The sequence below is a fragment of the Sinocyclocheilus rhinocerous genome, unplaced genomic scaffold (assembly GCF_001515625.1).
Source record: "Sinocyclocheilus rhinocerous isolate Xijiao unplaced genomic scaffold, SAMN03320098_v1.1 scaffold626, whole genome shotgun sequence".
Classification (NCBI taxonomy): Eukaryota; Metazoa; Chordata; class Actinopteri; order Cypriniformes; family Cyprinidae; genus Sinocyclocheilus; species Sinocyclocheilus rhinocerous.
Window position 1 is genome coordinate 152,220 of NW_015647437.1, and position 57,939 is coordinate 210,158.

General features: G+C 38.7%; 1 long non-coding RNA gene across 2 annotated transcripts; it reads left to right on the forward strand.

The window, feature by feature from the left end:
• The first annotated feature begins 37,546 nt into the window (after positions 1-37,546).
• Positions 37,547-50,322, forward strand: LOC107709123 (uncharacterized). 2 transcript variants are annotated; one of them, XR_001636450.1, is made up of 3 exons: positions 37,547-37,872; positions 38,351-38,396; positions 49,940-50,322. It is a non-coding gene; the product is annotated as an uncharacterized LOC107709123 (long non-coding RNA). The 2 variants fall into 2 exon arrangements; XR_001636451.1 differs by lacking the exon at positions 37,547-37,872 and adding an exon at positions 38,103-38,224.
• Positions 50,323-57,939: the final 7,617 nt, after the last annotated feature.

Genomic DNA, 57,939 nt, shown 5'->3' on the forward strand with positions numbered 1-57,939 from the left:
ACTACATATACACATACACACGTTTAATATATAAAATATCAATACTGAAAATAAATTAAAATATTAATTCAATTCCAACAAATAAATAAATAAAATAATAAATTAAAGTTCATTTATAAATAATATATAATAATATAGAGAGATATAAACTGAAATAAAAATGTATTTCTAAAATGCATAATATGAAATATATAAATATAAAAGTAAAAAAAGCATTTAAAAATGTAGAAAAAAATATAAAAGAAACACTTAGAAGAGCTTGAAAAAATAAATTAAACACAAAAATTACTATGAATCTAGGTAGGTTTTCATTTATGTATAAGTGTGTGTGTGTGCCTTCATTATTAGGTAATAAAAAATTAAAACCGAAATTAGAAAACTAAACTGAAATCAACAGTTAGAGAGTGAAAATGAAAGTTAAACTAAAATAGAAGACAAGTTGAAAATAAAAACTAAATAAAAAAATTTAAACTATGTAACAACGCTGGGTGGTCGGTTTAGAAGAAATAAATAAGCATTGAAAACTGTTGGAGGCCAGAGCCTTAGAGAGGAATGATGAATTATTCTTAGAGAGAAAAGGTGGATTGAGGGAGACAGAAAGAGAGAGAGAGTGACAGGGACAGAGCAAAGGCCAAAGATTCAGAAAGCAAGGGAGTGTGGAGGATGATTTGAGAGAGAAAAAGGAAACAGCCTAGAGAACAAGAGAGAGGGAGGCAAATGGGACGGCGGGTCATTTAAGGACACTCACAAAAAAATTGCCATCTCTCATGGGCCGCTGATGACTGCAGAGTGAGACAGAGAGCGAGAGCGAGGACTGCAGCAGTAGATGACGCCCAGTTACTGCCATAAAGCACCACACAATACAGCAGAGCTCCATCAGCACCACAAACATTCAGACAGTCACCCAGATTTCTTTTAAAATCAAGCAGTGCAGTTTATAATCATGCATATATTTAATTCTCAACACACACAAAAGATGCAAGTAAACCCATTTTCAATATACCTATTTTTAAATGTCCATGTGTGAGGGCATAATTTGGCTAGCATCTACCAAGAAATGAATTTGCTCTGTATATTTAATTTAAATGTACCTTCAGTGTTACCAATAACATCAATACCAAGATCTGGTAAGTTTTAAAAGCTGATGTTTAGTTTTATATTTTGTTATATTCATTTCTAATCTAACTATCCACAATTGTATGGTCAGCTGCATTTTGTTCATTACATTAGCATCTGTGACCCACCTGTGGGCTACTGAAGACTTTTTTAGACCTCTGTAAAGCCCTGTTCAGATCTGACTGGTTTTCACAGTTTATAGTTTCATAGTTGTACTTTAATTTTAATCCCATCTGAATTGAACACATCTGTGTTTCTCTCACTCAACCTTGGTTAAAATTATGTAGCAAATTACCTACTGTTTTTCCGGTCCTCATCCCATCCAAAATGTCCATGATTGTGGTATATTATTTCCCCCCTCATGTATTTTGTCCTTCTGCGAATACTGCAACTATAACTGAATGTATGAGCTGCCTGGTGCACTTTAATTATGGATTTGGACCTTATGCCAACTTTCTAGGTAAAATAACAGTTGGTGGTTCTGCTTTCATCTAATCTGGCATAAAAAGAAAATTAAATCAATAAGCAAAGTCCAAACCCGGAAACTGCTCGGAGTGGCTACCGTATTATGGTCCTTACCGTAATTAATTCCTTCCCTTAGTTATGTAACATAATGTTATATAATTAATCACAAATCAAGTCTGGTTTATTTCAGTGGGTTTTGTGATGGGATCCAGAGCACATAATCATCCTTAACACCCACATCCAGACAACAAACACTCCCATCTTAAAATCTACACAAATCCCAATATAAATCACAGAAATCATACAAAATAACTGACTTTTAACTTTCTTCTGCGGAACAAAAAAGAAGTTATTTTAAAGAATGTTGTTAACCAAACCGTTTTAGTAACCGTATGGACAAAAACTAATATTTCTAAAAATATCTTCTTTTATGTTTCACAAAAGAAAGTAAGTCACACAGGTTTGGAACAAAACTGAGGTTGAAAAATTATGACGATGTTCATTTTTGAGTTAACTATTTCTTTAGTACTAAACATTGCTATTTTCCCTCAGTTGGCTCTTTGATAAGTGAAGCGTTCTAAGCAATGTGCCAGTTGCTTTTATTTAAACAAACAAACAAAAAAAAAGCGTTCATATTTCTTAGTGAATGAACATTGAAACATTATTCTTATGCAGAAGTGTTAAATTAAAATACAAGAAACCAAAGCAAACTCTTACATAAAAAAGAAGTTAAAAATATAAAATAGATAAAAAAATATATATATTTTTACCTTTGAGGCTAAATCATTGTGAGACAAACCTTGTCCTCATAGACCGCATTCTGCCCTTTGCTTTTTTGGACGGTTTTGGGAAATCCCTGCATTCATGCTGCAGACAATTTAACCTTGAGAGCTTTTTGCCATTTTCAAGGTATTTTTGTAGATAACTGAAACCTGGATCATGTCCACTTTTCTAATCCGTCATAATCAGCGAGGCTTTTGCTGTGATATGAGCACCCCGGAGGAAATATTTGAGTGATGAGAGAAAGATAAAATTACAACTACACAAGCAAATAATTTTTTCATTTTTAAAGCAACAGACAACATGTTTTGCATTGTTCTTTCAGTAAGAGTCAGCGGAGTGTGGTTTATATTTTCACAGCATGCATGACGATCACAGTATGCACCCGCTGTACTGTGACATCGGGTGTTATTAATAGTTGACAACGTATGTCTTTGATTGGAAAGTATATTGTGTATGCATGTCCAGATTGTTGAAACATCTTATTTGCATATGGCACGCACATAGTTCAATATTTTGAACGAAATAGTCATTTATGGAAAACTTGTTTAATTACCAGTGTGTCATATTCCATTTATGCGATAATTCCCTCTCGCTGCAGTCATTAATTGCTTTTTTATGCACATTAAAATATACGCCGCCCATTTATAAGCTTGTGACAGTCAATTTTTGCATTGCTTGTTCCTTATTTCTCAGTCATACGGGGTTGAATCAAGAGCAGCTCACCATGACATGCCAAACTAAAGAAATGAAAGCTCTTAACACAGAGGACAAATAGACTGCCTAAAAGGCTGCTTTCAAACCTGCTGTGCCCAGGTAGGCACGGAGAGACAGTAGCCTGTCTGGATGCATGTTGTTTAATAGGCATACAGGAGCCATACGCTCATAGCTCTCTGCTTACTTTGCCATCGCTTGGAACGCAGGGTCATAATTAAGGCCATTTACTGTAAAAGCCAGCTGAATTAAAAAACATTTGAGTGCAATAAAAGAAAACGGTTAGCTAATGCAGCAGGAGCGTGTGTGTCAGAGTAAAAAAACATATTTTTTTTCATCTCCCATAGTTTGACTGCATGTCCGGAATTGGCTGCCTGTCTGAAAAATGCAAGGAAAAAGTTGATCGTAAATGAGAAATCTGTCTTTGAAGGAGTCCAGCTTTCAACCAATGGTTTGCAGGCCAGGAATGGGTGGAATGTGTTTGCACTGGCAAAGGGGAATAACAGTAAAGATAATGGTAACAATAACGGCGTGTGTGTTTCTAGTGGGCACTGCTGTATGCTGTAGGCCTGCTTAGGAGAAGTTAGTATACTAAAGAGTATGCACCACATCGTTCATTTATTAGGGTGTTTGCAGCAGGCGTATTTCATTTTCATACAATCACATATGCGTAAAGGAAAGTAAACGTGTGTTAAGTGGAGGGAAGTGTGGCTGAGAGGAGTGTTCACTGAAAATCTCAACAGCTCACTGGAATCTACAGTGTGAATGGATAACTGTGTTTTGTCTCATTTTAAAGTAATATCTTGTTTTTGTTTTGTTTTCAGGGGTTAATTGAAATATGCACCCACAAGATTTGTGGCACGAAGTACAAAGTCATCATTCAAATGTAAGTATGTGTTTTTTGTTGTTGTTGTTTTTCTGTGCACATCCATTACTGATATTTGCAGGCATCAATTGGATGCCTTTAATATAGCTGCTTGTGTAAACAAATATTTGGCACATGGAGAGAATACAAAACTTGCGTTTGCGTGCAGCTGTTTTTATTCTCTACTCATCAGCCTTGAAACACAGCAGCTGACCCACCACCAGCTGCTCAACACACACACACACACACACACGTACGCACGCTGACATACAAACTTTAAGACTATTAATGAGACAGACAATGTCTAACCAAATTTAAGTCTCTACAGAAATCAGTTTGAGTTCTATTGATGTGAAAAATAACAATCCACCACCAGAAGTGCTGAGGTACAGGTAACAAAAAACCTTAGTCACTTTATATTTCAGAATTGTGACATTATATTTCACACTGAGACATATTTCACAATATGAGATCACCTGAATTGCAATCACCGGTTTAACTTTTTACTCTGAGACAGTGCTTTTATATTTTCAAATTAAATATGGTCTACCAGTGTCAGCGAAGCTAAAAAAAATACTAAAAGCTAAAGATATAAAATGGGTTTGAAATTGAACATTTACTACATTTTTTTTTTTAATTACTGGTTTTATTTGGCAAGGATGCAGTAAATTGTTCAAAAGTGACAGTAAAGAAATTTGTAATGTTAAAAAGTTTTATATTTCAAATACCATTCTTTTGAAGTTTCTATTGCTCAAAGAATTCTAGAATAATGTATCACTGTTTCCACAAAAATATTACGCAGAAACTGTCAACACTGATAATACTATGTTTCTTGGGCATTAGAATGATTTCTGAAAGATCATGTGACACTGAAGACTAGAGTAATGACTGCTAAAATTCAGTTTTCAAATCAGAACTTCAGTGTGAATCAGTGAATCATTTCTTTTTCTGGTGAACTGTTTCTAGTTTATTTATGTAATCCCTCTAAACATGCCATCTCAGTAAATTTAAAGGGGTCATATGATGTTGCTAAAAAGAACATTACTTTGTGTATTTGGTGTAAACTGTGTGTTTGATTATTCTGATAATTAAGTCTTGCTCAGCTTTTAAAGCCGTGGCTGCACTGCTACGTGTTAGAAGAAAAAAAATTGTTAATGGAAAAGCTTCAAAACATCTGAGCTACAGTCATTCTGCTAAAAACGTGTAGTTAAGTTAATAGCATCATAGTCACTTCCCAATACTTGTCCTAGATGCTGTTTAATTGCTCAAAGAGAACAAACCCCAAGCGTTACTCCACACGGCTACTCTCGTTAGCGCCACAAGCCCAGAGCACTCATTCAGAAAACAGCAGCTTGTGGGCTGACCTTAAGTCAGGAGCTTCTTTTGATGAGCGAAGAGAGAGCCTTATTTTAATTGCAGCAGGGTCACGGGGTCAGAGCAGAAAGCCGAGCCGCTCGCCTACACAGACAGGGTCTCCTCTCAGGCTGGAGGCCGCCAAGATGTGCAGAATGTGTGATGAGAGACAGAGAGCTACAAAAACTGCTTCTGCAAATATTACAGACAATTTGTGTTAATGACAGGCAGACTTTTGCACTAAGCGCTTCCATCTGCAAATCATCTGACGGTCTCGCCAATTTAAGGACGGTTAAAAATATACAGCTGGATCGTCATAAAAGGTTGTCTGCTTTCATCTATGAACAGTGGAATCTTAAAATAAATAACAAAACACAATGGATTTGCTGTGAAATCATCTTCAAGCTCTAGGGTCAGACCGCAGCATTTTTGAACTTGCTGAATCCTGAAGCTGTTTGATGTCAATTATGCTGTTTTCACACTTGGTTTGATAGCTTCCACCTCCCTCCCCCCGGCCCCCGCAGGTCTCTTTTTACATTGTATTATTCGCCACTGAACCGCTGTACATATGCTTCATCTATGTGAATAACACTAGTTAGTACTAAGTACTAGCGGCAGCTGATTACTGCTGATGGTTTTGGAACAGCATTCCTTCTAGGTTAAGCTTAGGACTGGTTTTAGAGCTAATTAATAGTTAGAGTCAGGACTATCAAAAACTGTTCATCCAGGATCAAGTTCAGAAAACAAGTTCAGAAAACATAATGAACCCAACTAACTGAAATGTGACATCAAACAGACTCAAGGCTGCACCAAAAGCTGTAGAAAACACTGAGTTTTGCAGAGAAGCATATACTATGGAGCCTCATCCACCTCAGGTGTCTGGATGTTTCACTTCTAACCGAAGATTGATTCAATCGCATCGCTATTAGTCAAGGCAAATCAGCCAAAGTCTCTGCAGAGGACCGAGCGTGCTAAAGTATCATGAGATACAGATGGTAAGAAAGTCCTGCACTATGGATGAGCAGAGGGAGGGAAAGAGAAAAAGAGACAGAACGCTAGACCAAGTTAAGTTAAATGCTTTTTGTCAGCGTGGCATCATCTGCATTCAGACTTTGTTGCGGCTTGGAGTTGGACGAGATGATTTCAGAAACACTTTAATGGCTTTAATGAATCCCTCAAGCTGGGGCTGATAAAGTGATATGCCAAAATGAGCTCCTAAATAGTGTCTGAAAGCTAATTAGGAGAGCCGCTCAAACATGGTACAGGGACGGTGATGAATTTCACAGTCGAGCCTTTAGACTGCACAAATAACCCCAGATCAACCATTCGCCCGCTCACCTAGATGAATGATCTGCTCTGATAGACTCCTGCTCCCTTGCAAAGGGACCCTGATGAGAGCGGAAGAGGTGCTGTGGTGATGTGCATTAGTACGCCGGGCGAGCTGTCAGCCGCTCTTCCTCTAGTCTGGCTTCTCTGGGTGTGAAGCTCTGCAGTATCTGTACATTAATGACTGCTGCTGAGAGGCCACCGGCTCTCCATCCTAAGCAGCCTGACCTTCGCTGTCCTTGGCATTCAGACGGTGAATGAGGGAGAGCGGGAAAGAGGGCGGGCAGGCTGATTCAAGTCACAACTGATCGTCATGGGTCAGGCCTAGTCACAGTTGATCGTCATGAGTCAAGTCAAGTTACAGTTCATTGCATGTCTCACGTCTTGTCAGCACCGTAACAAGGTAGGTGTGCTCTGAGGCTCCACCTTCTTTGAAATGGAAATCTTCTCCAGTTCCTTGTTTCTGTTCAGTCTGTCGAGATCAGAATGAGAGTCAAAAGAAACACTGAAAAGCTGTTTTATAGTAGAAATTGAAGTTGTAATTCTAATTGAAAGTGGCACTGAGACTGTTGTTGTTTAATACTGTAAAGCTGCTTGCTTCAGAGAAATCTATTTTGTGTTTATTTTACACGTAGCACATATTTACACTTCATCTAAATGCAGCTCACAGCAGCGTGGGCCGCGATGTGATGTTCGCTAAGAGTAAACCGCTGCAGAAATATTTCAAACAATTTTTTTACCCCTAAACAAAGAACAAAAAAGAACTGTGCTGTGAGGTACATTGGGGCATTTAGAGTGTCCAAAACTATTAGGCTGTGCAATTACGGTTTTAATTATATTTTAAGGAAATCCTCTGTTAAAAGTTTATTTTTTTTAAGTAATTGACTAGTCAGTAGGCATGCACTGATATTCTGGTTGAAAGTTGTTTTCATGGAGTGACTGATGGCAGATAAATGGCCATTGTAAATCTACACTAAAATAAAATTAAAACACTAAAAACTCATTTCTGTCAGGACCACTATTGTCAAAGATGATTGACAATTAGCATACAGTTTGGATTGGCGGTATGGTTCTGTTCTTGGCAAGAACTCCCTGCGCATCCATGCAGCCTAGCATGGATGAGAGCAGGGAGAGCAGCGATAACCCCCCAGGGTAAACAGAACAGAACCAACATAAATGTATTGCAGATATCGTTAAAGTTCAATAATGTTATGTACACATTTTAGAAAATGCGAAAACTGCTGATAATACTGAGGGACCTTATATATGAATGTTTAGATAGGTGTCATATTCCTATAGGTAGATAAGGATCAGCTGAGAGTCAGCTGATGCAAGCTTGACCTGCCAGAACTAACGCTACGCTTGATATCTTGTTTTAGTTGTTTTAAATGCTATAAGTGTATTTAGATGTTACAACTTTATAATGTAACACAAAAAGTGGACATTTTCCTTTGACATCTGCTATTAAAAAAAATCTCAATTAGAAAAATAAGTGCTCATAATAACGTTGATTTGATAGTCAAACAAACACATAGAAAATATAGAAAATACATATAGCACAAATTGACATATTTGTTTCTTTTAACATATATTATATATTAATTAGGTAGCTTTTCTTAATCTCATAGCCCTGGGGAATAAATAATGTGTAGCCAAAAATATTTTCTTGAAGATGGTGAATGTCACCAAAAGTGCTTTGATGGCTATAAAGAGGAGAAATTTAGAGACACATCTTCTAGGAAAATGTTGTCCTGACAGACAATCTGTTAGTAAGGTCAGCTGGATAGGGTCTAGTTTATCTTCTTTTTTATGACATAAGTCCGAAAGCTTCTCCAAGAAGTAGCTTCTCTAAATTGATCCTCTTTAATGCACCTAGGCTAAAAATATTAAAGCTAAACATAAACTAAAATGGTTGTTGGACGTCTAGCCGCCCATCCTGAGCTGTCTGCAGTGTATATTTGTTTCTCTGTATGTGTGTTTAAGTGTAGAAAGGTATAGAGTATTTGGAAAGGGGCACTGCTAGGGTCAGCTCATGTAAAAATAGGAAGATCTGTTCAGTCCCTCCTTAAACCGAAGTCAGTCTGTCTTCTGCTGTGTTTGTTGAGACATGTGTGGTATACATGTTCAACAAGAGCACTCTGGGATTGGGAAACTATTTTTTATGCTTGCGGTTTGGGAGGCAAAACAGTCCCATGAATGCTAATGGAATGTGGCCTGCTTCCATTTCCATTCACTTGGATCTGCTTTAGCGCCAGAGCTCGTAATCATACTTGCTCATTAAGTAAAGCCATCTACAAGAAAGCAATGGACGTCATTCTCTCTCAGGTGTCTGTTCATTTCATACTCTTGTCATTCAGAAAGTGTGGGATAAATTCTCCTTTTCCATTACCGTTGGTTTCCTCTCAGCCTTTTAGCTCGGAAGAATTCTCTCATCCAGCTTTTGATCTTATCTATTCAATTAGTCCTTGGCCTCTGTTCTGCTCCTCATCCTGAGCTCGCCAAAGCAACATAAGCCATATATCTGCTAGACCCTCTCAGGATGTGACCTGCGCTTCTTTTCACAAGGATTTCAATGTGTGTGTTTGTCTTAAACATCCTCATCGGTCAGCGATCTGCGGCTGAAACGTGAGCCGGACTCCGCTTACGAGTCTGTGTGAAACATAATTCAGTGTCAGAACGCGCACAGAAGTAAAAACTCTAAAAATTATAAGCTCAAACGACATGAAACTTTAGAAGAGGAGCGGCGGAGGCGTGTGGGGTCCGGGGCAGGTTGCAGCGGCCCCAGGCAGGCTGCGTTCGGCTCGGTCTCGGAGCAGAGAGGCACAGAGGTGGCTGTGTGGAAACAATGGATCTCTTTGTAAGTTGGCCTGGCTTTGCAGAGCCACAAGATGTCTTCCCCATATGAAGCTGATCATTGTTCTCTCTCCTGCTTTCCTTTTTCTTCCTTTCACTGGTTGTCCTGCTCGCTGTCAGCCTGACATGTCTCTCTCCCCAGGCACCCCAACAACCATTCAACACAAATATAAAGAGAAGTCACTAACACTTCCATCCTGCGATCGCACTTGTGTGTTGCTCCCTATGTTTGTTTATTTGTTCGCTCTGATTGCCATATGTTCAACCGTGAGAAGAAGAGACACACTTTGCCTGCTGTTCCCTAGCCTTGGCGTGTTTAGTACAAACAACAACAAACACAACTTATGCGCTCGTCTCATCCGTACGTTTTTTTGACGGGGAGAGTTTGGTGCCGTGTTCCTGCAAAGCGTCTTTTAACACTTGACAGACAATGAATGTGAGGTCATTCGCAGGGTGGTGTGGTATTGGGTCTCAGATTCCTCTCGACATGCATCATCAGGTATGCAGCGTTTTTTGGACCATCGTTGTATCTGTTTCATGGAAGTCGTTGGGCGTGAGACAGAAAAGCGTACGGTTCGGTTTCAGCCTGCTTTCTAAACCTGGCCATATGCCCCCTTGTGCCTATTACCTTACTCCTCCCTGATCTGAGCGCTGAACAGATAATACTTATCCATATGGCGGAATATTACTTACAGTGTTGCTTACAGGGGAATCTGAAGCACAGGCGGCCTGCTGGTTCAGACCGTGGGGTCACAATGGTCGACTCATCCACAGGTCCGGGTAATTCCCCAGTACCAGAAGGCGGTGCTAGGGGGTCTACGAGGAAAAAAAAATTTACGTGAAAAAAAGTATTTTTAGGGCTGTTGTAGTTAACATTGGAACTTATGATGATAAATCTTAAATTAAATTTGTTAAAGGTCATTTCATTTTTGACATCACCAAATTTCATTTCATTCTGAATCCTAAGATTGGTCAGGAATCATTAAATTAATTGTGATTATTTTTGAAAGCACAAGTTTTTTTTTTGTCTTTGGACTAAAGCAATGTGTTAAAAAATGATAAGTTAATATTTACTTTTTATGTGCTTTTTTGTTATCATTATTTTAAATATTCACAGTAATCAAATTCAGTAACATTTCTAAGGACTTGAGAATAATCATGAGAATAATTGTGATATATATATTGTGATATATGTGACATATACAGTGGGTACGGAAAGTATTCAGACCCCCTTAAATTTTTCACTCTTTGTTATATTGCAGCCATTTGCTAAAATCATTTAAGTTAATTTTTTTTCCTCATTAATGTACACACAGCACCCCATATTGACAGAAAATAATTTTTATTTTTTATATATTTAGTGGCAGTACAGTGCTTATAGCATCTTGTTAGGTTTGCACACTAAAACCCTCTCTGAAAAATTGTGTTTTGAAATGCATCCCGGTGCTAGCCACACTCATTCAGATGGATGTCTTTGGCTGTTGGATCACATCTTGCGGAGTTGTTGAACATCCCACAGTGAGTGTCATATTTTTAAGACGTATGTACAGTTAAAAATAGTTCAAATTTTAACAGCATGTCTCACGACCCCTGCGTTCTGTTCCATTTCCCCCAGTTTTTCAACACAAGAACACATCTTATGTAAATGCCCCCTATAAGCAACACATCTGAACAAGATCGAAAGGTCGACTAGTCATTCAGGCAACCTACTGACTAGTAGATTTTGAAAATACGTAGATCTGCGCATCCCTTCTTTTAGCTTGGTCAGCTCCTGCTTTAATCAGCTTTTTCTCTTACCGCAAAGTTCTTCTCTGCTCTTTATTAAGACATCACGCTGTCAGGATTTCATAGAAGCTTATTTTTACAACAGCTGTCTCTTAGCACGTTTTTAGACGGCTCCGTCTCCTTTGTGCCTCTGGTAAGTGGCATATTTCTGGAAGAAGCGCTCATCCTGACTGCGTCGCTCTTTTAAGCCGGGCTTAAGGAAGTTATCACACACCTTCCTCCCACTGCAAAGAGACAACAGATAAAAATAGATGGCACCAATGCTAGTTAATGCCTGTCGCCCCAGACACATGCATTTGCATTTCTTTTATGTGCGTGTATTAGTGTTTGTGCATGCATGTGTTTTTTCTTTTTTTCCCCATCTATTGCATCGCCCGTTTCCCTTTTTCCTCCCCTCATTTTTCCCCTCGCATTGTGTCTTGTGTTTTGGATCCTCTTGGGGTTCAGTGTGCTTTTAGGAGTGGTGGGCAGTCCAGAGATCACCACTGAAAGGCAACAGCAGACAGTTGGGCAATTAAAGTTTTGGAAAGGCAAGTCTTTTCTGCCTGTATTTTCTTTCAGGCCTTTTTGAAGACTGTACCGGCCTGTCTGCTCTATCAAGGGCTAGGTATTGAGTCCAGAGATGTAGGGCAGCCATCTGGCCCTAGACCGCTCCTTTCGTCCTGTGAGAATGCTTCGACTTTTACTCTCTCTCCCTCCCAAATCGAATCAAACCGGGCTGGGCGACGCGCTGTCAACAGCAAAAGAGCAGAAAAAGACCGCTGCTGATTTTCAACACTTATGTCAGTGTCAGCTGCTGTGAAATAGCACAGTCTCGAGACTCCCATCCAATCGGCTCGCTGATAAGACGTGAAATCTTACAAACATTAATCTCACAAAAATATTTTCTGCTGCCAGGCCAGGGACTAAAGTGTTATTTACTGTTGGAAAGACCCCTTGACCTGGTGCTGAGAGCTTTTCATTGGAAAAGATCAGATGCTTGTGCTGTTGCTAAGATACTACAAAATGGTCAGCTAAGTTTTGCATGAAGCTTTCGGACTTTTGAAAATATATTTAAAGCACATCTGAATGATGAAATGAAGTGATATTTTGTGTAATTAAAGCTTTTTGAAATGCTAGACTGATTACAGTACTGAGTGTGGCACATAAATAATCACTCAAAAACACACATTCATGCAAAGTGGAACCCCAACATTATTCTTTCCCTGTTATTTGGGCTTTTTACGGTATAAAATATGAGGTTTTGCTGTATTAAGATAAAGACACAAGGCCAGCACTCAAGAACATTTTGGAAAAGTGCATCAACAGTTGATAATTAGCATCTGGGACATTTTAGTTTATGCAAAAACTCTTTCAACATTCAAAAAGTGAATCCTTAGCGATAAGAGGAAGCAGTTTATTGTAAAGCTAACTGCATCTATCAGCATGAGTGCTACTACAAAATTATAAAAGGCCTCCAAGGATAAATAGCAGTACTAAGTAAACAAACCTCAAACATGGCAGAAATCAAAAAGAAGGATTTACAGTGTTTCTTGAGATTTATTTTAGTCTAAATGATGAGTCAAAGTTCATGAGTTTGTTGTAAACTGGACTACTACGTACTTTGCTCATATCATAGCATCCACTAAAGCTCTTTATTATTAGATACTGTATGAATATTTTTTCTCGTAGGTGGTATATATGCTAATTGCCTTTTGAAAACCATCTCTATATTTTCTTTCTCTTGGCTTGCTTTTAATGAGGTCATAGTGGGAACATTACAAGATTGCATTAGGTCACTAAATGCATTACTCTAGGCATAAATGAGATGCACTGTATACTTTACATTTACTTTTAAGTTATTAGCTGATGCTTTCTTGGCAAAAGCAAAATAATTGATTTTGATGACTTCTACTAGTAGGTCACATTTTTAAGGGAATTTTTCTCATTGACTTGTGTGCGTTGTGTACATTTCCTTTACCTTTTTCTTATATTTTAGTATTCCATCAAGATCACCAGGTACAACTGTTTCTTTCCATTTAATGTTGTTTTTAAAATGTCTAGCCTGAGGCATGTCGAACAGCCTCTGCATATCTAAACATCTGTAAATGCTAGCTGTTGAGTTGTCAGAATTGGCATCTCAAGCCACTTCCTTTTTGCGGTCAGGTTTATGGTTATGGATACCGCATACTATCTTACTCAGTCATTAAACTAATGCCTTAGATTGCATTTATATTAACTCATCACATAAAATAATTTTCTTGACTTGCTTGAAAGGTCCCATTAGCTGGTTTAAAATAATTATTTAGTCCAATCTGATTGGCTCACTACTTCTTGGCCTAAAATCAGATGATACGTTTTGCCTAGTTCAGAACCATCATCAAAGTGTCTGGGCTGAGGGGCCATTGTATAGATGCTTGTTGTAAAAAAGGCTTTAATGTCCTCAGTAAATAGTGATTATGCTTGTTTTGACAGAAGGTCAGTCAGAAGATTGAGTTCAAGGCTAGCGCAGTTTGAAGCAGCTCTGCATCTTTGTCACACAGCTGTACGGCTTTAATTCAAGGCTTAAGCAGGAGTTAGTAAACCATTGACACATTATTTAAATGCATATGAGGGATTTGAGCGTTTTTTTTTTTGCTCAGGTTTATCAGTTTGCACATGTTGCTGAATGTTAAGTATTACTTATAACACATTAGCGGCAAATACTGTGCAAACAGAACAAGTTGCTGTTTGTGAATACACAAACACATGAAAGCGAGCTGATCTGAGTTATATGAGCAGTCAAACTCTCAGAAGCAATTACTATACATTGCCTGTAGTTCACCCCTTTTCATCCCATACATTCCAGGTTTACAATGATAAGCTACAGAAAGCTAATGACCTTGCGACATGCATCCACACATGCTATCAATATTGTATACATGAGCACTAACATAAAGAGAGAGAACATGGGAATGTGTTGAGAAATGCAGATTATTGATGCTCACTTTTTATGTGCCTCTGTAAGTTCTCTTCAGCGTTCAGTTACATCTTTAGAGAAGGACGAATAGTTCATAGCTGAATAATTCAGCTGCTTGACTTTTACAGTCATTCGCACGAGGATTCTCTGTTATATTAGGTTTGAGGTTGAAGCAGCAGTGCAAGCTTCAACATGAATATGACTATTTGAGGCTTAAGACCTTTTCTGCTACTCTGTATCAGGAGTGCTGGCAGTGAGGCCCCCAAAATGGGTTTGCAGTATTGCCCTACATCCACTACTGCAGGCTTACAGGAGCAGATGGCATCCAATTTAAAAAATGTTCATGTTACTGTTAGGTGATACTTTAACATTCAAAGTTTGGGGTTGGTTGAATTTTTTATGGTTTTTGAAGCTTGCTAGGCTCACCAAGGTTGCATTTATTTGATTAAAAATACTGTAAAAACAACAATATCGTGAAATATTATTACCGTTTAAAATAACGGTTTTCTATTTTAATACGTTTTAAAATGTAATTTATTCTTGTGATGGAAAAGCTACATTTTCAGCAGCCATTACTCCAGTCTTTAGTATCGCACAATTCACAAATCATTCTAATATTCTAATAACATCTAAGATTTGTTGAATCTGTAAGCATGACTTGGGATCATCCTGCATGTGTTGAAAACTGCAAACTAATCAGTGATGTTTTGCACCACATGCCACAGTTGTCCAACAAAAGTGTTATGGAATTAAATTGTAGCTTAATGATTTAACGATTGGTGCAAATGTTCTTTTTGTAGGTGATTTAAATATTCTAAATTTTATAAATTTTTACAACGACAAAAATAATAATAATTAATGCTGCAAGCAGCATTGAAGGGTCCCTCGCACCCGGAGACACCTCCACTCGGAGGCCTTAAGAAAACAGCGAACGGTGGGCTATATGCATTTAAAGGGGTAAATATAGGAGGAATATGTCAAAGTCATTTATATGTGCCAAACTTGCTGTTTGGTGATATGACTACAACTGAATATTGGCATGTAGATGTCTTCAGGCCAGGACTCTTACCAAACCAAGTTAGTGTAAAACAAGTGAATTTTGGGGCAGACTGGATATTGCATGTTTGAGTGAGTGTAAAACATGACATATCCTGTTGCCAGCAGGTGGCGCTGTGATTATAACTGAAGTTTGGGGCAGATCGGACATTGTATGGCTGAGATACAATAACCATGGCGAAACACTGAGCTTTGTCAGACCGCTACGGCACACCCTTTAACAAAAACTCAAGATTTTCAAAATGTAACATCGCAAAGGCCTTTAGATTAGACTTAGTCCAAATTTGGTGTTGATCTGATTAAATCTCTAGGAATTACATAGTAAAACATGATATTTCCTCCTGCCAGCAGGTGGCGCTATACATTACAACTGAATATTGGCATGTAGATGTCTTCAGGCCAGGACTCTTACCAAACATGCAATGTTTAAGTTGGTGTAAAACAAGTCATTTCCAGTTGCCAGCAGGTGACGCTATGATTATAACTGAATATTGGCCTTTAGATGTGTTCAGGCCAGGACTCTTATCAAATGTGTGAAGTTTGAGTTACAACAACTTTACAACAGAGACTTTTTTGTAGGTATTGGTGCGTTAAATGTGTCTACCGAATTTCGTACATGTAAGTGAAATGTAGCTCGAGGGGCACTTCGTTGAAAGTGAATAGGTGACGCTATTGAGCCATTTTGCCACACTCACTTCTGAAACCCATATCGGATGGAAATTTTAGCCACTTCTGGTTTGTGTGCAAAATTTGTGGTGTGGTGTGTGGTGTGTGTTTAGGTCCTGAAAAATGCAATTCATTTTGGAGAATAATAATAATAATAATAATACATTGAGCAATTCCAAGAGGGTCCTTGCACCGCCATGCTTGGACCCTGATAAATAATTAATTAATACATTCTTATAAATTAGGTTGTTCACTTAAATAACAAAAAAATTTTTGTTGTTGATGCATAAATCAGTCTAGTAGTCAATCACAAATCACAAATCTTGCTCAACTTTATTTTGGGGGTCTGTTTCTGGGCAAACCTTTCTTAAATGCCCTAAAATTAACCATAATGGAAGATGGCTGCTGCAGCTTGTTGTAATTAACTTGTCCTGATAATGTCTGGTAACATTGAACCTACGCCAGTGAGCAGATTTCTCTCCTCTGATGGTGTCCACTAATGCTCCCGCTGTGGCGGTAACACTAACCTGGCTCACACAGCCCGCACCCCAGTGCCGGCCAGCTTTCAACTTCATCAATCCAAGGCAATTATTATGTTTCTCTATTTGTGAGTGTGAGAGGGAACAGGTTCACAATAGCACCACCAGAACCGCTCTGTATGTGTGTGTGTTATAGAGGTACAAAGGCTCCTTACCTCAGAGCATTGGCATTCCCTGAGCGAATAAGCAGGATACAGAAAGAGAGAGAGAGAGGGGTGCACAGTGGGGGTATTCATGGGCCCCGTCCCCACGGGAAGGAACCAAGGTCGAGTATTAGCCCCTATTAAAAAACAAAGCCAGCCCTGCAGGGGCCTGGCACTCACTGCATAAAAAGAGAAAGAGAAAGGCATAGTATTGGAAGACAGAGAGGAGAAGGACATTAAGGTTTAAGCCCTCAGAACTACCTCCTTAAACAATCCCAAGTTTCCTTGAAACCTCTCGGATAAATTGTTGGATTGAACAATCGTTCTTATTTGGTTGTGTTGTTCAGCACAAGATATGTCAAAATTGAAAAGAAAAGAAATAGAACTGCTAAAGCCGTAGTGTGTTTCATTTCCTGCCAACAGCGGAACCGAATGGATTTGCAAAAAGAGTGAAAAGTGGTTACATTTGTTAAGCCAATGTTGCCAGACCAAGGAAAGACACAGGAAATTACATCATGACAATGCTGACTGACTGATGGCACCACAAAAACCAAATCTCAGGACTTTTACTGAACTGTGACGTCTGTTTCATATTTTTAAGAAGCCCAAAAACAATCAGACACTGGCTATTATATTATATTATATTTATTTTATTATTACTAAAAACATAATTGATTATTTAAAGGTCCCATATTGTCAAAACTGAAATTTCCTGGCTTTTTTCACGATTACTGAGGTCTAGGGGCTATTTTACTACCATATAAGTTACAAAACAGTCAGTCCACAGTAAAATGCACACAGCCTGCTTAAAGTTCTAGCTATTTTTCACGAACCATTGTGACTTCCGTAAAAAGTTGACGTCAGAACTACACAGTCACTGCCTTCAGTCACCACCCGAGCACCGCCCACCGTCCCACTCTCCTTTTGCCAAACCCCCAGACAACATCGCGTCCATGCTTTTGCTGAGCAACGACAACACGGAAACATGTCGAAAAGGTTAACTGTAACCACGAAACCTGATCGGCAGACCTGTAATTTTACACTCTCACTCAAAGGATGGACGATCTGACAGGATTGTTACTATGAGGTGGATCACATCTAACGTGTATAGTAAAGACAAACTCACCGTGTCTATCTAATCATGATGAAGATGTACTGTATATACAATTCAATTTCAGCAGGCAACTATTTTTACAGCTACATTATTGTTCCAGCCATTATTTAGTTAATTATCTTGCATATAGAAGATATTTTGAAAAATGTCTTAGTCTTTTTTTCCATGCAATTAACATATAGGGTTCAATGCAATGTTATTTTAGTATTATCAAGATAATATTATAGTTTTTTTAATGTTTTGAATTAGTGTTTAAATTTGTGTGTTTTAGTGTTTAAAGGGGTCATATGATGTTGCTAAAAAGAACATTATTTTGTGTATTTGGTGTAATGAAATGCTTCGATTTTTACAAAGCTCATCGGTCTGAAAAGCAAGGCGTGCTGTGATTGGCCAGCTATCCAGTGCGTTATGATTGGCCGAATACCTCAAGCTTGTGACGGAAATGTTACGCCCCTACCATATTGTGATGCAAGAGCTTGTAACACTCCAAAGAGAACGGAAAAATTAAAATCGCATCATATGACCCCTTTAAGGTTTTGTAATTTTGTTGTGTTATTGTCATTTTTTTAGTTACTTTTATTAGTTATGTCTGTATAGTTTTTATCGTTTTATTGTAGTATTTATTATTTTATATAGTTTTAGTTATTTTAGTATGTCGTGTTAAACTAAAGAGACTGAGAAATGTTGCAACTAGCTGAAATAAAAACGGTTTATTTTTTTTATATATTTTATTTTATTTCAGTCCATTTTTATTTTAAATTGGTTTTAGTGGTTTTTATGGTTTTAGTTTCAGTCAACTATAATAATCCTGGTCCAATGTTGTTTGGACCCTGAAGTCCACAGAAAGTCATGCAAGTTTGGAATAACACAAGAGTGAGTAAATGATGAAAGAGTTTTCCGTTTTGGGCGAACTATCCCTTCAAGGTCTTTTGTAGAGGCCACATTATGCATGTGCTTTGTACATTAGATTCTGCTATGTAGATATGCAGTATTTTACTGAAAAGGTTTGTTTCACCAAAAGGCTTTTTTTTAGACAAATACAGGCATGAGTTGCTAGATAAAACACCATTAAAAAAATTCTTCTTTTTAGCTCAATCCTGAAATATTTTACAACTCCCTCCAGCTCTTCAAAAATGTTCCCATCTACTAGAAATGGAAAACATGTGTTTATATGTAAGCACAGCCAACATCTCCTCTCCCGTGTCGCAGTTCACTTCTCCATGGCAACAGCAATTACCATGCATGTCTGTAACGATGAAGTGAAAAATGCCATTTCTATAGAATCATGTACTTTAATGTGAGAAAAGATTCACTGTTTAGCTTGAGAATTAAACTTGAGAACAAGCTAATATTGATTTTTTTTTTAACTTTTCCGCTTATAGTTCGACGTTTCTGTCAAGGTAGACATGTTTGGATTGCAACAGCCTTTGTTTTCCTAAACTTTTACGCTCATGATCACGTTCCATGCATTGATATTTTGCATTTCGTCATATTTTCTATTCAGAGCGTTCAATACCTTTGCATTAAACCCTCTATTTCCTACAGGAGCAGTTTTTCTCTTCAGTCAGCGGTGGTGATTCACAGAGTTACAATTCTTCTCCCCTCTTGATTAGAAAGTGGAGGAAGGAAGTCTGGGCAACTTCACAGCAATTGCAACCACAATGGCTCGTTACCTCCAGAACAAAACACTCCATACACATCCCATGAGGTATATTTTGGAGATACTCACTGTAATAGGGCTGAAACGATTAGTCGACATTATCGACAACGTCGACAAAAAAAATTGTCGACAAATATTTTTGTTGTCGAGTAGTCGTTTGATCTCATATGACCTAATGTAAGAGCCTGCAATAACGCGGTTTGACCAGTGTGGCGCTGTAGCGCAAGACTGTAATTCAGCTCTTCTGATGCAATTCAAGAGAAGAAGACAGCGCTTCGGAGTAGTGATGCAAAGTCCGATTCATTTCCGCGAACCGGTTCTTTTCGGACAGATCGGCTCATTGAACCGGTTCAAAAAGCCGATTCATAGGTTCCTGACGTCATCAAGCAATAACGTCTCTACGCATTTCTTTTCTAACAACTCAGTGCCATGTTGTATCAATGAAAAATTCAAATAAGTCATTTGTGTCAACGCATATTGAAACATTCAAAAATAAAGTTATTTGTGTGAAAGCATATTGCTGATTATTGCCATATAATTCACTGAAGTTAATGGTGTTTGTGGTCAATGTTTCATTCACGGATCCTCAGATACGACTGACTGAGCAATATTGACTAGCCTACAACTTTTATAAGATTTTTAAAAGTTTCGCACCTACAGCACACATTACAGACATTGATGCACAAACGCGGATATGTTCTACATGTCTACAGTATAAAGAATGAATAAACCAGTCTTATAAACTCCTTGATTTCGCTTAAGCAACTTAAAATATAATATGCGTGCACAATAAACTATTGTAAAATTTATTTACATCACTCGACAGAAAGGTTTTTGCAGGTTTTAATAAAATGTAAATTAATAACAGTCATAATAAACAAGCATATTTCCAGTACGCGCCTCAGGCTTGCACAGTATCGTCAACTCACTCATCAGAATCTTCGGTAATCCTCGGCAAACTTCGCCACGGCTCATTCGGTTCTTGTTGAGTCGGTAATCCTCGGCAAACTTCGACAGTTGGCTGAACCGGCTCGTTCGGTTCTTTTTGAGTCAGACGTGCTACTTCGGCTGTGCGTCCTGCGTCATCAACCCGGAACTAAAGTTCGATTCAGTTCGATTTGTGAACCGGCTCAACCGGTTACTTCCTGAGAACCGGCTCAAAAGAACGATTCGTTCAAGAACCTAACATCACTACAGAGCAAACGCAGCAGAACCGAACCTGAAGCTGCTGAGCGGCGTTTGGATGATTATGTAAACATATGCTGCGCGCTTTCCTCTCAATAACGAAATAAACACAACAAAAACTGACCGCAGTGTGAAAGCAGCAGTCTAAAACGCATCTGATTACAGCGATGTGGATGTTTGCACGAGCTCTCTCAGCTCACCAGTGTGGAACTAGCTAATGATAAAATCTTTTTATTAGTGGGAAAAAAATATTATTTAATTAAAGTGATAGTTTGGCTTGCAGAGATCAAAACTTGATCTAGCTCAGGACTGTTTTGATTATCATAACCCTATAAGGTATTTTAAGAGAGATTATGTTGTGCTTAAAATAGTTTATCCAAAAATAAAGCATCTCATCACTTACCTCTATTTTGTTTTGTATCCATATGACTTACAAAAGGAGATGTCAGGCAAAATGATGTCATTCAGTTACTTTTTCATATCAACTAAATGGTGAATGAGAGAGTTTATCTGTCTGTCATCTCATTTTGTGCCAAATACATTTATTTGTATAAATTAATTGTATAATAATTGTAATTACATAATATGATTTTCAAAAGATGAAATAATTACCTTTATTTATTTGTTAGAATATGCATAACTCAATATTTTAACTAATTGCAAAAGCTGAATAATCAAAGTCTACTGATTAATCAGTGAAATAATCGACGACTAGTCGATTAATCATACTAATAATAATTAGATTAATCGAGTATCAAAATAATCGTTTGTTGCAGCCCTACACTGTAATGAGCAATAAATCAGGCCGGAAAGTGGGAAAACAGTTATTTAGCAGCTCATTGGAAGTTAGACATTGTCGTTCAGACTTTGAGCGCTTTTGAGCTCAAGTACAGGATGAAGCTATGTCATAGTTATTGCCCCTCCGTGGCTCTCAGCTGTGCCCCATCGCACCTGCGTTTTCCTCTCGGGCAGGTATCCTCCTCCCCTCACATCTGGCTCCCTCACCTCAGATTCCTGGCGTGCCTCTCCCAAAGCTCGGCATCCTACAGCCTGTCTTATGTCAGGATCGAGTAACATAAATTAGCGTGTCCTCAGAAAACCCATGTACGTTTAGACTTGGGCCTCTCACGCTGGCAGGGACTTCAACTCTATCTGCCAGCGCTCTGCTTGCAGCTGCAGCGCACTTAGACTGTTTGTATGTATCCCCAAATATCTCTGCCTAATTGCCCACACTGGGCAATGATGAGAGGATTTATCACCGAGATTGATTTTATGTGCAATGAGGCCATCGGTTAAAAGAATCAATTGACTGATATTGTTGAAGCCCACATTAGTGGGACAATTAGAGGCCTTGATGGGACACTCTATCCTTCTGCCTCTGCACGCTCGAACCCATCTTTTGTCATCAGCATCACAACAACTTGATCGTATCACACAGTGTTTGCAGTTCATGGAAATTTATAATCGTGATACAGTCTCTGGAGAATCAAATTAAATTAGCACTTTATGACAGATTCTGGGATGGTAGCGTCGCCTCGTGAATGGCCAGATCGTGGGAATGTGGTATCAGACTATGGCTGGCTCAGCCCGGGCATGGCTCTAGAGACCCAGTGTTTGTTTCATGGCATGTAACACTTGATGAGCAGCTCAGTGCTTTGCCAGATATGCAAACGGAATCAGAAAGTCCATCATTTATAAAGTTCTACACATCCTCGCCCCTTGGTTCTTTGTTATTAAATATTATGACTCCGTTTGATTATGCTTTCAGCTGCCAGTAACAGTAGCTGCACATGAATGCATGAATCTATTTTGCAGAATTCTCAGAGTTCCCAAAGTTTGGAAAATGTATTTCTATTGTCACAGATTCTTAAAAAGCTATTTAATAGCATAGACAGATAAAATCTAAAATTATTGTGTAGACAATTTGTTAGAATGATTGGAGACAGTAGTTACTACCGTTTTTTTAAATAATAAATATAATGCATTTATTCAGTAAGGACATGATCAAAAGCGACAGTAAAGGCATTTATAATGTTAGAACAGATTTTAACTTTTAAAAAATGTGGTTCCTTTGTAATATCTATTCATCCATTTAAAAAAAAAATGTCACATTTTCCACAAAAACATTAGGCACAATTGTTTTGAACATTGATTAAAATAATAATAAATTTTTGCCAGCAAATAAGCATATTAGAATGATTGAAGTTATGATGCTAAAATTTCTGCTTTGCCTTTACAGGAATAAATACAATTTTAAAATATGTTCAAATAGCAATTTTTTAAAATTTAAATAATATTTCATAAATTAATGTTTTGACTGTAAATCTTTCTAACCCCAAACGTTTGAACGGTAATGTATACTGTACTGTCTTTGCAGTCTCCATGCTTAAATTATTTTATATTGATTAACCGCATGGATATCTTATATTTAATATATTTTGTTAAAAAAATACTCTTTTAAGTTGTCTTGGAATATTGAATATCATCAAAAGGTGAAAATATATGTATTTATTTATTTATTATTTTTTGCGCTAATCACCTTTCCTACTGGATGTTTTAATGTGGTGTTAAAACCTTGACTTTACTGGTAAAATTACATTTTCCATCTTATTTTTTTCTTACAAAATTGGTCTTATTCTTTTTGAAATATGCATTTTAAAAGTCTTAAATTGCATTCCCTTAAACATGCAGATACCCTGATAACATACTTGCTAATTCTCCTGTCTAACCAGCTGGTCAGTTCTGCTGCAGACCGATTTTCCCCAGTGCGCTCCCTGGGCCGCACCACATGTGCCAGATGTGAGTCGTCTTTGTGCTCGGAGTCAACCCCAGAACATGTGAAGTTCATTATGTCAACAAGTTGTCCGTGTGTTACTTTTTACCCTTTATTTCTTCCCTTTTTTGATTTATTTCTTAAAGCTACTCCATCCTGATGACTTTGCAGCACATCTTGCAAGCAGTTGCAATTCATATCCAGAGAAGAAACTTCTTGGCAGGGCTTCAGACAAATATAAGTGTCCGCTCTTGATTAGAGCAAGGCCGGGTGAGAGGATCAACTCCTGACAGGACGTTTGTTTGATATATTTACTGAGCAACAAATACGACGCATGAGATTTTGAGACATTTCGAACAATTTGGCATGTTCTGTTAATTATTGTTAATACATTTCCTTTTCTAATCATTTTGTTTACAAGGACGTGACATGTCAAGGGGCTTGTAAGTGTTTTCAACTCCAGACAGATGTTTCTTTTAGTCATTATTAGATAAACAAAGACTTCCAGCCAAGGAAATCACTACAGTTTGAAATGACATATATCTTCATAACCGTATCTGTGACGTCTAACTCATGAGTTGCGCTGTATTTCTTTGTCTCAACACCCCATTTAGAACAAGCTAGACCGGCTGCAGTATATTTTACGGATCTTAAACGAATCTCGCGTTTCATAAATCAAATTATTTCAAGTTATTCTTAATTTCTGCCGCTTTCATTATGTCACGATGAAGAACTGTGTCCGGTCTTTGCTGTTTAGAGATTTAGCGGGAGAAAGAGGGGGGAGAGAGCGTGAGTTTGTGTGTGTTCTGTCTTTTTCTTTTGCTGCAGACAGACTGGGGATGTCAGGTGCATGATGGGAAGTGGGTTCGCAGGGGACAGCAGTGTGGCGTAGGGCCAGAATCAATTGGCGGTGTAATGAGATGGCTTGGTGCCAGGTTTCCATGGAGCTCACTTTTCCTGTCCTTCACTGGAGGATTTGTAAATTAAAGGGGAGAGAGAAAGCTTGGGAGGGAGGCAGGAGAGAAAGGGAGAGAGGCAAGCATAAAGAAAAGGAGGGAGTGGGTGGCAGAGGAGTAGCAAAAGGGCACAACCAAAGGAGGGGCCACGGAGCTACACAGAGAAAGGTGCAGCGATTTACAAAAAAGAAAGGGGGGATGCGAGACAGAGCCTTGGAATGCTGTAGCTCCAGAGAGCTCGGCACAGCGCAATTCGCCGAAGATGACAGGGCTTCATAATGCGTGCTGTCTTTCAGACATTTTTTTGGTTTTTGATGCTGAACTCAAGCTTAGGATCTCAGAGATAAGGTGCACTTGGCATAGGGATGAAAAGAAGGTCTTTCCTTTCTATTTCTGTGCGCCACAATGATAGGCGATTTTCATTTCTGCCCCCTTGAGCCAAAAATCTGTCTGCTAAAGCCTAATGAAATCAATGCAGTGATATGCCTTTAATCCAGCAGCGAAACGACTGTCGTGATTATGCAAGAAGTGGCTAATTAGCATTATAAAACATCATTTATTTTGAGAGTCATTCACTTTGCGACTCTATTACGAATAGCCTTGCGCAAGAAGTTCTTCTTCGCTTATCATTCTCGCAGCTACATTTCTGAATACAGTATGCTTTAAAATTGAAGGTTTTCTCACACACAAAGGACTCTCGTCTTGTGCGGTTAATGAAGGTTTTTTTGTTTGCACAAAAGGCAACTTTTTTTCATTTAGGAGCTTAATTCTTCCACTCCAGGGGTGTTTCGTTCCCAAGGTCTTCAGTTTGTCCATTTTGAATTTACCACCAGCTTTCCCGCAGGCACCACACTGTTTTATGCATACCGTTTATTAATTTACATTATGATTTGTCTGTTTATGCAGACTCGGATAATCCATTTCACTCTGATGACAAATTTACAGCATTCATACTTTATGGGCCTTGAAGTCTTTAAGCTGGTAATTTATTTTAAATTAAACAAGTTCGTAGAAGCTGGAACTATCCTTGTCTTGATGCCCGGCTTTCTGGATTTTGGCGGGGTGGTGTGGACGTTGAGAGTGCCGGCTGGGCCCGTGTTGGATTAGAAGCCTGAAGTATATTGACGGAGCATGTGAGGTCAGCTGGGGACACACAAGACTGTAACCCTCTGAGAACCACAGAGGAACCGGCTGAGTCATGGTCTCAAATCGGTTTCAACCAATGGAACAGTGGTGGAACAGAGTGGATAGTGTTGCAGTGGTTCATGGGTAGACGGGAACAAAGAGACTCTTCATGTCCTCTGAGCCTCACATGCATCATCTTGCATAAAACTCATTCTGGCTATACTGGGATACTATCCTCTTATTTCCCCAATACATTCTTAAGATGTTGAGCACAGATATAACATAAAGCAAAGGAGAAGATGCTTGAACCTTACCGCAAATCAGAGCCAAATGACACTAATTGGTCCACCGGCGCTGTTTTCTCTTGACTGCAGACCGCATTGTAATGAAAACAAAACGCCACTTTGGAGCATTTTCTTTCCCACGAGATTAACAGTAATTAACTACTGTAGTATCACTGCTGGGCAGCAGGTGATGTCTCAGCCAGGGACAAAGGGCTGAATGGTCACGCTACATTTTTGGATGTAATTGAGACACAGTTTACTTCGTATTTAACCTTTGTCAACAGCACCATTTTATTGATGTGCTAATATTGATAATTTATTTAACATGCTGTGACTTAATCTAATGTAGAGGCCTTGGTTTTATAGTCGGAAGGCAGAAAAAATAGGTTCATGTGGTATATGATGTACTGTAATGCTTCTGTTTTGCATTTTTAATTTAATTAATATTTTTAAAAATTCAAATAATAATAATAAATCATTAAGAATTATTCATAACAAATTTAATCTATTTTTTAAATGTTTTTTTTTTTTACATTTTAACTTTTTTTTAACTTTTTTTGTAACTATTTTGAGAATGTTTTAGTATTTAGTTTATCCCCCTTTTGTTTCAGTGAAAACCACACTTAAGCTACTTTAACTGTGGAAAAAAACCTGATGATCATGTTCTCCAGTATGATACGAGATGATCCAAAAAGCCTCTAGTGCTTCAATGGCAACAAGAACATCTTGTGTCTGTTCAAAGACAGTCACATGGTCAATGTCACAAGTTATTTAATTTGATGTAGTAACCAAGAAATAATGTAGAATCTGCAATATATATATAATAGACATTATAACTTTTCTTTGTTACTTTCCAGTTTTAAATGTGATTCTAAATCCTAGATTTCAGAGTTTTGGTCCTTCAAATCCCACTCGGTCACTTTCTGGTACAGTTTCTAGCTCTGGCATTATATCCGGCTGGTCAGGAGTGAGACAGAGAGACCGCTGGCCCATTTGTCTGAGATTTTGGTTAATGCAATGGATTGGTGGAGCAGTGCCGCAGCAGTGCATGAGTAGAATATCAGAGAGAGAGGGAGAGGCATGGAATTTAGAGGGGTGAGACAAGGTGCTTTCTTAACTGAGTCTGAAGGCATATGTTTATCACCGACACGCTGCACAATGTACACGACTCACCCTCCCTCCCACCACCACGCTGGGAGTCGAGTAGAGTAGAGTAAGAGGCGCTGGAGGTATTGCTTACAGTCAGTGCTCCGGGGGAAACACCACAGCGTTTTCACATGGCTTTTCCCCATCCCCTGGGAAACGGCACATACCCGCCGGGCATTCAAGTCTATTAGCATGTCCGCTTCAGTCTGCTGAGTAGAACCGGCATCTTAAAGTGTGAAAGCTGGAGATGATGGGCGGGTTTTAAAATGCTGTGTTTGGCCTTATGCTAACATCAGCGCTCAAAAAACATATTCAACTGCCGCCTCCTTCCACCACTGCTGCTAGTTTTGGTATATTTAGGTTTGTTGCTCTGATTTATGTACGTCTTCATAGCTAAGCGCTATATTTGCAGACTGCTGATCCTTAGAAGATGTGCCACAATAAGACCCTCTATTCTTAGCCGGCACACATTGATGCTCTTCGCTGTTACCCTGGGCCCACTATAGTATTTCAATTAAAAAAAATCTAATTTCACTAGAATATGTTGCTAGAAAGATATCGCTTAAGACAAAAGCAAGGAAACACTGGTTTTCAGAAAGTGTCAGTGTTTGCCGAAATGGCAAGTCCACCACGAAACAATTTCGCCCCAGCAAACAATGGCACGGGGCCAACGAGACTCTTTCAGAAGCTGGACTGAACTGCAGATTAGTATTTATTTTTGGTGCAGAGAAGTCTTCCAAGAAGTATGTGTGTGTGTGTGTGTGTTTTTGGGAGGTGTATGTGTGCGAGGGTGGGGGGGTTTGGTTGGGCGGTCTGGGAGAGGGGAGCGTGAGGACTGCCGAGGAGTTGTTACCTGGGTTGCTCCTCTACAGCTGGGAGAGAGAGAGAGGCAAGCGGAGGAGACGAGGTTAAGGGGTGACGGGACTGGTGCACAACTCCATTTTCCTTTTTGCCGAATTTCCACAGTCGCTTCTTTCTTTTCTTTTTCGCTTCATTCAACAGAGTGAGTGAAAGAGAGGGAGAGGGCTATAGAGAGAGAGTGAAAGAGAAAATCAAGCCAATTTTTTTTTAAAGACTCGATCTTGGCTTTTTTACAAACAGATGTTGCCTGTCATTTGGTCGTTAAGCAGGCACATAGATCGTACAATACTGAGGTTTTACTGACTTGCTTTCTCTTATTTATGGTTTTATTACAAGGAAAATCGATCTCTCATAAACATGGAAATGATTTTTTCCCAATCCGTACGTTTTTTTTTTTATAATGTATTTTTCCCTCGCTTAATCTCATCCATTTGCTCGTTTCTGTTTTTTTAGTTGCGCATTTGTGTTTTGCGCTTTCGTGGGCCACAGTGGACGTTCTCCATACCTTCTGCCAGTGCTGTAAGTACAGTGAGTACAATGAGACATTTTGGAAACAGTAAACAGACAGTCGGTAAGCATTTGATTCTTTCTATTCGGCATATTTGTTTACCACATGGATACGTGTTATTTTCCTGTGCTTTATAATTGGCATTTTTTATCGTTTTTGTAGCAGTCAGTGTTGTCGGTGTGCAGGTTGGTGAGGCCTGGGCGTGTTGTTGTGTTAATCTATGAAGTTGATCTGATGTAAAATCCTATATCCGTTCACTTTGGTTAAGAAACACGGGGTCAGTCTCACTCCCGCTGACCCCTATTCAGCTGATTTTGAGGAGTCTTTCAACTTCTTGGCATAGCCCCACAAACATAGTTAAAGGATCTTGGCACCTACTTCAAAGTCAGTCTGTTCATTTGTATTCAAGTAGTGGGAAACGGGAAGGGAACACGAACTGTCAGAAGCTCTTCACCGGAGGTGCAGTGCCAGTTCAAATCGACCATCAAATAATTTCACACTGAGCCACGTGTTATTAATGGCACTGGGTTTGGCTTTGTGGGCCAGACTTACTTCACACATCTTTATTATGCTCAGGAGGGGCCTGAAACATTTGGATGCAGAAATCTTCTCAGTTTGAGAGAAATGTCGTTTCTGTTTGGTGAGACAATATACTTAATTTAGACAATATAGATAATTACTTTAAAGCATAGGTGCTGCCCTTTGAATGATGCAGCATTGAGGGCTTCAGCTTAATTTAGTTTTTGAAATGTATAAACAAGATTTTTAAATTGCCGGTGCTTTATGTTAATGCTTATCTTAACAAAAAAAATTATAAAAGCTTGACTTTAAACACTTTTTAAAACACATATTTGTTATATGATGCTGTGGTATACAAGAAAATTGTCAAGTAATCTGTATATACAGCGTTGTGTGGTCAGCTCAAGGGAAATGCAGATGTTTGGCTTATAGATACTGACAGGTCTTTGATTTGACACTGCTCAGCTGTTGTCCTCTTTGGATTGGGCTCTGCAGGCCCATGAAACCTAAGAAAGATTGTCTGATGGAAGGGGAAGAGGCCAAAGAGCTAGAAAATAAAAGGTTTAGGCATGCTTTAGGGGTGGCATTCTCAGTATAGTGTTGCTCTTTCATAATTTTTTAAACCTCTTTTTCTTTTATGTAATATGAGCAGGTGCTTGATGTTTCCTGAATGATTAGGATAGCCGTGTGCTTAAACAGCTTGACAACTGTATATTTGCAATACAGTATTTTATTGCTTTGTGTATTCATCTTTACTTTCACCTTATTAAATACTTTGCCACTTGTTACAGAGGCAATAGAAAAAACACTTGATTTTAGTTATTATATAGCTTAGTCGTTTAATTCAACCGAATATATGGATATTGAATCATAAAAAAGAAATAATTTAAAAATATGAAATAGTAGTATGATGCCAATATTTTCAGATTTCTACATATGGCAAATAGGAACTTTCATTTATATCAATAATATAATAATAATAATAATAATATCTATTAATAATATTAATAGATAAGAAAATTTAATTCTTGAGGATTTTTGTTTTATTTGACTGTTCTGCTGCTGTTTTCAATACATAATTACAATTATTTTAAGATATTAATTTACTTTAAAATATAGATTCCTAGTGCAGTATCTGATTGGTGATTTTGTGTGTTTTCTTTCTTCTAGCAGGTGGTTAGTAGAGCAGACACTACTAATCCTAAGCTTATATCCGTCTAATACCGATTTTTCACTGTTCATACTTCTTTTCTATCTTTTTTTCCGTTCTTTCTTTCACATGCCTTTATTCTGTAGTTATAAGATCATGCACTTAAAAAGACGTTTGATCAGATCCTTCAGAGAAAGGTTGGTTATTGGCCAGCTTGGACACACCTTTGGTTTCCTATTGTTCCCAAAATATCTGATTCCCCTTCTCTATTGCCTTTCAGCTTTTAGAGTGTACTCAGATTATAAGGCAATGATTTAATTGCTTGTCTGACTTGGAAATGGACAAGCAGATAGTGATAAAACCTCTATCGTCAACCTCTTTAAACTTAGCAGTATCTTCCAATTAACACAATATCAGAATGAGTAGGTGTAATGCAGTCGAAGTCATAGCTGCAATCAACTCGTGAAATCACTTTTTGACCAGCTTTTTTAATTAACTTAGCTTGCAGTATGTGTTACAGTTGGGGATTGTTTTTTGACACCTCTTGACTGTTCTTTTCACCTAACTTTACACCATTTTTCTCCATATTTGACTTTGTTCTGTGTCTTCAGGCACTCGGCCTCCATTTTGAGAGCCTTTTTGAAACAGAGCCCTTTTAAATGAAGAGGTTGCAGCTCTTTTCTTTTAAATGATGTTCAGAAACTGCATTGCATGATTATTAAAAAAAATTATGAAACGTGCCAAAGCCATGATCTATAGCTAAGGTAGATGCTGTACAGCATAGTTACAATTTGAAATAAAATCTTAAACAAATTGTGAACGAGCTCAGCTAACCATTTGACATTTTTAGAAGTAAATCAGTATTTTGCATTTTATATATTTATAAGTTATGAAAGTTATCTCTCTTAAATAGAAAATATAATAATACCATTATTGTCTTTAACAGTAATTGATAAAAGGTGTTTGAATGTGCATTCGTGGTAGTGCTATTCTATTGTTGTCATTTTCATCTTTTCATTAAACAAGGGTTTTTTTCTTCATTGTTTGCTTGCTGTTCTTGCACTGTTGACTTGGCTTTTAGATTCATAGCCCACAGGAGAGCAGTGAAGACATTTACAAGAATATAGTCCAAATATCTCAGTGTGTGTTTGAATGTCTCAGATGATCTCGCCATTGTGGGGACATTTTCAATTGTATCCAATCAAAACAGAAAATAAAGAAGCGGAGGCTTTTACTTTGGACCCATCAGTTTTCTTGATTGTTTGTTAGCTGAACCGTAAAACTGCAAATATGTTTTGCACCTCAGTGTATGAGCTGCCATTCCTATTTCCATATGCAGTAGTCTCAGCAGTGCAATATGCAGCCTGTTTGCAGAAATATTACCTTTACATCACTGAAATTCATTTCCAGATTTAGAATGATTTGGTTTTGCCTTTTATAATGGAATAACGGAAGCCGATGGACGACTTCTGAACTTGTTTTTCTTCTGGAAGAGACCTGCCTGCTGACACAAACCCGTAGATCCGAACTTGTGGTGACTGTCCACACAAGCTTGTATCTATAGGTATCTGTCTGTGTGGCCTTCACACCTACTATTCAGGGCCTCGTTTTAAACCATCCTGCACTCAGTAGGTAGGGTTTGAATAGTTTATTTAAACCGTTTACTACAGAAAGGGAGTCTCATCAGAATTAACATAGTCGATATTCTTTCTCAAATCGATTGAGGGTCAACTCTGTTCATCTCTCTGGGTCTCTGCGGTGCCCCCAGGCTGAGGTAGTAGGTTGTATAGTTTAGAATAACATCACAGGAGATAACTGTACAACCTCCTAGCTTTCCCTGAGATACACACGCTCCTACAAACACACTTACTATCAGCAACACTTTCTTACTAAGGAGCTATATAAACAAAAAGCACATAAACACCATGGCATAAACTAAACATCTGATTTTATTTCCTGTAAAATGATTGAGCTCAAAATGTGTTCTGTTGAACCAAAATGAGTCCCAGAAGCAGACACTGACCAGGCACACAAAACAGCTCAAGGTAAAACATAAAGTCCTGGTAGTTGTACTGACAGTATTTATTTTCTCCGCAATCAAGCATCTTTTTTTATAGTCTTAGATGAGAAGTGTTGTTTTTCTACTCTTCCTTGTAATACAGATAGTTTGGGTTTGGTAATATTTGTATTGATTTGGAAAAATATTCTTATGCTCACCAAGGCTGCATTTATTTGATCAAAAATAGTAACAGGAAAAACAGTAGAATTGTAAAATATTATTACAATTTAAAATAACTTTCTGTTTGAATAACCATCTTCCAAAGGGGTGACGAAAATATTCAAAAATAATCTTGCTTTACCCTTGAATTATGTATTTTTCTGACTCCACTGGCAGATATTTGTTCTTGTTATAATCATAAACTCACTTCATTTTGATGAATTTCTCTGAAAACAAGACTTTTCTTATTTTGCGTCTCCAGTAAATGTATCTTGATTTAAGAATCTTTAGACATTTGCGATGGAAAACGAGACCAAAAGACTTTTGTTTTGTTTTTTGCAGTGTGACCAAAAGTTTTTTTTTTATAATATAAAAAAGTAAGATATCTGTTGGAAAGTGCATTTTCAAATTTTGAAGCATTGTCAGTACAACATATTTAAAGACCATATTGACACATTGTGTACCTTTCAGTTTATCCCTTAAAATTGGTTTACTTGGTCTTAAAAAAGTCTTTAAGAAAGTCTTAAATTTAACTTTTTTTTATTTAACATTTAGCCTGCAGAAACCCTGACAAGAAAAATGTCTTATTATTGACGAATAGAAAGTTCAAAAGAACAACATTTATTTGAAATAGAACATTTTCATTAACATTATAAATGTTTACTGTCATTTTAATTTATTGCATACTTGCCAAAAAAGTATTCATTGCTTGAAAAAAATACAAATTACTGACCCCAAACTGTAGTGTATTTCTTAAACAGCTATTTCTATCTGATCTAACCCTTAAAATAACTTTTGTTGATGTATATAATATAAATTAGATGTTGAGCACATTTTTTTTGACTATTTGACATTCCAAATTTAACATTTTCATATAATTTCAAAGCACTCTTGAACTATATATGTTCAACCATTTCACATACATGGTCTTCAGTGATTATATGATAAACGTCTGAGGTTATGTCAACTTATTGTATTAATGTCACTTTTATATTCTTGCATTAAAAACATATTTTTGTATCATCAGTGTGATACACACCATAATTATTTCATAGAATTTTGAATAATTATTTTGCTCACTTTGTTAAACCCTTATTAACAAAAACTTCAGCTATAATGTGTTAGGAGATCAAGTCTACATCAAAAAAAAAAAAATTATCTCATCTTTCCTTTACTTCTAATTAAACAGAAACAGTGTTGGTGAATCTTAAGGGTTTTCATACTGTCCACCATTTTATTTTAATTACCCAGTTATTCACTTATATCACTTTGAATATGCCTTATTTTTTTATTAAATGTATTTTTTCTTAACACTCTCCAAATGCATGTATGATGTACCTAACACAAGGACATTTCTTGGTTACATTTATATATAGAACACACTGAGCCAAACTGTCTAATAGTCTGCATCTTTAAAAAATAAAATATATTTGGCTAACAGTTGATATAATTTATGATTACAATCAGAGTAGTATTTATCTGGTACAAAAAAATAAAATAAGGATCTTAGGGTAACAGCATTAAACCTGAACAGATACATATACTAGTATTGAGGATTTTGATTCATCCCAGTAATTCAAATCTTTTGATTCTTTTCACCAGATTTGCTTAAATTTGTTTTTAATTTACATTGCACTAAATGCAACAAATCAAATAACAATGTCTGACAGACACACACTTCTTGCATGAGTTGCATAATTTTTTGAACAGATTAATTCAAATGACCTAGTTATATATTACAATGGTATAATTTGTATACATGGTTATATTAAATATAGTATATATTATAGTTAATATATGGAAAAAGTGTATAGTGTCATCACTTTTAATTCATTACTTTCTATCACTTGGAGCCCAATAATGATGAAGAGTTTACTCTTCTGGCTTGCTTTAATCTTGGGGTTTATGGATGGAGTTTAGTCATCAGTTTTACTGAAGAAGAAACTCTCAGATGATGTACAAAGACTAAGGTTTGTATTTACAGTCAAGTAGATATGTCATGCTTAAAAGCACACTTTAGATGATAGCAGCATGCTCCATTTTCTGGAGTGAGAATAAAGTACTGTACATCACCCCTGATCCCGAACAATGGAGGCTGAAATAGATTTTGCCGTTTCTATTAATGCCCATGCTACTGCCGGACCTGTCATCATCTCACACCAGTTAAAAAGACAGATCACACTTAAAGAAAAATACAAACAAATATCCTTAATTGCCATATTAGCTGCTTTTCAGCCAGATAATATAATGAGTTTGCAAAACAACACCATCTCTTAATGAAATATTCATCAGCAAGCTGATTTTAATGATTACAAGCAAACATTAATGAGAAATAATATTTTAATGATTACAAGCAAACATTAATGAGAAATAATAGTAATTTTGTTAGGTTTAAAACGTCTACACAACTCAGCCGTATGTATATACTGTATTTTTAGTTTTGTTTGTCAGCAGAAGCTGACTGTACATTAACTTTATTTTTGCTCTCCTGTAATAGGATGCTAAGAGCACCATAACGCATATATATGCTCAGCACACAAAGCTTGAGCAAGATTGAGTGAGATGTTAACTTCACTGTAGACTTCATTGTAGATCTCACTGGCCTTAGATTTCATGTGAACCCTCCCTCACAGCCACTGCTGGAGTTCTGGAGCAAAAGGCTGCCCCCCAATGGTGCAGCTTTTCACTGCCACACACACACTGAAACAGACAGCTGTACATTGCTTAGCATCTGATTCTAGGACCCCTTCCAGGGTTTATGTATAATCAGAAAATGTAGTCTTTGATGTTGCTTTATTTCCCATCTTCCTGTTAATTTCTTTTTTCGTATCTCTGCGGCAATACAACTGCGATAACGTGTCTCTTTTGCCTGTGCCTTTAGTCGGCCAGGGGGGTCTGTGTGCTGCGTAATGTCAGCCTTGAAGCACGAATCCAAAGCAGATCAGAGAACGGAGAGGGTCCAGAGCACAGAGGTTTGTAGTCCTCTGCACCTCTCCTTGCTAATCGCTGCCAAAGGAAAAGAGCTGTGACAAACAAACGGCTTTTTCAGCTCGCCGCTTGCGCTCCGAGGCATTCACGAATGTTCGTTCACTCTCTCTTCTATTATGAAAGCTCTCTAAATGCTTTACGGACATGCTCTTGTGCCGACATTCTAAAAAAATACACAGGTTTAACTTAATAAAATGCTTTGTGTCTGCCTCGTCAGCTTAATATCATTTGGCCTTTTGCATTTGGTAATTGTGAGACTATGCAAGGCACTAAAGAATATGCTCTCAGGGCAAACAATACTTACAGTATGATCATCTTAGTCTCACAAGGTCTCCTATATTGATCTATTTCTTTTTTAAACTGAAAATTCGAGCAGGACATATAAGTTTTTTTTTTGTTTTTTTTTAAACAGCCAATAGACTTCATTTATGTCAGTCATGAGCATGATTTGCAACTTGCTAGTCAGTGGTGGATGTTATTGAGGGACGGGCATTCTGAGAGAGAGCATTTGATTGGACAAAAATATGTGTAGTGCAGGATGAGTCATCAATATTTTTGCTCCATTTTACCAGAAGAGAAAGATGTTAAGGATTACGCTAGCTTTGTAGATTCAAAGATAACACATACAGACTAAAAGCCACAAAACTCTCATTTTAATTTTATGGGTATACTACTACTTGATATACTACGTAATTACTCCATTTGATAGTACGTAATGAGTATTATTGTAGTCACGCATTATAAGTATCACTAGATCAAGGGTTTATTTGGGTCCTAAAGAAGTGCCTCTTCCCTTGCTCAAAGTCCTCATTAGAACTTCAACCACAATGTTTGTTATGCAAGGTATGAAGCACTATAATTACACCGCTTTGCTAATGGCCTTATATTTTACTTCTCTGGAGACACGTCTGCTAAACATAGCTGAAGTCATAATCTTACAGTGAGCACTTAGCAGTCTCTACAGCAGGAATGGCTGGATTCAGTGTTTGAAATACTCTACAATTTTGCCGGGGTGGGCTCATAAACAGTTTGTGGATTGCCACAAGAAAAAAAATGCCATATCCTCTTAAAAAAAAAAATCACAATTGTCTGGTTGTTCCAAAGGCCCACACATTGAACAAGTGCTGATCTCATTCAGTATAATTTTAACTACTTGGATATTTTTACAAGCAAGCGGTGACGGATTTAAAGAGCTGAGATTTTACACTGAATATCCAATTTAATAAGCAGGCATGGTATATACAGGCACACAGTTATACATGCATGCTAAATCTCAAATAAAAACTCATAGCATATTTGTTTTATTTCCCAGAGACCTTTGCATTGTTACAGGGAGTAGCTGACAGCTGTCAATCAGTCCAACTATTTTGTCACATGGCGCTGTGTGCATGCACAGATTTCCATGCACTTTCTGTTTGCATTACCCACCATGCAGCAAATATGCTTTAATTTGCTTTTCTAGGTCTTTAGCATGCATATGTAATTGTGTGCACGTATATATGCGTGTGCGCCTGTCTGCTCTAGGCGGCAGCCGGCGCAGTCAAAGGCGGTCTAATATTAGCACCTCACTGATGGCTTGCTGTATCTGGACGAAAGAGGGTGATAAATGAGGATAGCATTGGTGGGGGCCATGGAGCCGAGGGGGAAATGTAAAAGGGATAGCATCTCCGTTTTACAGCCAAAACGCCTACATGCATGTCCCATCCGCATCAGAGAGGATATAATGCTCAATCTACATGTGACACCTAGAGATTAGCCAGAAACTGTGAGATCATGAAGCAAGTGAAGGAAAGAGAGGAAGAGGGCAGTGTGGTGCCGGTTTGCTTTCTCTCTGATCCGGTCGCTGATTTGATCCCATGCGCTGTTGTCCGTCGCTAGCCTCCCTGCCTGCTCTGCTTGTCCCTCCCCCATCAGCTCGGGCTGCTCTCCCCCTTGCTCTGCCCAAGCCTGGGGGAGCCAGTGGAGATTAAATGTAGCCTCTATAAGCCAAGCACATCATGTAGCTGTGTTTCTAGGGCCTCTCTCTCTCTGACTTTCTCCCTCACTTTCATTCTCTTTTTAAAGGATAGTGTTTATGATGCCAGGCATGTGATAGAGAACTTCTAGAATGTCAATGTCATTGGGAATACCAACATATTTTACAAGCAATGAAGTAAAAATGACAAAAAAGTCAAAAAGCGTGAGTCTATGCCTTTTTCTACACTATTTCTCCTCCACCAACATCCTCCCCCCTTCGGGTTGATACTGCGGATAAGTGGGCCTCCGGCTTTAAATGATCACAGCTGTGCGAGCAAATTAATGGATGATATTTCTCTGTTTTCCCCCCTTTCTACAACTTTTTTCAACATGGATTTATAAAGAGGGAAAGAGGGACCAGGGGTGTCACGCTTCTACGTTTTCCCCCTCCTCTTTCCAATTTTGCATGCTTCTCAGTCTGCTCAACTCCGAGAGAGAGGAAGAGTGTGCATGTGTGTGTCCTGGGAGAGAGAGAGCGAGCGATAGCGAGAGAGATGGCGAGGGAGGGAGAAAATGAAATGTAAGACAGATACGGAGAGTGAAAGAGAAGAAGGGGGTGTGGAGAGAGCAAGCTAGCGAGAGTGGAGAGCCAGTAACGCGGTGCATTGATGCATTTGCTGCGTCTCAGGCGTGCTCTTTCAGCGGGACGTAGCCCGGGGTTTTTGGCAGCGGCAGGCTGCCTGTTTTCCATCACCCAATCGAGCCAGACCTGGAATAGGGATATACGTGCGAACGGAGTTGCCGCGGCTGAGCAGCGCTGGACGAGTGAGGTGAAGTGAATGAGTGAGAGTCTCTGTGCTGTGCTGTGCTGTGTGTGCGTGTGTGTTCACCCCCTCCTCTCCTGAGATCCAGCAGACTGGCATGATTTGCTGGTGGTGTGGCCCTGGCTGCTGCTTGGGCTGTCTCTCATCCTCAGTGCCATCACACTACCCTTCGGCTTTTTCTCATCGGCACGCTCTCCACCTCTGCGGCTTTTGTCGGCTTTTGTCGGCAAGCTGTAATATGGACGTACGGACCTTTGCTTTGATATTACCATCCATCCATCTCGCCTCTTGTCCACCTCTCCTCTCTTTCATTCTTCCTCTTTCGTTTCACGCGAACAGCCTTCCAGTCAACATGACCGTATGACTCTCCCTTTTTCTAGCCTATCAAATCTGCATGATTTTGTCAGCAGGTCTAGCAACAAAAGTTGAAATCTGAGATTTCTCTCTCTCTTTCTTTCTCTCACCCACTTTCTTTGTTGAGCAGGCTGCGAGAGAACTGTGATCGGCTTCATACTCATCCTCGCACCAGGGTGAGTTTAAATCCATTTTCTGCTTCTCCCCACCCACAGCTGTAGCATCTGTTAGTGTCTTCATTACCTTTGTCTGAATCTGCTTGTATTGGGCTTGCCAGTTAGCAGTGAGCTAAAATTTCTTGTATTATCTTGTATTAAAACTTCATGGTTTAGGTAATGTTACAGTTTAGTGGTTTAACCAGTGATGTACGTCGGGGACACCAGTAGTAAGTCACAGCGACCAGACTGAGAGCTTTTTATGATTAGCGTTGAATGCTTGTGAGAGCGAGACAAGAGCTGGTGGAGAGTTTACCTGGAGCCAGGGGCATTTTTCAAAGTGCCCGTATTGTTTGATGTTAGAGACTGAGTGGGGGTGTTGGGGAAAGAGAGGGATCGTGCTTGTTGGGGGAGGGAGAGATGGGTCAATGTTGTGTCTAGCTGAAGGTTGCACTTGTTGTGTCACAGACAGACAGACAAACAAGTGTCGGGGGGATTGGGGGGATGCACAAAAAGCTATGAGTAGATGGGCCTTTTATAGCCATACATTTTTTTCAATTTTTGTTGATGTGGGACACATCAATGTGCTCGAATTTTGTTACAGGTTGGCAGTCGGTCTGCAAATGTGCCTCTCACAATCCCTGAGACCCTAACTTGTGACGTTTTCCTGTTATGTGCATGGGTTAGGTTCTTGGGAGCTGAGAGGGGCGCTCTGTCATCAGCCCGCCGGCGTCGGAAACAAAGACATTTTAGTCAACAGTCAAGCGCAACTGTCAGAGGACAGAGGAAGCAGCTAGCCGTGTGTATAAAGGGACAGTGTGCATGGGGGGGGGGCATTGAAGAAATGCCGGCATACAGGTCATGTGATGCGCTAGTGGGTAGGATCAGCTGAGGGTTCATTGTTGGAGGGATAAGGTTAGAAAGAGGAGATCTGATTCCTTTGCATTTGTCGAGTTTTATTTCAAATGCTGCCAGGCCTTGAATGCATGTTAAAGGGATAAAATGAAAACTCTTGTCATCATTTAGTCACCCTTATGTTGTTCTAAGTCTGTATGACTTTTGTGTGGAACAAAAAAGAGGATATTTTGAGAAATGACTCTCCATTCAGTGGAAGTCAATGGTAACCAAGACATTTTTCTAAATATCTTCTTTTGTGTCCAACAGAAGAAAGTCATATAGGTCTGGAACGATATGAGGGTGAGTAAATGTTGACAGAACTTTTGGGTGAACTATCCCACCATATCTTACATTTATTCACATTCAATTTCACATCTCTTCATTTGAGAGCAGCACAAAGTACTATGGAGAGCGTCATGCTAAAGGCTCGGTACACTTGTGTTTGACCTCAGAGAGCCCTCAACTGCTCACTTTGTAGATGTGAACGTCATCTTTTTAATGTGTGCTGAGTCATGTGTGTTTGTGTGTGTGTGTTAAGTCTCTCAAGCTATGTGACGTGGCTTTAGCATGTAGCATGGTTACTGTGGTATGCAAGTGCTGACAGGGCCTTACATTTTTGGTTGTTGCCTAACCTAGATGTATATCCCTTAAGGCACTACTGTAGACCTTAAAGATGTGCAGCTGGAGGACATCACAAGAGACCCCTGCAACCAATTAATTAAATTTGGTGAAAAGCATTGTTATGAGCGTAAATGTCGAGAGATGGGGTTGTCGAGAGTTCACCCACGCTCCTTCGTGGTTCGTTCCATTTCCGTAGTGTGTTAGTGGACCATTTGTCCACTATTGTGGCACGTCTGACCGCTGTTTGAAATGGCATTGCGGCAACATTTCAACAAAGGAATGACGCAAAACGAGGCCAAAGAGTATTTATTGCAGTCTCTACACAAACACCTTTACAGTCTAAGACCTTTTTTGGCATTTAGAGAGACAGTGAGAGGCTGCTTAATGAGATAAAGGCTTGCCCACAGTTCATGGACGGTGCATTGCCTCGTTTAAGGCATCGGCCGCTGCATCATACCTATAATGCATGGTGCCATCACGCCCACATCCCTGTCTGTCTTTCTCTCTCTACCCACCATTACACCCACAGGCTGTCTCTCTACCTCTCTCTATCTATCGGTACCCATTGTCACATTCAAAGAAAACTCTCTTCATCACAAACCCTGTCGCTGCTGTTGCAGACATAGATTGCTTTGGGGTTTGAGGTGTGATGGTTTTTGCTAGCCAGCGGCGTAGCACTTTGTCTTGGTACATGTCCAGGTAGCCATGCTCTTGCTCTCTAAGAGGATTTGTCTGGTACACTCTGCTTAGATTGCTTGCTGAATTTCCGATGGAAATCGTCAAGCTTTCTGAGGCTTTTTAAAAGAAAACGAAAGGCTTGTAGTAGCCGGTCCCCATAGCATGGCATATAATACTGGCTTTACCTCAGTGTCTGCAGTGCTGTGCCTCCTGGGGTAGGTCACCTAGGACCTCCGCGTCCCATCCAGGGACCAGACATGGAGTTTCCAAAGGTCTGGACGCGGGTGCCAAACGGTGCCCCGTCTCTGAGTCAGTAGATCCTTCCTCAGAAGAATCGGCCAAGGAGGGGCTGTCGTGAGGAGCACTAGCTCAGGGAACCAGGAACCAGAACCAATATGGCGCCACTAGCAAGACTTGCTCCTCGTCCTCCCGGATTTTGCACAGTGTCTGTGCGAGAAGGCTCACTGGGGGAAACGCATACTTGCGAAGGCCCCGCAGCCAGCTGTGTGCCAGTGCGTCTCTCTATCTATCGGTACCCATTGTCACATTCAAAGAAAACTCTCTTCATCACAAACCCTGTCGCTGCTGTTGCAGACATAGATTGCTTTGGGGTTTGAGGTGTGATGGTTTTTGCTAGCCAGCGGCGTAGCACTTTGTCTTGGTACATGTCCAGGTAGCCATGCTCTTGCTCTCTAAGAGGATTTGTCTGGTACACTCTGCTTAGATTGCTTGCTGAATTTCCGATGGAAATCGTCAAGCTTTCTGAGGCTTTTCAAATGAAAACGAAAGGCTTGTAGTAGCCGGTCCCCATAGCATGGCATATAATACTGGCTTTACCTCAGTGTCTGCAGTGCTGTGCTCTGGCGTCTAGGCTGCAGCTCTATTGTTCACTCCTGTCTCTCTGCGCTCACGTTGCACTCCACTGGCACTGGGACAGCCTCCACGAGCCTGGCCCACTTTTAAGGTGGACTGGTGAACATGGAGGAAGCCATACAATCGCGTTTAAGGCAGACTGCGACAGGTTTACTGGCTTAGAACAAAGGCTGCCGCATTGAGGAAGGTTGTGCAGGTGGAGTGTTAGACAGCACCAGGGTGACGCCCATGGCTAAGCAGCACCAAGCCGTCTGACACACTTCCAGACAGATCCATCCAGTCGGGTCCATTTGATCTGCTGAGGCTTCATATCCATCGTCCCACCTACCACGATGAAAGATTTGCCCCAGTCCGCCATAGGAGTGTCTGTAGACATCCTTCTGAAATGCTAAAGTACCTCAAGTCTAAAATGAGTGCAAAGGCAGCCTGTTTGATGGAGAGAGATTATTACTTACTTAGTATTGAACTATGGAGTTTAAAAGTTGTGTGTGTCGGTTAGTATAGTGACTATTCCTTCTACAACCAGCCAACACCGATCACTCTGATTGGGTTCTCATGAAAAAGAGTCCGGGCTCATGATGGTGACCACATGCTAGTGCGATTGTTTATCACAGTGTTCATTTATTTTTTTTAATAAATCATGGCAAGATGGTGTGAAAAGCACGTTGTCTCTCAGAAGTAACAATATTTTCCATGCCCACAGGTGGTGTTGCTTAGTATTTGGTTGACATATAAATGGAAGTAGAAATTGATCCAAATTCTATCCTGAGACCTAAAATAATGCTTCTACAGTGCTCATCGCTATTGACCTATAATGTAAGGGAGGTTGTGGCTGAATGTCTGCCTACTGAGCAGTCACATGGAGAAGGTATGTGCTTGTCCATGCTCTCCATTGTTCTAATGGACTCTTTGGAGTAAGTGGGTAGACTGAATGCACATGTATAGTCAGAAGTGAAGGATGCATTTCAGTGATTCTTATGTGAACACGCAGTAGATGATCATGTGTGTGTCTGTCATACCTTCATCCACATGCGACATTCCTGAATACTTTTTCCCTCGGGACAAGGGTAGGCTACAGCTAGTGCACTGATTAATGATGCAGAAGAGCACAGCTGTGTGTGTGTGTAGTGAGAGAGCAATCATAGTAATGATATATCAGCTAGTCTGAATAACCAACCGATATTTGACCATTTTGACATTATCGGCATCAGCTGACTGCCCTATGCTTTTGATGAACAGAAGTGGTCCATTTAGTAGATGATTTTATCCAAAGCAACTTAGAAAGGTGTAACATAGGTTCTCTCCTGTGTCAATTCCAAAATCAACCAAAAGTCCTGTCAATAACATTTTCTATTTCAGTTATTTTATTGAGTATTTGCTAAAGACTTTGTAAAATAACTTTAAATTAAGCTACTTATTGTATGTCTTAATAAACATCAAGTTGTATCAGCATATATTAGCATTATTTTGGCTATCCCACTCTCTAGGTATCAGCACTGGTCCATATCGTTTGACCACTATGCCTGTATGATGGAGAATGGCTGCATCTACATTGGTCCAAAGTTGCTGCGCAGGCTGAGCTGCTTTCTTTCATAATGAGTGTAGAGAGAGTTTGCTGTCTGCATGGCCATCTGTGCAGACAGGCAGGCAGGCTGGCTGGCTTCTCAGACCTCAGTACAGGTTAGAGCAGCTTAAGGATTACCAGCACAGGCATAGATTAATCAGCTCACAGGCCTAACCTAATTAATCCAGCGGGGAAATATCACCAGTGTATATCAACAAGCCTTTCTCTTTCACTCGGCCCTGCCCAGTTCAGGAATGCACGGATAGGTCAGCCCTCTCATCCTCTGTCCCGGACTGTCCGTGGAGCTCACCGAGCAGAACAGTATTCCTTTCACTGCACTCAGGTCAGTTGGTTCATATGGAGACGGCTTGGAAATCCCCTTAGTTACTGTGGGAATGTGCTGCTAGGTCGGACCTGTTCTAGCTCATCTCACTGGGCCTTACTGAACTCAAACGCTGCGGTGGCTAATAGTGTGAGATTACCTGTGTTACATTTGTATTCATTAACTTTTAGCTAGTTAGTTATTTTTTTTGAATAACTGATTAAACTAAAAGGAAATATCTGAAAAATGAGTGGGACACAATTTACCTGGGTCATGAATATTAATGAGGTGATGTAACACATTCAAACCATATTAGGATTACTGCTTTCCAGTTGCACTTCTGCTCAACTGCCGAGGTCGTTTTATGTGTGTGGCTACATTTTTTCTTTACACTGTGACCAAACAAAACAAAATGACAAGCTCTTAAAATTTGATTATTGCTCTAGAAGTGGATGGGGACAAATCTAGAGATTTCTAAAAATGGAAGGACAATAAACTGTAGCAGCTGTATTTAAGGTTGCCAAAATTATGCAGTTGATTTGCTGATCTGATCTGAACTTTTTGAGTAATGTTATTAGTGAAATGCCCTATCATAACTGTATAGTGATTATCACAGATATAATCAATAAAACACTACCATTCAAAGGTCTGGGTTTGGTAAGTTTTTAAAACACATTTCTTTAATTAAATGAAAGAGGTTTCTTATTGCTCACCACGGCTGCATTTATTTGAATAAAAATACAGTTGAACAGTAAAAAATTCTATTTGAATGTTTAAAAATGTAATTTATTCCTGTGATGGTAAAACTAAATTTTCAGCATAATTACTCCCGTCTTTAGCGTCACATGCTGATTTGCTGCTCAAGAAACATTTCTTTTTATCAGTGTTGAAAACAGTTGTGCTGCTTATGATATTTTTGAGGAAAGTTCAAAAGAACGTCTCGGTTACGTATGGTAACCCTCGTTCCCTGAAGGAGGGAACGGAGACGTCACGTCGGTGACCGACGAATTGGGATATTGCTTCGATAGACCAATCTACTTCGAGTGTAAACTAAACGAGCCAATGCACATTGGCATGCCAGGGTGATGGCATCCACAATCCAGTGGGCCATCCTCTGCTTAGAGACGGCATTCCCCTTCTGCCGGCCTCCGTAACAGACAAAGAGCTGGTCTGAGGTCCTGAAGCTTTGTGTCCGGTCTACGTAGCACCTTAATGCTCGAACGGGACAGAGCAAAGCCCGGGCTGGGTCTGCCTCCTCCGGGGGCAGGGCTTGCAGGTTCACCACTTGGTGTTTGAAGGGTGTAGTGGGAACTTTGGGCACGTAGCCGGGCCGGGGTCTCAGGATTACCTGGGAGTCAGCCGGCCCAAACTCTAGGCACGAATCGTCGACCGAAAATGCGTGCAGGTCCCCTACCCTCTTGATGGAGGCCAGTGCAAGCAGGAGCAGAGTTTTCAATGAAAGAAACTTTAGCTCAACTAAATGCAAAGGCTCGAATGGGCCCTGCTGTAGTGATTGTAACGAATCAGCTCATGGGAAATATGAATAATGAACAACTTTTATTTGACATAGAAATCACTTTTGATCAATTTAATGCATCCTCGCTGCAAGTATTAATTTCTTGCAAAAAAAATAAAATCTTACCAACCCCAAACTTTTTGATGATGGCATACATTTAGCACAAGATTGTTGATAAATTGGGGTGAAATAAACAAACTGTCATTTATTACCCTCATTGGTTCTTTTAATTTTGCACTCAATCAGAATTTCTAAGCGTGATAATCAATCTTCGCCTCTATGTACGTAATTCTCTCCATAATCACGCTTGGTGACTGATTAATTTGTCAATAATAAGCATTGTCTCTTTTGGCTGTGGCCCTGTTCCCTTGGGAGCCAGGAATTGTGTGGCTGTGGTGACTGTTGTCAGTGCGATTTGCATGACAGTGGTTGACGTTTGTTTCTCAGCGATTTGCCAGGGGCAGCTAGTGGCCAGGTCTCCGAGTGCCGAGAAAAGCATGGTGGCAGCTCTGTCTCTCACTCTGTCATCATCAGCGCTGCATGCGTGTGTGTGTGTGTGTGTGTGTGTGTGTGTGGGAAATAATGGCCCCAGTGCTGTAAAGGGCAATGCTCATTGGTAACGGGTATTATAGATTGCCAGAGCTGTATCCTAAAGCCTCCCCAATTGTATGGCACATGTCACACAAAGCCTTCATTCACACTAGAAGTCTACGCATATTACAAACGTGTTCAACTTTCAAACGTATTAATTATTTGCTGCGGTGCGAACATGCCCACGTATTATGGCAGAGCATGAGATGTTTTTTGTTATTTTGTTGTTTCAGGACGCAGTTCAGCCTCTCATATCTCAATCTTGAATTAGTTTGGCATCAGCTTCACATAACCTTATAGGATTGGAGCTGCCGTGCTGCTATGGCCAGAATATTGATAACAGATGTTCAAATGGCTTATCAGATCAATGGTTTCTATGCTGGCATTTTTCTGTACATCTTTGAATGTGAAATTAAAAGGTCCATCATATAGTAACTTTTTTGACTTGATTCATTTATTGTCAAGAGGCATGTTAAATTTTAATTTAATTTAATTTACTTTTTTTTTATTAAAAACAAAAATGACATGCACATTTTCTCTGGACAGCTGCAGGATTGAGACGGTAGCGTTGTTGAAATGGAGCGTGGCACAGGGAGAGATGTGGATGCTGTGGAGGCACACTGTCACTGTCTGTGTTTGTGACTATTGACTAACCTGAACAGAGAGACAGAGGGCAGGCTGGGTGTGAGCCATCGGCCTCAGACTGTCCTTCCTGTCCTCTGCTTAGAAAACATGTCAGACGTGTGTCCAGAGATGCCTGCTTTGGATGGACAGCACGTCTTCTCCTTTCCGCAGCCTCCAGGACAACATAATACACAGTGCTGGCTTGTCCTGATGTTAAGAAAACCAATGCAACCCAAAAATACAGAGATATAAAATAAAGCTTTTTAGTGAATAATCTCTAGAGATTTGAAAAGTCTAGACTTTACACAGACTGTCTTTTCAAACATTGCTCTAATGACGAGTTAAACGTTTTAAATAAGCTTTAAAGAAGACTGGGGTTAGTTGTCATGCTTTTCACTTCAGTGAAAATTTTTGAACATCTCTTCTAATATTGCCAAGGAAAGCTACAGCTCTTTATATCAGTTTATATATATATATATATATATATATATATATGAGTGTTTCAAACGTATTAATTATTTGCTGCGGTGCGAACATGCCCACGTATTATGGCAGAGCATGAGATGTTTTTTGTTATTTTGTTGTTTCAGGACGCAGTTCAGCCTCTCATATCTCAATCTTGAATTAGTTTGGCATCAGCTTCACATAACCTTATAGGATTGGAGCTGCCGTGCTGCTATGGCCAGAATATTGATAACAGATGTTCAAATGGCTTATCAGGTCATTGTTCGCATGCCAAAGTAATCTCTCATTATTATTTGAGTTATTGTTATTAAAAGCTGTTGTTTTTGTTTGTGTAATTGCATTTTTTTTTATTTCAGAGTTTATTAAAGATTAACAAGAAAGATTGTTTGATTTATTGATGCTATATTGAAGCCGTATTGTTTAATAAATGGATGTTTTAGACATTTTTAAAATGCATTTTATCAAAAATATATGGAGAAGGATATTATATATATATGCCTTTAAACATTTTATTATTAGCTTTTCAGCAAAATGTAAAAACAAATTATTATGAAACATAAAAGTCATTAAACAAATATGTAAAGGTTAAAATGCAAAGAATATTGAAATTGTGTAAGTGTATAAAAAATTTTTAAAAATTGGTTTTAAAAACACAGTTTAACCTTTCAGTTTAAATGTGAAAGCTATTATATAGCTAACACTTGGTATTCACTTGTTGATCCAACAATATTACAATATGGTTATTGTCTGAATAAAAATATGCTATTTTAATTAGTATGGCAGAAATTAAGAGGGTTTTAAAAAAAAAATGTGGTGAGAACCAACATAAAACAACCACTTTTTTAATTGTACTTTTAATGCCAAATCTCATTGTTACTGTTTGATTGTACAACTTCTCCCTGTGACAGTTAGCCCCGGTATCCCTTTTTTGAATGGCTATTTTCGTTTTCAGCATTTTTATATTTTTAAAGACAAGAAGCTCAGGTTTGTCGTCATCGGCGGAGGTGTGTGCGTGTTTGAGGTTTAAAGTGTAGTTGCCGGTCGCGGTGAAGATGTGTGTTAGGGGAATGGTGAGATGGCTCAGGGACTAAGCCTGCTCTTAGTCTGCCATCTCAGTCAGGAAAGCCTCTGCAGATTATCCTCGAGCTGACAGCAACCAAAATAGAATGAGCCTGATTCCCTCTTTTTTTGTGTATGTGTGCATGTGCTGCCCTTTTTCTTAGTCTCTGTCTGTCTGTCTCTTTCTCTCCCACTCGGTTTCCCTCCTGCAGTCATTTTTGTTTTATTCGCACACTCTCCGAATCCTATCCTCGCATGGCTTTTGGCCTACTTATTGTATTATCAAGCGTCAGTGTTTCTGGGTAAGCGAACGTGTGAATGCCGTTGTGTATGCGAGTGTGTTCATGTGTGAATGTTTGCATGTGAGCGAGTGACCGCGCCCCATTGATTTGTGAAGAAATCAGCTCCAAACTCGAAATCCACGATTGGCCCGGCGTTCCTTCCAGGGCTCAGCACAACTTTTTGTCTGACTAATGTTTTTAGGAGCTTCCAGTAAATGTAACTGCCTTTATATTGGTGCCTCACCGATGTTCCTTATTTATAACTTTATTGACAGGCTCAAGAAATCCCAAGACTACGTATGTTTGAAAGCTGTTGCTTTTTCAGACCACCGTGAGCGATAGCTCCCTGCGTTTGTCAGTTTAAGACCTGGAGTGATAATAAGCCCTTTGTCTGTTTGTGTCTGTAATTTACAGTCCTTTTGTTTTGAATATAACATGCTTTTGTTTAATCGTTATGCATTGAAACCTTGCATGTTTTCAGATGATGTGTAAATCTAACAGCCTCCATGTCAGACACGAACTTCGGGTCACCGAGTTTAGACTCCGCGAGTTCAAGAAAACACTTCGACAATGGCGTAGCAAATGGCTGTTACATTATCAGACCCCAAGGAGGCTTTTTTCTTGCGTAAACCTGCTGACCCTGCGCAGGCACGACATGCCCGTCTGAGTGTAATAAACCCCCGTAGGGGCTGGATGTGGGGGCCCAAGTCTCCCTCTCTCACCTTCCTAAAACACTTCCAGTTGCTGGCTCCCCTCGCTCTGCCGTGGCTCTGACGTCGGTGTCGAATCTCCTGACTTTGTCTTGATTGTATTAAATCTGCAAAACACAAATTAGAATGAATGTAAAAGAAATAAACGATGAAATGCTTGGGCTTTCTGCGGCTTCTTTGTTTTCTCGGCTCACAAGGATGAGTGAAGGCAGGTTAACGGGGACAGTGGGCCGAAAGCCATGGGGGAAGGGCTTTTTTTCGTACATACTATCCATTTCAAATTTAAATGGAGCTTCCTGCTTCATAATCATCATCTCCTTTGAGGGTATTTAAAGAAGCTTTATAATATAAAACATGTTTGGACATATATCAAGACATATTTTAGATAGTTAGAAGCAAAAAAGTTGAAACCATTTAAAAGTTACTGAACATAATTAAACCTTTTTACAATAATTTATTTTAAAATCAGAAATCTACAAGAATTTACATTAGACATTTGTATCAGTTAACAGCAATTATTACAAAAGAAAATTGCCAGTTTACAATTCTTATCATACATTCTGAATAAATCTTTTCTTTAGTTCTTTAGTTTCTTTTCTAAATGTAATTATGCTGATGGACCACATACACAGAGGCTCTAAAATGCATTCAGACATTTAAAAACTGATGAATGTCTTTCTATTTCGCAAAACATTTCACAAAAATTTTGTTAGGTTGCTTTGGACACTTTCATCCCTCAACGTTCAGTATAACTAAGCAATTATGATTTTTTAAACAGCATATTTATTTAAGCAATAACAAGGATAATGGGCTGTTTTGCGTTTGTGCTGACTCGAGTTTTCAATCTTTGTTTTAGTTTAATGCGTTCTGTTTGTTTGTGGTCAATTCTAGTGCACTTTTGTTTTCTTTCAGCGGGGGTAATAAACCCATAACGCTGTCGGCCACATTCATTTAGTTTTAATATCCTCCGCTTCTCATTTTTCCTTACTAATCATTACTGATGTTTCTTTGATCCTCAGCAACTGGGTTGTTATGTGAATTCTGAAGACCCCTGCTTCTGTTCCACAGCACTCTGTATCTATTTCTAATTATTTATTAGCCACTTTAATAGCAAGGATATTTTCAGTGTGTTGCTATAGAAACTATATAACAGTTTTCTCTGTTATTTTTCAGGTGGGGGTTTTTAAGCATATTTGTGAATGTCAGGCTTGAGGAAAATGGTGGTCTGCTAGTCAAGTCTCAGGTCTCTATATACGGATACAAAGCTTGTCTTGTCTGAAACTTTAACAGTTTCAGTTGTACTGAAACTGTTAAAGTTTCAGTACAACTTTAACAGTTTTTTTTCTCCTTTTCTCTCCTGCAGTACATAACAAATCATCAAAGCCGGGATTAAAATTTCGTGAAGGAGCAGCTTTGACTGCTGGAAGACTTAAGCGTATTAGCTTTAAAACCAAGATGGGAGTTTCAAGTGATGTATGGCAGACTTCAAAGATGTTTTAATCTGTCAGTAGGCATGCTCTTGCACAGGCTATTTATATTAGGACACAGTGTTTCTTCTGCTTGCACATCCTAATCAATGGCTTCTCCGGCTAGACCCAGCCTGGTGTTGGTGTTAACCAGTTATTAAACAGCTGCACTTCCTCTAGACTGTTTCCTCTGCTTTTCTTTAGAGTGGTCTTTATAGGCACGACATGTACTTATTATGAATACTGATTATGAATAATCCTTTTATGATTTAATGGTCACAACTGCACTTCTATTCATGCTACCTAAATGTATTTGGACTCTTATAGGTCACACTTAAAAATGTACATTTCTTTGCATTATATCAGTATATCAAACCGAGTGTCATTTATTTTACAGAAAGACAAAACATTTGACAAAAAGAGTTTTGTTCGGTTGTTTGGACACTTTCTGGTTAGTGTAACATTCATTGTTAATGGGATGAATTACAGCTGTGTTTACTCTGATTGAACACATGTAGTTGACATGATATCTAAGAGGATCGGCAGTATCTTGTGGTGTGACATGCTACATTTTTTTCCACATTTTCTAGGCGTATTGTACAACCTTATTAATTGGGACACGAATACACTATAAAAAATGATATGATTTGTAAGTCATGGCAACTTACATTGACTCATCGACTTTCAACTTTTTATAAGTTATATGAAGTTCAACTTTTTAAGTCGGTTTAATGTTATTTAAGTTGAAATGACTTTTACAACCAAGTTGATTATACCTAAAAATTTAAGGCAGCAACTAAAGTTTTTAAATTGAAATAGGTGGAATTTTTTACAGTGAATATTGCTACTGTTAAAATTAATTTGTTGCACTGCAGAACAATTTAAAATAATTAACTATCAAAGGAAAATGTTGTTTCAAATGTTTTGACTAAAATAAATGGTGACCACAGGACTTGAAACACATTTTCCCTAATACATTTATATAAGAATTAAAATATTGATGAAAATAAATTAATACATACATACATACATAAGCGTGTGTAGATATCCACAGCTGTGAAATCTTGATGGAAACGGTCTTCATACATCCACTAAAATGAGTTGGTAATAACTGAAATAATATGCTATAACTAAAATAGCACAAGTTATTTCTGGAGCCCCAGCATCGTTTGTTTACAACTGCTACTTGGTTTAATATGTTTATGTAGTGCAGCGACAATCATAATGTCTCACTTAAGTATCCAATTAATTTCTCAGGACATTTTTAAGGTTTATTTCCTGCAGCAAATTGTAACATTCCTGCAAATACACAATCTGCTACATGTGAAAGTTTGTTAAATTGACAAGAAAGTGATCATTTCAGGTTTTGCTCATCCAAGTTCAACAGCATCCAGAAAAGAGTAATATTACCTGAATGCAGGCGCTATATCATGATGACGTGGAAGATATTGTCATTCTGTACAAAATCTGAAGTACCACTGCTTTCTTTATGACTATACAAAATGCTCTGTTTATTGATTTATCCCAAAATAACCTGGATAAAAGGAGGATAAAGCCAAAACCTTTTAATTCACCTTAACCTTGTTAATTGTAGTACTGTTCTTGTTGTTACTTAGAACTTTTGTTCACTAGTGACTAAGCTTTTATTTTTTCACTTAAATACTGTTGTTGATGTTGTTGTTATTATTATTACAAATTATATTTCAGCCTAACAATTTGTGTGAAAGTTTTTGAACAATAAAGATTTCATAATTTAGTGTCACATAATTTTGTTTTACTTTTTAAAATCCCACAATACTCTGGTATTCCCAATTTTAAATGCAATTATAAATTCCAGCATATGAAGTTTTATACCCCACTGTATGATAAAAATGAAGACTGTATGTCTTGATTTGATCCTGTGCTTTTTTCCTGTTTTTCGTTGTCCTCATCACTTTGTCAACTGTGTCTTTTTATGAATTTGCAAACACTGTTCATACAAAGATGTGCACACAAACACTTAAAATTGAATTGACCCTTTTCCAGACACGTTTTGGGAATTTAAAATATTGCCATGTGTAAACCCTACAGGTACTTTGAATGGAGAGCAGTGTTCTCTGTGAACATGGCCATGCCTGAGGTGAGGGTTTTTTTTCCGCTCTGAGATTATTCATCTGTTTGTTTTGAGCTGTTCATTTGTCATCAGTATGACATTCTTAGTGTTATGGAGGTTTATACTCAGAAAATGGAGAGAAAACAAAGACAAAACATCTCAATGTTGAAATGTTTCTCTTTAAATCTCTCATTTAAGCACTATAGTCATATACTGCTAAATCACTGTGAAAAGCATACCGTGATTCTGCCGCTGTTTTACCTGAAAGTGTTACAAACGGTTGGAAGTCACGCCTGCGTGATTTTTGGAGCTGAATGTGGCTGTGTGTTTGTCCGAGACAGTGATGTCACTCTCCCTCATTTAAAGTGAAATGTGGCAGTTTTATTTCATGCATCAAGGAGGAATCTGAATGTGTTTTCTGTGCTTGGCTATAAATAGCAGATAACGGCTCTTTCCAGTTCCAGAAATAGGTTCTGTGGAATTGGATTCCAAGCCGAGCAACACTTTCCTTTTAAACAAGCAAATATGCAGGACATACATTACCATGTTGAATTAAGAGTGCCACTTTTGAACAGACTTGGAGCCCTGCCACGTCTACAAGATGAATTCATCACTTCACAGTACAACACGAGGCTCTGGATCAGACATTTGACGTAACACAGCTTTTTCTAAATAACAGAAATGACGAATTTAATTGAGTTAAAATTTCAGGACTGAACTTAGAATAAAAATTAGTTGAGATTAATCGTATGATTATATTATAATTATTAGCAGTTTCTTTTGAGAAAGGCAAAGCAAATAGTATTTGTCTTAGTTCTGTCAATTTGTTGTATGAGCTGTGGGAGAAATTTCATACTAGTTTCAATGACAATTAATTTCCAGCACACAGAGACTGGTTAAAGATACTTTCAGTCATTTATAGATAAACTTTATTTTATTATAAACTTTATTATAGATAAAAAATGAAATGTCTGTGATTTATTAGTCAAAACTGTCAACAGATCAAAAAAAGTCTTGTTAAAAGGAAAAGTTTGAGGTATTTTGTCATTTATTTTGCACAAACTGTATATTTCTGTACAAATTTTTTACTCAAATTTACTTTTAAAAATGTACTTAGATGAAAACTGATACACTCTAAAAAAAAATGCTGGGTTAAATACAACCCACTGCTGGGTAAAATAGGGACAAACCCCAGCAATTGGGTTGTTTTGACCCAGCGGTTGGGTTAAATGTTTAACCCAACCTTCTGGGTAGTAACCCAACCGCTGGGTCAAAACAACCCAATTGCTGGGTTTGTCCCTATTTTACCCAGCAGTGGGTTGTATTTAACCCAGCATTTTTAGAGTGTAGTATTCAGCATGCATGATATTATGTAATAGTCCTGAACCTATTTATTTGTAAAACTGCATAGATTGAATTATTAACAGATTTACAAAGAAAAAAAACCCTCATCTTTAAAACAAAAAATTACAGTCCTTGTTTGGAATTTTCTGCCTCATAAAACCATTTTCCTGCTGTTTGTTTCTTTTAAATTAGATCATATGATGCACAAGGACAAACAAATGATTTGTTTGGTTTAATTAGTCTGAAAGCATTTTTTTTCTTTCAAGTGCTGGCTAATTTTTGCAATCCTTTAAGTGCTAGACTAATTTAGGGTTTATTTCAATTTAATTTACTTCATTAGAAACGGTTTAATTTATCGCACATCATATGCAAACCAAGTAGGTATTTCAGATGCTTTCCTCACCTGGGACTGTTCAAGGGCATTAGAGATCTGCTTGAGCTTACTGTATATTCACACACACACACACACACACACGGGCGATATAGCAGAGCTGTGTGTGGTAGCGGCTATGCGGCTTTGATCTGTGCATTTCCCTTGTCCTTTGTCAAAAGCAGCCTGAGAGGCAGAGATGTGTGTGTGCTGAAGTACGAGGCTCCATTGAAATGTTAAGAGTGCGCAACTTTCTTCCTCTTTTCTTCCTTCCCTACCGGCCTTTCTCGTATTAGAATAGTCTTTATTATGTGGGCAGAAAGTGAGGGGAAAAAACGGGAGGGTGCGTGAAGGGGGCTCTCCTGTTTATTAATATAGGAGGCAGGTTCCCACACACGGAACAATGCGTTAGCCAAGCGAGGCGGCATTGTCGGAGCGGCAGAAACTACACCATGCTGGAAGTCAACCGAAGACATGCACGACGTGATCGTCTCATGTGTTTTACAAAACGCGGTGCGCGGAGCATGTGTGCTTCTCTGTGAAAAGCACACCGTCTACAGTTAATTCATGTTGTTCGTGAATGAAGCCGAACACGAGTCCTAATGCGGCAGACATGCTGATGGAAAGACTAACGCAGAGTCAGAGGAAATTGCAGAAGGTATCGGCCAAGTTCAAATGCACTTTCACCCCCCGTCCCTCCTCTTCCCTTCCTGCCATTCTTCTCGCGGCACAAACGGCCGTCAGCTAGGTACGCGTTCATTCATTGTGTGCGGCAGGGGGTCCCTCACTTCAAACCGGCCCGTTTAAAAGAGGGCTGCGAAGTCCCACGGAGTCCCCTGAGCCGTGAGCGGAGCAGACAGGCGTGATTGGACCGGCAGACATCAAAGTGGCTGGAGCCCTGCCCCTCCATCCTGCCCACACCGTGCCCCTGCCGCGCCCGCCCGGAACAGCCTTCATTAGGACACTGTTACATGGGTCACTGACATAGATAGAAGAGTGCCCGTGATAGAAAAAAAGCAACATTTGTGTTCATGCTGGTTTAATATGATTTTTGTAAATGTTTTTTTACACCATTTTTAAAGATGTTTCAATTTAATGACTCCAAAATTGTGGTAGCTATAAATAACCATCAAGTAGGCCTAATTGATTGGTTTTAAAAGTTTTTAAATATGCTTAAAAACTTAAAAAAGTTAATTCAAGTATCAAGTTTCTGAAGAGTTGTACCACATAACATTTTACAACTTTCACCAAACTTGCCTTGTCATAAAAAGGTGAAATTAACTTGATTCTAAAAAAAGATATACAGCTTGAATTCATGTGTGGAAGTTTTTGAAGTTTTTCAAGGTAAAAGTATTTTATATTGAACAGTTTAAACGTTTTTATTAAACTTTTTTTCCCCCCATAAATGGAACAGTTAAAGTTAGGCTACAACATTTACCTCATGGCTTTTGTGTGTTGACATTAGCATCTGTTTCAAACATTAAAGGAAAGAAAGTACAAGTAAAAAAGTAATTAAAATATAAGGTGCAATTATTAAAGGAGTTTATTATTTTGTTTCATTATCTGCATGATTCATACATCAAAGTTATTTTCTGTAAAGTTAATTTTCTTTTAATAGATTGTACATTGACACAGCTACAATAGGCTACATTACCTATTGTGTAGGTTTTTACTTTGAAACAATGTTCACTCATAAATATAATGAATAAATCAGAATACATTATATTCTTTTATATTGTCTACATAATTCATACATTAAAGATATTTTAGTAACACTTTACAATAAGGTCCATTAGTTAACGCTAATTAATGCATTAACATTGAGCAATAGCCTACATTTGTTACAGTATTTATTCATCTTTGTTCATGTTAATTAACAAAAGTACAACTATTTCATGTTAGCTCAGGTCTGTTTATTAATTTTAACAGATACAACTTTTAATTTAAATAATGTATTATAATATTTATACTATAAATATATCATATATCATTATACATATATTATTCATTGTCACTGATTACTGTGAACTGAATGAAATTGCACAAATCTAACAGACAGTTTTGAGATTTGAGAAATGCAGCTGACTTTGGACACATTTAATTAAAAGAAAATAATGATAGCAATTTAATAAGGTTCTGTTTGTTAACATTAGTTAACATGAACTAACAATGAAAAAATACCTGTAAAGCATTTATTAATGTTATATTAATTTCAATATTATTTATCCATAAATATCATTAATTTTGGGGAAAGTTACATCACATTGGATTTTTTTAACAAAAAAGTCAAATTATCTGATATTTTAAGAGACTTACTGACCTTGACATACAATCATGAGGGTCTGCAGGGGTCCTCTCTATGATATAATTTCCTGTTTTTTTATGTTGATCACACTACATACTTCATAATAAGTGTTCATTTGCATTTTTATTTTTTAATAGACTGTCAATTCATTGACACACAAACATTATTTGCTTGTAAATTTCACATATAATTACAAAGAAAGGGCAAGTAACACACTGAATTAACATCAATTAACATTCTGAAGAAGAAAGACTGAAACAATATTTTCTTGTAAAAACATACTCCAATAATCTTCATTTACAAATCTGAAAAAACATCTTTTGCAGTGAATCTGTAGCTAAACGTTGAAAATGCATGGCTAATGGAAATGTAAAACTTAATTCCATGGAGCTTCTAACAACTTCAGATGTCAAATATCAATGTTTCAACAGGTCCTTGTCTGCTATAAGGCCTCTTTGGACTGGTCAAGAGAGATGTGGAAAGTCCCAGGGTTCACTGGGGGATGCCATCAGGTGAATAGGCTTTGAAACATCCCCGACCGTGGATGAGAGCGTAGTGGGTGGTGCTCCCCCGAGAGGGACGGGAGCGGAGAGCCCCTGCTCTCATTCAGTCCTCTCCGGGTTTGCACACAGCTTCTCAAGTGGCCCATGAAAGCCCATTACCTCCTTGTGGGAGGGCTTAATTGAAGCTGAAATGCAGAGAAACAATGGTGCACAGAAACCTGAGTGAACGTAAGTATGAGCGCAGCACTTCCCCATGGCATTAATGGTGGCATAAATGACAATAAACTGCTTTGTAACGCAGCGATATGGCCCTATATATCTGTCGTGAGCCGGGCCTGCCTCATTAGGGAGGCCGTACACAAAGAAGGCAATCAGTCAGGAGGTACACGGGTGACTGCTCGCATCATTAGCCATCCCACCGATGCCATGCGATACGTTCTAGCGCCTCAGCCATACCATAAAAGAGACGGGACCAACTACCGAAGAAGAGCTCAGACAAAAACACTTTGCAGAAGCTGTGAGGCGAAACATTATTAGTTTATTCACTGCGCAGGTGCCGAGATTACACCGCATAGAGGGAGAAGTGATAAAAGGAAACCATGCATCCATGGATGAAGCTTAAAGTGCTCATTCTTTTCCTTTGAAAGCAATTCTGCTTCAAGCTGAGGTGTGTAATTTTTTCGATGGTAAAATACAATCTCAGCCTAATATGCAGTGGCACTCACAAGGTTGATTTCTTTGAAAAGTATGAACGTTGTTGGTCTCTGCACTTTTAATACCTTACTTTGTTACCAACCAAAAAGCCAATCACCTGAATCTGGGGTGGGACTACCAGTTTGGACAACCAATGAGAGTTGTTGGGGGAAACCTGTTTGCAAATAATAATTTTTATAAATTCAATGCGTTCCTTTCTTCTGTGAAATACTACAAGAACACTGCAAGAAAAAAAAGGTCACACTATATTTTAAAGGGGTCATCGGATGCCCATTTTGTGCCCACAAGTTGATATGATTCTTTAGGGTCTTAATGAAAAGTCTATAACATACTTTGGTTAAAATTTCTCAATGGTAGTGTAAAAAACACCCTTTTTACCCTGTCAAAATCAGCTCTGTTTTCAGCATGCTGTTCTAGTCCATGTTGCTTTAAATGCTAATGAGCTCTGCTGACCACGCCCCTCTCTTCCGTGGGGTGACGAGCAGACATTTAGCCACGAAACTGGCCAAGTAGCACGTTATTAGGAACAGCGATTGCAAAGATTCATAAAAAAACCCTTATACTCACTT